We start from the raw sequence: 72,089 nt of genomic DNA on the forward strand, positions 1-72,089 counted from the left end.
CGGAGCGGGTCCAGTCGATCGAGTTCCTCCCGGCCCGCGGCCCGAACGAGGGCGGCCATTTCGCGTGCTTCCCGAGGCCTCCCGCGCTTGTACACGACAAAAGAGGGGATGTTGATGCAGAGGGATGTGATGCGCAGGCGCGCTCTACGCAGGACCGCACCGCGCATGTGCAGTGGCGCAACGAACGCCATAACGTCACGACGTGTGGCAACTGTGGCTCCGCCCACTTAAAGCGGCAATGTCCGGCCAAAGCGCGACAATGCCTCCGCTGTGGCAGGATGGGCCACTATGCTGCCTGCTGTCGAGCAGCTCAACCTGCCAACTCCCAACAATTCTGCCAGCCTCGCAGGGACGTGCGGGCGATTCAGCCCCCTTACACTGAGTCATATCCAGATAGTATGCAGACCAGCGATACCGAAGACAGGGAGTCCATCCGCGTTGCGGTAATCCACAAGAACCGGATGTCCCCAAGTCGGAACCACCAGCCGCTGCCAGTGCACAGCATTGATCCAGGCGATGAGTGGTGTGCCACCCTAACGGTCAACCCAAATTCGTCGTCCACCTGAGAGACTTGACTTATGAGCCTGTTAGTACATTGGACTCACTGAATTGTTTTACAGTACTGTTAACGAGTTTCTTTTGTTGTCGTTCATTGTTCCAGAAGTTTTCTCTCATCGTTTGCAGATTGCATTTGTTCTGTTATCGATACAACCTCGTTGTTCTGTTGCACCTGACACCTTCCTCTGTATATAGTTTAGCCTCATGTACATGTTGTAAATATTGCACACACATACTCAGATGCACTCAGTACACATTTCTATTTATTAGCATGTAGGCACATATCCTTTGTGAAAAGGGGGGATGTCATTATATCCACATTGACATATCATGGTGCAATCACACACACACTGATGAACAGGTAGTTGGACCAACCAGCACACACATAACATCGCAGCCAATCACCAGTGAGAGCACACGCACTATAAAACAGGGAACACCACAGTTCCCGCTTATTCTACCAGGAGATAGCTCAGAGCACAGAGCTCACAGCGTGCCACTCAGACATACACCATGTGCTGAGTGCCTCACTAAGATAGTGATAGGGCTGGGTCCACAGGTTAGCTGGTGAAGCACGTACCCAAGCCAGCAGTTAGTTGTTACCGTTGTTTAGACAATAAAACAGAGTTGTACCATCTACAGCCGTGTTGGATCATTTGTGCATCAGAACACCCAACACGACAGTAAGGAGGGGTCAGAAGGAAGGACACCCGCACTGACAGAGTGGGGACACTGCCACTGTAGTAGGGAGACTATGAGGATGCCTCCATTTTGTGGTGGCCTCTGAAGATGCTTCTGCTTTTTCAAAGTAAACTGCGTTCACACCTGCCAAGCCACAGCCAAAGAGGGGAAGCCCCTTCACAGGATTGGTTGAGCTGCTGATCTTGGTACCTCTGGTGGGGAGGGTGTGGTAGTATGTATTGGGGGTCATGTGGGACTGGAAGCCCTAATGTCATTGGCTGACAGATCCCGGGTCCTGGTTGGCCGTTGACCTCATGCTCCGCCCTGAAGGCGAAGTATAAGAAGCCGGTGCCTTCCCCCGCAGGCCAGTTTACTATTGGGCTGCTGGGGAACAGACACGCTTAATAAAGCCTCATCGACTTCACTCTATTCGTCTCACGGAGTCTTTGTGCGCTACAATTTATTAAGCGTGCCTAAAAAGGACTATGGAGCTCAGGATCATTCCAGAATGCCTGAGGATCAGCCCCCACGCAGTGAATGCGGCAGCAGCCTTCAAACACTGGCAGACTTGCTTCGAGGCCTACATCAGATCGACCACAGGCCGAGTCTCAGACGAACAAAAACTGCAGGTCCTGCACTCGAGGGTGAGCACGGAGATTTTCACCCTCATTGAAGACACCGACGATTTCCAGACGGCGTTCACAGCACTGAGAAGTCTCTACATTCGCCCAGTTAACCAAACCTACGCTCGCTACCAGCTCGTGACAAGACGGCAAGCTCCCGGAGAATCGATGGACGAGTTCTACGCCGCGCAGCTGATTTTGGGACGAGCCTGCAGCTGCCCGTCGGTGAATGCAAACGAACATACGGACATGTTAATGCGCGACGCTTTTGTGGCAGGTATGCAATCCTCCCAAATCCGCCAAAGACTTCTAGAAAAAGAGTCGCTAGGACTCTCAGAGGCACGGGCCCTAGCAGCCTCCCTAGACGTCGCTGCGCGTAATACCCGCGCCTACGGCCCCGACCGCGCGGCAGGCCATTGGGCCCCGTACGTACCCGTAGCGGCAAACCCCCTAACCCCCCCCCCCGGACACCCCACAGGCTTGCGCAGTCCAAACGCCGAGTCGCACCGGGGGCGCCCGCTGTTATTTCTGCGGCCAGGCGAAGCACCCCCGACAACGCTGTCCGGCCCGTGCAGCCATCTGCAAAAGCTGCGGGAAAAAGGGCCACTATGCGGTTGTGTGCCGATCCCGCGAGGTCGCCGCCGTCCCGGGAGCACAGGGAGCCCTACAAGCAGTCTCTGCCTCCCAACCCCCCCAGCACGCCATGTGCGACCCGCAGACGCCGCCATTTTGGGTCCCGACCACCGCGGCCCCGGGAGAACTGGGAGCCCTGCACGCCGCCTACGCTCCCCAACCCCCCTCCCCGCAGTCCATGTATGACCCGCCGCCGGCGCTCCCGATTTGGGTGCCGGCCAACACTCTCCACGGAGAGGAAGGGGTTTTTCGCGTCCCGAACGCCACCCTCACCCCCGTCCCGCGCCCCACGCCTGACCCGCCGGCGCCACCTACCTGGACCCCGACCACCGCTGTCCCCGCTGAGGGAGCTCCTCGCGCTCCTTGCGCTCGCGGCCCCACGCCTGACCCGCCGGCGCCGCCGACTTGGGCCCCGACCACCGCTGTCCCCGGCGAGGGAGCTCTGCACGGTCCCAGCGCTCGCGGCCCCACGCCTGACCCGCCGGCGCCACCTACCTGGACCCCGACCACCGCTGTCCCCGCTGAGGGAGCTCCTCGCGCTCCCTGCGCTCGCGGCCCCACGCCTGACCCGCCGGCGCCGCCGACTTGGGCCCCGACCACCGCTGTCCCCGGCAAGGGAGCTCCGCGAGGTCCTAGCGCCCGCGGCCCTGGCGCTCGCAGTGAAGGAACTCCGCGCGGTCCTAGCGCCCGCAGCCCTGGCGCTCGCAGTGAAGGAACTCCACGCGGTCCTAGCGCTCCCAGACCCCCCAGCACACCATGTGCACCCGCAGATGCCGCCATTTTGGCTCCCGACCACCACGAGGGGAGGAGGGGCGCCATTGTGCGACCCGCAGACGCCGCCATTTTAGGTCCCGACCACCACGAGGGGAGGAGGGGCGCCGCCATCTTGGACCGCCCCCGACCTGTACGACGCATGGGGCGGCCATTTTGTCCACCCCCGACGCCATCTTGTGACCCCTCAGCCACGTGCGATGTATGGGGGCGGCCATTTTGTCCATCCCCGACGCCATCTTGGACGGCAACAACGGACCCCACCCCACTACTACAACCACGGCTCGCTTCGGTTACGCTCGATCAGGCTCGGCCCCGGACTCTCCAGACGACGACGACAACGGTCCTAATTAACGGCCACGAGACGCCATGCCTAGTCGACTCCGGGAGCACGGAAAGTTTTATACATCCCGACACGGTAAGACGCTGTTCCTTAACTACCTACCCCAGCGCACAAAAGATTTGCCTAGCTGCAGGATCCCACTCCGTACAGATCCAGGGATTCTGCATAGTTACCCTAACGGTACAGGGGAGGGAATTCAAAAACTACAAACTTAACGTCCTTCCCCAACTCTGTGCCCCCACCTTGCTGGGCTTAGATTTCCAATGTAACCTACAGAGCCTTACGTTTAAATTCGGCGGCCCCATACCCCCACTCACTATCTGCGGCCTCGCCACCCTCAAGGTGCAACCCCCGTCCTTGTTTGCGAACCTCACCCCGGATTGCAAACCCGTCGCCACTAGGAGCAGACGGTACAGCGCCCAGGACCGGACCTTCATTCACTCCGAAGTCCAGCGGCTACTAAAGGAGGGCATAATCCAGGCCAGCAATAGTCCCTGGAGAGCGCAGGTGGTAGTAGTGAAGACAGGGGAGAAACAAAGGATGGTCATTGACTATAGCCAGACCATCAACAGGTACACACAACTAGACGCGTACCCTCTCCCCCGCATATCCGACATGGTCAATCGGATTGCCCAGTATAAAGTCTTCTCCACCGTGGACCTCAAGTCCGCCTACCATCAGCTCCCCATCTGCCCAAGTGACCGCAAGTACACAGCCTTCGAGGCAGACGGGCGATTATACCATTTCCTACGGGTCCCTTTTGGCATCACAAACGGGGTCTCGGTCTTCCAACGGGAGATGGACCGAATGGTTGATCAACATGGGTTACGGGCCACGTTCCCGTACCTCGACAATGTAACCATCTGCGGCCACGATCAGCAGGACCACGACGCCAACCTCCAAAAATTCCTCCAGACCGCCAAAGCCTTGAACCTCACGTACAACGAGGACAAGTGCGTTTTTAGCACCGATCGGCTAGCCATTCTGGGCTACATAGTGCGCAATGGGATAATAGGCCCCGACCCCGAACGTATGCGCGCACTCATGGAATTTCCCCTCCCGCACTGCCCAAAAGCCCTGAAACGCTGCCTGGGGTTCTTTTCGTACTACGCCCAGTGGGTCCCCCAGTACGCAAACAAGGCCCGCCCCCTAATACAGACCACGACCTTCCCTCTGTCGACAGAGGCTTGCCAGGCCTTCAGCCGCATCAAAGCGGACATCGCAAAGGCCACGATGCGCACCATCGACGAGTCCCTCCCCTTCCAGGTCGAGAGCGACGCCTCCGACGTAGCTCTAGCGGCTACCCTTAACCAAGCGGGCAGACCCGTGGCCTTCTTCTCCCGAACCCTCCACGCCTCAGAAATCCGCCACTCCTCAGTGGAAAAGGAAGCCCAAGCCATAGTGGAAGCTGTGCGACATTGGAGGCATTACCTGGCCGGCAGGAGATTCACTCTCCTCACTGACCAACGGTCGGTAGCCTTCATGTTCGATAATGCACAGCGGGGCAAGATTAAAAATGACAAGATCTTAAGGTGGAGGATCGAGCTCTCCACCTTCAACTATGAGATCTTGTACCGGCCCGGAAAGCTGAACGAGCCGCCCGATGCCCTATCCCGCGGCACATGTGCCAACGCACAAATTGACCGCCTCCAAACCCTCCACGAGGACCTCTGCCACCCGGGGGTCACTCGGTTTTACCACTTCATCAAGTCCCGCAATCTCCCATACTCTTTAGAGGAGGTCCGTACAGTCACAAGGGACTGCCACGTTTGCGCAGAATGCAAACCGCATTTTTTCAGGCCAGATGGAGCGCACCTGATTAAGGCTTCCCGCCCCTTTGAACGCCTCAGTCTCGATTTCAAAGGGCCCCTCCCCTCCACCGACCGCAACGCGTATTTCCTTAATGTAGTGGACGAATACTCCCGCTTCCCTTTTGCCATTCCCTGCTCCGACATGACCGCGGCCACAGTCATTAAAGCCCTGAACAGCATCTTCACGCTGTTCGGTTACCCCGCATACGTCCACAGCGACAGGGGGTCCTCTTTCATGAGTGACGAGCTGCGCCAGTTCCTGCTCAGCAAGGGCATAGCCTCAAGCAGGGCGACCAGCTACAACCCCCGGGGGAACGGGCAAGTAGAAAGGGAGAACGGCACGGTCTGGAAGGCCGTCCTACTGGCCCTACGGTCCAGGGATCTCCCAGTTTCACGGTGGCAGGAGGTCCTCCCGGACGCTCTCCATTCCATCCGGTCGTTATTATGTACAAGCACTAATCAAACACCTCACGAGCGTCTCCTTGTCTTCCCTAGGAGGTCCTCCTCTGGAACGTCGCTGCCGACCTGGCTGGCGGCCCCAGGGCCCATCCTGGTCCGAAAGCACGTGCGGGCACATAAGGCGGACCCGTTGGTCGAAAGGGTTCACCTCCTCCACGCAAACCCCCAGTACGCCTACGTGGAGTACCCCGACGGCCGACAGGACACGGTCTCCCTGCGGGATCTGGCGCCCGCCGGCACCACGCACTCCCCCCCGACACCATCAACCCAACCGCCCCCCTTCCTGCCACCGCCGCACCCCGCGACCGCCCCCTTCCCAGGAGGCTCAGTCCCCCTCCCCTTTACACCGACAGCTGAAACCGTGCGGCTCCCGGAGGCGACAACACTGGTACAAGCACCACCACCGCCGCCGGGGCCGAGGCGATCGACACGGACGACCAGACCGCCCGACTGACTCGTGGCGTCGATGTAAAACAAAGATGGACTGTCCAATGAACATTTTGTTTTTCCTATACCCTCTGTAAATAGTTGTAACAGGACGATACTGTCCAATACTGTACTACCATGTAGCTGTTCTATCCTCCCAGGACCAGCCCTGTAAACCCTTACCACCATACGAAGCATCACCCCGCTGGGTTCATTTTGACAAGGGGTGAATGTGGTAGTATGTATTGGGGGTCATGTGGGACTGGAAGCCCTAATGTCATTGGCTGACAGATCCCGGGTCCTGGTTGGCCGTTGACCTCATGCTCCGCCCTGAAGGCGAAGTATAAGAAGCCGGTGCCTTCCCCCGCAGGCCAGTTTACTATCGGGCTGCTGGGGAACAGACATGCTTAATAAAGCCTCAGCGACTTCACTCTATTCGTCTCACGGAGTCTTTGTGCGCTACAGAGGGGAATCACAAGATGCCTCCTGGACCGCCTGCCCAGTCACCTGCAACTCACCTCAAGGCACCTGCCAGGCTTTGTCCTCAACCCATCTGGCAGCTGCCCCAATCTGCCCACTTAATAATCCAGATTGGCTACCCTTCCCACTTCAACCCCACCTCCAGCAAGATCAGGCAGAGGCAGGAAATGGCCAGCCCACAACCTGACATCCTCCCATTCTACCTTCTCCCAGATCTCACTTTCAAGCCCACCTCCAGGGGCCAGGGAAGATTCCACCTTATGAATCAGTCAGTGTCTGGTGAGTTCTGCTGGGACTTCTGGAAACCCGAGACACTGCACGTGTAGTGTCTCCCACCCTCTCTCCTCCTCTCACCTAAAAAAAAAGACTCAGTGCTGTGAGCAGGTAAGCTATTTACTTTTTTTTTCTTTCCTTTTTACTGGGAGACTAAGTAGAGGTGATGGCAGCTAGGGCAGTGGAATGTTCCTCCTGCAGAATGTTCGAGGTAAGGGAGACCACCGATGTCCTTGCTGACTTCACCTGCGGGAGGTGCAGCGATCTCCAGCTCCTCACAGACCGTGTTAGGGAACTGGCGCTGGATGAACTGAGGATCATTCGGGAAGTTGAGGGGGTGATAGATAGAAGCTACAGTGACATAGTTACACCCGAGAACAAAGGTAGCTGCGTAACAATTATAGGTGGGAAAAGGAGGAAGCAGTCAGTGCAGGGATCCCCTGAGGTTGTTCCTCTCAACAATAAATATACCGCTTTGGATACTGTTGGGGGGATTACCTAGCAGGTGTAGGCTGCAGTGACCGGGTCTCTGGCATGAGGTCCGGCTCTGGGGCTCAGAAGGGCAGGGGGAGATTAGGAGAGCACTAGTTATAGGGGACTCAATAGTTAGAGGTACAGACAGGCGGTTCTGTGGGCACGGGCGAGACTCTCGGATGGTTTGTTGCCTCCCGGGTGCCAGGGTCCATGACATCTCGGAACGTGTCTTCAGGATCCTTAAGGGGGCGGTTAAGCAGCCAGAAGTCGTGGTGCACATTGGTACCAACAACGTAGGTAGGAAAAGGGGTGTGGATGTAATAAACGAGTTAAGGGAGTTAGGCTGGAAGTTAAAAGCCAGGAGAGACAGAGTTGTCATCTCTGGTTTGTTGCCGGTGCCATGTGATAGCGAGGCTAGGAATAGGGAGAGAGTGCAGCTGAGCACGTGGCTGCAGGAATGGTGTAGGAGGGATGGCTTCAGGTATTTGGACAATTGGAGCGCATTCTGGGGAAGATGGGACCTGTACAAGCAGGACGGATTGCATCTAAACCAACGGGGAACCAATATCCTGGGAGGGAGGTTTTCTAGTACTCTTCGGGAGGGTTTAAACTAAGTTTGGAGGGGAATTGGAACCGGATTTGTTGTCCAGCAACTAAGGTAGCCGATGTTCAGAACGTCAAAGCGTGTAGTGAGACAGTGGGGAAGGCAACACTGACAAAGGAGAGTACTTGCAGGCACGGAGATGGATTGAAGTGTGTATACTTCAACGCAAGAAGCATCAGGAATCAGGGGCGTCGTTCTCCGACCACCCGCCGGGTCGGAGAATGGCCGTTGGCCGCCGTGAATCCCGCCCCCGCCCCCGCCGAAGTCTCCGGTACCGGAGATCGGGCGGGGGCGGGAATCGGGCTGCGCCGGTTGGCGGGACCCCCCGCTCACTTCTCCGGCCCGGACGGGCCGAAGTCCCGCCCAGAAATTGCCTGTCCCGCCGGCGTAAACCAAAGCTGGTATTTACCGGCGGGACCAGGCGGCGTGGGTGGGCTCCGGGGTCCTGGGGGGGGCGATCTGACCCCGGGGGGTGCCCCCACAGTGGCCTGGCCCGCGATCGGGGCCCGCCGATCCGCGGGCGGGCCTGTGCCGTGGGGGCACTCTTTCCCTTCCGCCTCCGCCACGGCCTCCACCAAGGCGGAGGAGGAAGTGACTCTCCCCACTGCGCATGCGCGGGAAACTGGCGGCGGCCGCTGATGCGCCCGCGCATGCGCCGCATTTCCGCGCCAGCTGGCGGGGCAACAAACGCCATTTCCGCCAGCTGGCGGGGCGGAAATCCCTCCGGCGTCGGCCTAGCCCCTCAATGTTGGGGCTCGGCCCCCAAAGATGCGGAGCATTCCGCACCTTTGGGCCGGCGCGATGCCCGTCTGATTGGCGCCGTGTTTGGTGCCAGTCGGCGGACATCGCGCCGTTGGGGGAGAATTTCGCCCAAGGTGAGTGAACTTAAGGCATGGATCGGGACTTGGGACTACGATATGGTGGCCATCACGAAAACTTGGATAGAAGAGGGGCAAAAATGGTTGTTGGTGGTTCCTGGTTATAGATGTTTCAATAAGATTAGGGAGGGTGGTAAAAGATGTGGGAGGGTGGCATTGTTAATTAGAGATAGTATAACAGCTGCAGAAAGGCAGTTCGAGGAGGATCTGCCTACTGAGGCAGTATGGGTTGAAGTCAGAAATAGGAAAGGAGCAGTCACCTTGTTGGGAGTTTTCTATAGGCCCCCCAATAGCAGCAGAGATGTGGAGGAACAGATTGGGAAACAGATTTTGGAAAGGTTCAGAAGTCACAGGGTAGTAGTCATGGGTGACTTCAACTTCCCAAATATTGAGAGGAAACTCTTTAGATCAAATAGTTTGGATGGGGTGGTGTTTGTGCAGTGTTTCCAGGAAGCTTTTCTGACACAGTATGTAGATTGTCTGACCAGAGGGGAGGTCATATTGGATTTGGTGCTTGGTAATGAACCAGGGCAAGTGATAGGTTTGTTAGTGGGGTAGCTTTTTGGAGACAGTGACCACAATTCTGTGACTTTCACTTTAGTAATGGAGAGGGATAGGTGCGTGTAACAGGGCAAGGGTTACAATTGGGGGAAGGGTAAATACGATGCTGTCAGACAAGAACTGAAGTGCATAAGTTGCGAACATAGGCTATCAGGGAAGGACACAATTGAAATGTGGAACTTGTTCAAGGAAGAGATACTACGTGTCCTTGATATGTATGTCCCTGTCAGGCAGGGAAGACATGGTTGAGAGAGGGAACCATGGTTGACAAGAGAGGTTGAATGTCTTGTTAAGAGGACGAAGGAGACTTATGTAAGGTTGAGGAAACAAGGTTCAGACAGGGTGCTGGAGGGATACAAGATAGCCAGGAGGGAACTGAAGAAAAGGATTAGGAGAGCTAAGAGAGGGCATGAAAAATCTTTGGCGGGTAGGATCAAGGAAAACCCCAAGGCCTTTTACACATATGTGAGATATATGAGAATGACTAGAGCGAGGGTAGGTCCAGTCAAGGACACTAGCGGGAGATTGTGTATTGAGTCTGAAGTGATAGTAGAGGTCTTGAACGAGTACTTTTCTTCAGTATTTACGAATGTGAGGGGCCATATTGTTGGAGAGGAGAGTGTGAAACAGACTGGTCAAGCTCGAGAAGATACTTGTTAGGAAGGAAGATGAGTTGGGCATTTTGAAAAACTTGAGGATAGACAAGTCCCCCGGGCCTGATGGGATATATCCAAGGATTCTATGGGAAGCAAGAGATGAAATTGCAGAGCCGTTGGCAATGATCTTTTCGTCAACAGGGGTGGTACCAGGACATTGGAGAGTGGCGAATGCCCCTGTTCAAAAAAGGGAATAGGGATAACCCTGGGAATTACAGGCCAGTTAGTCTTACTTCGCTGACAGGCAAAGTAATGGAAAGGGTACCGAGGGATAGGATTTCTGAGCTTCTGGAAAGACACTGCTTGATTAGGGATAGTCAGCACAGATTTGTGAGGGGTAGGTCTTGCCTCACAAGTCTTATTGAATTCTTTGAGGAGGTGATCAAGGATGTGGATGAAGGTAAAGCAGTGGATGTAGTGTACATGGATTTTAGTAAGGCATTTGATAAGGTTCCCCATGGTAGGCTTATGCAGAAAGTAAGGAGGCATGGGATAGTGGGAAATTTGGCCAGTTGGATAACAAACTGGCTAACCGATAGAAGTCAGAGAATGGTGGTGGATGGCAAATATTCAGCCTGGAGCCCAGTTACCAGTGGCGTAACGCAGGGATCAGTTCTGGGTCCTCTGCTGTTTGTGATTTTCATTAATGACTTGGATGAGGGAGTAGAAGAGTGGGTCAGTAAATTTTCAGACTGTGAAAGAGCGCGAGGAGAGCGGCGGAGACACAGTGAAAGAGCGCGAGGAGAGCGGCGGAGACACAGGACAAATGAGCGTGAGGAGAGCGGCGGGGACACAGTGAAAGAGCGCGAGGAGAGCGGCGGGGACACAGTGAAAGAGCACGAGGAGAGCGGCGGAGACATAGGATAAAAGAGCGCGAGGAGAGCGGCGGGGGCACAGTGAAAGAGCACGAGGAGAGCGGCGGTGACATAGGATAAAAGAGGGTGAGGAGAGCGGCGGGGGCACAGTGAAAGAGCGCGAGGAGAGCGGCGGGGACACAGTGAAAGAGCGCGAGGAGAGCGGTGGGAACACAGTGAAAGAGCGCGAGGAGAGCGGCGGGGATACAGCTGCAGGAGAAGCGGCCTTCAGATTTTCGGCGGGAGCAGGGGTCTGTCGGGAAGATAAGTTTACCTCTTTAAAAACTTACCTTGCAGGAGAAGCGGCCTTCAGATTTTTGGTGGGGGCAGTGGCCAGGGGTCTGTCGGGAAGGTATGTTTACCTCTTTAAAAACATTAAAAACTTACCTTGAAGAGTGACATCACAGCAAAGCAGTGACCTGATTGGCTGGTAAGGGAAGTGCTCCATTTAGCAGTAGTTGGGAGAAATATAACTCTTCGTGTGTTGGTAAGTATTGTGATTGGTAAGTAAAATCTTTATTCTTTTCACTTATTCATTATTTGATATTATATTTGTAATCAGTTAAGGTAAAGTGTAAAAATGGCAGGAGATCCCAGACCTGTGTTATGCTCCTCGTGCTGAATGTGGGAGTTCAGGGACGCGGCCGATGCCCCTGACTCCTTCTTGTGCGGGAAGTGTGTCCAGCTGCAGCTCCTCTTAGACCGCATGACGCCTCTGGAGCTGCGGGTGGATTTACTTTGGAGCATCCGCGATGCTGAGGAGGTCGTGGATAGCACGTTCAGTAAGTTGGTCATACCGCAGATTAAGATTGGTGAGGGAGACAGGGAATGGGTGACCAAAAGGCAGAGAAAAAGCAGGAAGGCAGTGCAGGTGCCCCCTGCGGTCATCTCCGTCCAAAACAGGTATACCGTTTTGGATACTGTTGGAGGAGATGACTCACCAGGGGAAGGTAGTAGTAGCCAGGCTCATGGCACCGTGGCTGGCTCTGCTGCACAGAAGGGAGGGAAAAAGACTGGCAGGGCTATAGTCATAGGGGATTCAATCGTAAGGGGAGTAGACAGGCGTTTCTTTGGTCGAAAAGGAGACTCCCGAATGGTATGTTGCCTCCCGGGTGCACGGGTCAGGGATGTCTCAGATCGGCTGCAGGACATCCTGAAGGGGGAGGGTGAACAGCCAGTTGTCGTGGTGCATATAGGCACCAACGATATAGGTAAAAAAAAGGATGAGGTCCTACAATCAGAATTTAGGGAGTTAGGAGATAAGTTAGAAAGTAGGATCTCAAAGGTAGTAATCTCAGGATTGCTACCGGTGCCACAAGACAGTCAGAGTAGAAATTCAAGAATAGTCAGAATGAATACGTGGCTTGAGAGATGGTGCAGGATGGAGGGGTTCAGATTTTTGGGATTTTGGAACCGCTTCTGGGGGCGGTGGGACCGTTACTAATCGGATGGTCTACACCTGGACAGGACTGGAAACAAGGTCCTAGGGGGTGCTTTTGTTAACACTGTTGGGGAGGTTTCAAACTAATGTGGCAGGGGATGGGAACCAGGGGCGAAATTCTCCGGAAACGGCGCGATGTCCGCCGACTGGCGCCCAAAACGGCGCAAATCAGTCGGGCATCGCGCCGCCCCAAAGGTGCGGAATGCTCCGCATCTTTGGGGGCCGAGCCCCACCCTTAAGGGGCTAGGCAGGCGCCGGACGAATTTCCGCCCCGCCAGCTGGCGGAAAAGGCCTTTGGTGCCCCGCCAGCTGGCGCGGAAATGACATCTCTGGGCGGCCGCTGACGGCATTCCCGCGCATGCGCAGTGGAGGGAGTCTCTTCCGCCTCCGCCATGGTGGAGACCGTGGTGAAGGCGGAAGGGAAAGAGTGCGCCAACGGCACAGGCCTGCCCGCGGATCGGTGGGTCCTGATCGCGGGCCAGGCCACCGTGGGGGCACCTCCCGGGGCCAGATCGCCCCGCGCCCCCCCCCAGGCCCGCGCCGCCTTGTCCCGCCAGTAAGGTAGGTGGTTTAATCTACGCCGGCGGGACAGGCATTTTAGCGGCGGGACTTCGGCCCATCCGGGCCAGAGAATCGCGGGGGGTGGCCCGCCAACCGGCACGGCACGATTCCCGCCCCCGCCGAATATCCGGTGGTGGAGAATTCGGCAAACGGCGGGGGCGGGATTCACGCCAGCCCCCGGCGATTCCCCGACCCGGCGGGTGGTCAGAGAATCTCGCCCCAGATTAGGAAGTTAGAGGTCAGTAAAGAGGCAGCAACTAAAGCCAGTAAGGTACTAGATAATAAACTCAATGTGACTAAGGGGAAGAGTAGACAGGGAAGAGATGATGAGCGCAAAGGGACAGGTGGTTTGAGGTGCATTTGTTTTAATGCGAGAAGTGTAGCAGGTAAGGCAGATGAATTTAGGGCTTGGATTAGTACCTGGGAATATGATGTTATTGGTATTACTGAGACTTGGTTGAGGGAAGGGCAAGACTGGCAACTAAATATCCCAGGGTCGATGCTTCTGGAGGGATAGAGAGGGAGGTAAAAGGGGTGGAGGAGTTGCATTACTGGTCAGAGATGATATCACAGCTGTGATTAACGAGGGCACGATGGAGGAATTGAGCACTGTGGCACTATGGGTAGAGCTAAGAAATAGGAAGGGTGCAGTAACATTGTTGGGACTTTACTACAGACCTCCCAAAAGCGAGCGTGAAGTAGAGGTACAAATATGTAGACAGATTATAGAAAAATGTAGGAGCAATGGGGTGGTCGTGATGAGAGATTTTAACTTCCCCAAAATTGAATGGGACTCATGTAATGTTGGAGGCGTAGATGGAGCAGAATTTGTAAGGAGCATCCAGGTGAGTTTTTTTAGAGCAGTATGTAAATAGTCCAACTTGGGAAGGGGCCATACTGGACCTGGTATTGGGGAATGATCCCGGCCAGGTGGTTGAAGTTTCAGTCGGTGATTACTTTGGGAATAGCAATCACAATTCCGTAAGTTTTAGAATACTCATGGACAAAGACGAGAGTGGTCCTAAAGGAAGAGTGCTAAATTGGGGAAAGGCCAAGTATAACAAAATTCGGCAAGAGCTCGGGAATGTGGATTGGGAGCAGCTGTTTAAGGGTAAATCCACATTTGAAATGTGGGAGTCTTTTAAGGAAAGGTTGATTAGAGTGCAGGACAGACATGTCCCTGTGAAAATGAGGGATAGAAATGGCAAGATTAGGGAACCATGGATGACGGGTGTGAGACTAGCTAAGATGAAAAAGGAAGCATTCATAAGATCTAGGCGACTTAAAACTGATGAAGCTTTGGACGAATATCGGGAAAGTAGGACAAATCTCAAACGCGCAATAAAGAGGGCTAAAAGGGGTCATGAAATATCTTTGGCTAACAGGGTTAAGGAAAATCTCAAAGCCTTTTATTCGTTTATAAGGAGCAAGAGGGTAACGAGAGAAAGAATTGGCCCACTCAAAGACAAAAGAGGGAATTTATGCGTGGAGTCACAGGAAATGGGTGAGATTCTTAATGAGTACTTTGCATCGGTATTCACCAAGGAGAGGGACATGACGGATGTTGAGGCTCGGGATTGATGTTTAAATACTCTAGGTCAAGTCGGCATAAGGAAGGGGGAAGTTTTGGGTATTCTAAAAGGCATTAAGGTAGACAAGTCTGTCATGATATACATCAGCATATCATGGTGCAATCACACACACACTGACACATGATGGACATACAGTATGACCAACCAGCATACACAACATCGCAGCCAATCACCAGTGAGAGCACATGCACTATAAAGACAGGGGACACCAGAGTTCCCGCTCATTCTAGCAGCAGCCAGCCCAGAGCACAGAGCTCACAGCCTGCCTCTCAGACATTCACCATGTGCTGAGTTCCTCACCTAGATAGTGATAGGACAGTGTCCACAGATAAGCTGGTAATGCACGTACGCAAGCTTACAGTCTGTTATTACAGTTGAGTTGTTAATAAAATAGAGTTACACTATCTCCAGCCGTGTTGACCTGTTTGTAGACCAGAATACCAAACATGACAAAGTCCCCAGGTCCGGATGGGATCTTTCCCAGGTTACTGAGGGAAGCGAGGGACGAAATAGATGGGGCCTTAACAGATATCTTTCCTTGAGCACGGGTGAGGTCCCGGAGGACTGGAGAATTGCTAATGTTGTCCCTTTGTTTAAGAAGGGTAGCAGGGATAATCCAGGGAATTATAGACCTGTGAGCTTGACGTCAGTGGTAGGGAAGCTGCTGGAGAAGATATTGAGGGATAGAGTCGATTCACATTTGGAAGAAAATAGACTTATCAGTGATAGGCAGCATGGTTTTGTGCAGGGAAGGTCATGTCTTTCAAACCTAATAGAATTCTTTGAGGAAGTGACAACGTTAATTAATGAGGGAAGGGCTGTAGATGTCATATACATGGACTTCAGTAACGCGTTTGCTAAAGTTTCCCATGGCAGGTTGATGGAAAAAGTGAAGTCGTATGAGGTCTAGGGTGTACCAACTAGATGGATAAAGAACTGGCTGGGCAACAGGAGACAGAGAGTAGTGGTGGAAGGGAGTGTCTCAATATAGAGAAAGGTGACTAGTGGTGTTCCTCAGGGAACCATGCTCGGACCACTGTTGTTTGTGATATACATATGTGATCTGGACGAAGGTATAGGTGGTCTGATTAGCAAGTTTGCAGATGATACTAAGATTGGTGGAGTTGCAGATAGCGAGGAGGACTGTCAGAGAATACAGCAAAATATAGATAGATTGGAGAGTTGGGCAGAGAAATGGCAGATGAAGTTCAATCCAGGCAAATGCGAGGTGATGCATTTTGGAAGATCTAATTCAAGAGCGGACTATACGGTCAATGGAAGAGTCCTGGGGAAAATTGATGTGCAGAGAGATCTGGGAGTTCAGGTCCATTATACCCTGAAGGTGGCAACGCAGGTCGATAGAGTGGTCAAGAAGGCATACAGCATTCTTGCCTTCATCGGACGGGGTATTGAGTACAAGAGTCGGCAGGTCATGTTACAGTTGTATGGGACTTTGGATAGGCCACATTTGGAATACTGCGTGCAGTTCTGGTCGCCACATTACCAGAAGGGTGTGGATGCTTTAGAGAGGGTGCAGAGGAGGTTCACCAGGATGTTGCCTGGTACGGAGTGTGCTAGCTATGAAGAAAGGTTGAGTAGATTAGGATTGTTTTCGTTGGAAAGACGGAGGTTGAGGGGGGACCTGATTGAGGTCTACAAAATTATGAGAGGTATGGACAGGGTGGATAGCAACAAGCTTTTTCCAAGAGTGGGGGTGTCAATTACAAGGGGTCACGATTTCAAGGTGAGAGGGGGAAAGTTTAAGGGAGATGTGCGTGGAAAGTTATTTACGCAGAGGGTGGTGGGTGCCTGGAACGCTTTGCCAGCGAAGATGGTAGAGGCGGGCATGATAGCATTATTCAAGATGCATCTAGACAGATATATGAATGGGCGGGGAACAGAGGGAAGTAGAACCTTGGAAAATAGGCGACAGGTTTAGATAAAGGATCTGGATCGGCGCAGGCTGGGAGGACTGAAGGGCCTGTTCCTGTGCTGTAATTTTCTTTGTTCTTTGTTCTTTGATACGAAGATTGGTGGAGTTGTGGATAGTGAGGACAGCTGTTGTCGGCTGCAAAGATACCTAGATAGGATGCAGAGCTGGGCTGAGAAGTGGCAGATGGAGTTTAACCCTGAAAAGTGTGAAGTTGCCCATTTTGGAAGGACAAATATTAATGCGGAATACAGGGTTAACAGTAGGGTTCTTGGCAATGTGGAGGAGCAGAGAGATCTTGGGGTCTATGTTCATAGATCTTTGAAAGTTGCCACTCAAGTGGATAGAGCTGTGAAGAAGGCCTATGGTGTGCTAGCGTTCATTAACAGAGGGATTGAATTTAAGAGCCGTGAGGTGACGATGATGCAGCTGTACAAAACCTTGGTAAGGCCACATTTGGGTACTGTGTGCAATTCTGGTCACTTTATTTTAGGAAGGATGTGGAAGCTTTGGAAAAGGTGCAAAGATTCACCAGGATGTTGCCTGGAATGGAGAGTAGATCTTCTGAGGAAAGGTTGAGGGTGCTGGGCCTTTTCTCATTAGTACGGAGAAGGATGAGGGGAGGCTTGATAGAGGTTTATAAGATGATCAGGGGAATAGATAGAGTAGACAGAGACTTTTTCACCAGGTAGAACAAACCATTACAAGGGGACGTAAATTTAAGGTGAATGGTGGAAAATATAGAGGGGATGTCAGAGGTAGGTTCTTTACCCAGAGAGTAGTGGGGCATGGAATGCACTGCCTGTGGAAGTAGTTGAGTCGGAAACATTAGGGATCTTCAAGTGGCTGTTGGATGGGTACATGGATTACGGTAGAATGATGGTGTGTAGATTAATTTGTTCTTAATCCAGGACCTTTTTGTGTGGAAAGTAACTACCTACATTATAATAGTGACAAGAGTTTCAAATAATAGGTCACTGGCTGTATAGTGTTTCAGATTGCTCCGAGGTCAGGAAAAGTGCTATAGAAATGCAAGTCTTTCTTTCTTCATGTTCAAGCCTTTGCTGTCTGAGCTCACTTATGAGTAATGGAACCAACAGTGAGGCTCCTCACCCAATCTCCTCATCCAGTGAGATTCAGGATTGAGGAAGAATGGCAGGGAGGGAGAGTGAATAAGACCCAAATCAGGTCCATGAAGAGACACATAAAAACACTTGGATGAGCGCTTGAAACACCATCACATTCAACGATATGGTAAGAGGGATTAGTGTAAGGTTCGGGGTAGTTATCATTGATGCAGACTCGAAGGGCCGAAGGACCTTTTCTGTGTTGTATGACTCTATGATAATGACTCTATATAGGGAGACTGAATTAAGCGAGAGATTATTTTAAAAAGAACAGCCCAGAAAAGTAACAATTTAAGAAAATAAATTTGACAATTTTGAAAACTCCAAGAACAATTTGAAACAATCAGGAAGGAATCAGGCTGACCATCTCCCTGAATTTCAGGTGGCGAGATTATCTGGCCTTGCTCAACATTTATCAGTCGTTAAAAGGGAACGAATGCGTTAAGTATCAATTCTAACTTGCATATTAAACCAAATTCTTATAAATAGCTGGAGGTTGATGGTGAGCTGCCTTTTGTGTGAAGCAGGAGGTGGAGGATATGGCATAATTTGACCAGCAAGTTAATGGTGATTCACAATTTCAAGCACCTTTGTCTGAACCTGCCAGCTACTTGTGCATGAATACACCATTAATATTTTATTTCTATATATTATTTAAAATTTTGCATAAAGTGTGCACCTCTTGTTCGCAAGACTCACTTCTTGCGGGCACAGTGTTTGGTCACATTTTTGTATGAATGGCCTCCATTGTGTGTCAGCTGCAGTTCAGCTGTTAGAAAGCTTGTCTCTCATTCACAAGGTTCTGGGTTCAAGTCCCACGCCACGGCTTCAGTGTAGCACCCTGCTTGGGTGGATGTAAGAGATCGGATGGCACCATTTTGAAGAAAAGCAAGGGGGTATCGCATGTGCGCTAGCCAATATTTATCCCGCAATCAGCATCATGAAAAACTGATCATCAGCCCATGATAACATTGTTTGTGGGATCTCACTGTGTAAAAATTGGCTGCGACAGCTCCTCCATTACAACACTTCAAAAAAGACGTCATTGGCTGGACAGTTCTTTGAGATGTCTCGTGGTCATGAAAAGAGCTAACTAAATGTAAGTTTTTCTTTATTGTAAATTACTGTGGCAAGGTTTCACATTGAATTTTGCTGAGTCAACTGTCACAGTGTAGTTACAGGCTCTAGCCATCGGGTGGCTGGTTGGAACATTTCTTGAGTCTGTCTTCCAATGTCATTGCCAATGTATGATTGTATGATCATCAACTGAGAGGAGGTAACACCATGGCCTATAACTGGTGTTAGAAATAAATCGCTTAAAAAAGGAGCCTTTCTGGAAAGAATCGAGCAACTGCTATGTTCTTCTATGTAGATGGGCTTTAGAGTGGTTTCACAGGTCGGAGCAACATCGAGGGCCGAAGGGCCTGTACTGCGCTGTAATGTTCTATGTTCTATCAAGGACTGCATGGGTGTGTAAAGAGGGAAACATAGAAACAATAGAAAATAGGTGCAGGAGTAGGCCATTCGGTCCTTCGAGCCTGCTCCGCCATTCGTTATGATCATGGCTGGTCAGGCAAATTCAATGTCCCCCTCCTGCTTTCTCTCCAAACCCCTTGATCCCTTTAGCCGCAAAGGTCACATCCAGCTCCCTCTTGAATGTATCCAATGAACCGGCCCCAATGGCTTTCTGTGGTGAAGAATTCCACAAGTTCACAACTCTCTGAGAGAAGAGGTTCTTCCTCATCTCAGTCCTGAATGGCTTACACCTTATTCTTAGGCTGTGACCCCTACTTCTGGATATCCCCAACACCAGGAACATTCTTACCGCATCTAACCTGTCCAGTCCTATCAGGATTTGATCAGGAAACTCTTTCTCCACCATTTTGTCATGGAAAAAAGATCCCCACTCCTTAATGATTATCTATTTGAATTGCAATATACACAGAACACCCCCTTCGCCTTCTTGTTCAAGGGAAGTTGATCTTTAAATATGCTTGTGTTGATGAAAGGAGATTGACCTGAACTGTCTCGGATTGTGTTTTCGGGATTCTTAAGGGGCAGGGGGAGCAGCCCAAAGTCGTGGTCCACATAGGCACCAACGACATAGGTAGGAAAAGGGATAGGGTTGTAAGGTAGGAATTCAGGGAGCTAGGGTGGAAACTTAGATCGAGAACAAACAGAGTTATTATCTCTGGGTTGTTACCCGCGCCACGTGCTAGCGAGACGAGGAATAGGGAGAGAGAACAGTTGAACACATGGCTGCAGGGATGCTGCAGGAGGGAGGGTTTCAGATACCTGGATAATTGGGGCTCATTCTGGGGTTGGTGGGACATCTACAAACGGGATGGTCTACACCTGGACCAGAAGGGTACTAATACCCTGGGGGGGGAAATTTGCTAATGCTCTTCGGGAGGGTTTAAACTAGTTCAGCAGGGGTCTGGGAACCTGAATTGTAGCTCCAATATACAGGAGGTTGAGAGCAGTGAGGTCAGGAGTAAGGTTTCAAAGTTGCAGGAGTGTACCGGCAGGCAGGAAAGTGATTTAAAGTGTGTCTACTTTAATGCCAGGAGCATCCGAAATAAGGTGGGTGAACTTGCGGCATGGGTTGGTACCTGGGACTTCGATGTTGTGGCCATTTCGGAGACATGGATAGAGCAGGGACATGAATAGTTTTTACATGTGCCGGGGTTTAGATATTTCAGTAAGCTCAGAGAAGGTGGTATAAGAGGGGGAGGGGTGGCATTGTTAGTCAAGGACACTATTACGGTGGCAGAAAGGACGTTTAATGAGGACTCGTCTATTGAGGTGGTATAGGCTGAGGTCAGTAACAGGAAAGGAGAGGTCACCCTGCTGGGAGTTTTCTATAGGCCTCCGAAAAGTTCCAGAGATGTAGAGGAAAGGATTGCAAAGATGATTCTGGATAGGAGCGAAAGTAACAGGGTAGTTGTTATGGGGGACTTTAACTTTCCAAATATTGACTGGAAACGCTGTAGTTCGAGCACGGTAGATGGGTCCTTTTTTGTCCAATGTGTGCAGGAGGGTTTCCTGACACAGTATGTAGATAGGCCAACGAGAGGCGAGGCCATATTGGATTTGGTACTGGGAAATGAACCTGAACAGGTGTTAGATTTGGAGGTAGGTGAGCACTTTGGTGATAGTGACCACAATTCGATTACGTTTACCTTAGCGATGGAAAACGATAGGTATATACCGCAGGGCAAGAGTTATAGCTGGGGGAAAGGCAATTATGATGCGATAAGGCAAGACTTAGGATGCATAGGATGGGGAGGGAAACTGCAGGGGATGGGCACAATTGAAATGTGGAGCTGGTTCAAAGAACAGCTACTGCGTGTCTTTGATAAGTATGTCCCTGTCAGGCAGGGTGGAAGTGGTCGAGCGAGGAAACCGTGGTTTACTAAAGTAGTTGAATCACTTGTTAAGAGGAAGAAGGAGGCTTATGTAAAAATGAGACGTGAAGGTTCAGTTAAGGCGCTCGAGAATTACAAGTTAGCCAGGAAGGACCTAAAGAAGAGCTAAGAAGAGCCATGAGGGGACATGAGAAGTCTTTGGCAGGTAGGATCAAGGATAACCCTAACGTTTTCTATAGATATGTCAGGAATAAAACAATGACTAGAGCAAGAGTGGGGACAGTCAAGGACAGTAGTGGGAAGTTGTGCATGGAGTCCGAGGAGATATGAGAGGTGCTAAATGAATATTTTTTGTCAGTATTCACACAGGAAATAAACAATGTTGTCAAGGACAATACCAAGATACAGGCTACTAGACTAGAAGGGCTTGAGGTTCTTAAGGAGGAGGTGTTAGCAATTCTGGAAAGTGTGAAAATAGATAAGTCCCCTGGGCCGGATAGGATTTATCCTAGGATTCTATGGGAAGCTAGGGAGGAGATTGCTGAGCCTTTGGCTTTGATCTTTATGAAATGAAATGAATCGCTTATTGTCACAAGTAGGCTTCAAATGAAGTTACTGTGAAAAGCCCCTAGTCACCACATTCCGGTGCCTGTTCGGGGAGGTTGTTACGGGAATTGAACCGTGCTGCTGGCCTGCCTTGGTCTGCTTTCAAAGCCAGCGATTTGGCCCTGTGCTAAACAGCCTCTAATGTCATCATTGACATTTTGTCATCATTGTCTACAGGAATAGTGCCAGAAGACTGGAGGATAGCAAATGTCATCATTGTCTACAGGAATAGTGCCAGAAGACTGGAGGATAGAAAATGTTGTCCCCTTGTTCAAGAAGGGGAGTAGAGACAACCCCGGTAACTATAGACCAGTGAGCCTTACTTCTGTTGTGGGCAAAGTCTTGGAAAGCTTTATAAGAGATAGAATGTACAAACATCTGGAAAGGAATAATTTAATTAGAGATAGTCAACACGGTTTTGTGAAGGGCCCTTCTCTGCATGAATAATTGACATCCTTCTTACCCTGCATGATGTCCTATTGCTCTACTACATTTAGTCCCTTGTAGAAACATTCATCTGGGATGCCCTGAATTGAGCTGCACACAGAGTTTGTTTGCCAAATAGTATTCCACAAACCTTATTGAGTTATTTGAGAAGGTGACCAAATAGGTGGATGAGGGTAAAGCAGTTGATGAGATGTATATGGATTTCAGTAAAGCGTTTGATAAGGTTCCCCATGGTAGGCTATTGCAGAAAATACAGAGGCATGGGATTCAGGGCGATTTAGCAGTTTGGATCAGAAATTGGCTAGCTGGAAGAAGGCAAAGGGTGGTGGTTAATGGGAAATGTTCAGCCTGGAGTCCAATTACTAGTGGTGTACCACAAGGATCTGTTTTGGGGCCACTGCTGTTTGTCATTTTTATAGATGACCTGGAGGATGGCGTAGAAGGATGGGTGAGTAAATTTGCAGATGACACTAAAGTCGGTGGAGTTGTGGTTAGTGCGGAAGGATGTAACACGTTACAGACGGACATAGATAAGGTGCAGAGCTGGGCTGAGAGGTGGCAAATGGAGTTTAATGCAGAAAAATGTGAGGTAATTCATTTTGGAAGGAATAACAGGAAGACAGAGTACTGGGCTAATGGTAAGATTCTTGGCAGTGTGGATGAGCAGAGAGATCTCAGTGTCCATGTACATAGATCCCTGAAAGTTGCCACCCAGGTTGAGAGGGTTGTTAAGAAGGTATACGGTGTGTTAACTTTTATTATTGGTGGAGGGATTGAGTTTCGGAGGCATGAGGTCATGTTGCAGCTGTACAAAACTCTGGTACGGCCGCATTTGGAGTATTGCGTGCAGTTCTGGTCGCCGCATTATAGGAAGGATGTGGAAACATTGGAAAGGGTACAGAGGCGATTTACCAGGATGTTTCCTGGTCTGGAGGGAAGATCTTATGAGGGAAGGCTGAGGGACTTGAGGTTATTTTCTTTAGAAAGAAGAAGGTTAAGAGGTGATTTAATTGAGGCATAGAAGATGATCAGAGGATTAGATAGGGGGGACAGTGAGAGCATTTTTCCTCGGATGGTGATGTCTAGCATGAGGGGACATAGCTTTAAATTGAGGGGTGATAGATATAGGACAGATGTCAGAGGTAGGTTCTTTACTCAGAGAGTAGTAAGGGCGTGGAATGCCCTGCCTGAAACAGTGGTGGACTCGCCAACATTAGGGGCATTTAAATGGTCATTGGATAGACATATGAATGATAAGGGAATAGTGCAGATGGGCTTTAGAGTGGTTTTAAAGGTTGCCGCAACATTGAGGGCTGAAGGGCCTGTACTGCGCTGTAATGTTCTATTTTCTATGTTCTATGAACTCTCTGTACACAGGTGCAGTTTGACCTGTCGAGCATTTCCAGCATTTCCTGTTTGTATTTCTGATTTTTCAGCATCGCTGCGTGTTATTTAAATGTGCCACATTGATTTGAATGCTGTGTTTGACTCTTTAATATTGTGGGTTATACCGGTTATTATTCTGATCTTTTGTCTGCAAGGAAGTGCTTTTGGAGTGATGACAGTTTGTAGCCTTTTCATCTCTGATACTGATGAAGGACGTAAACCTTTGCATATGAAATGGAGCTTTTTATTCACTGGCAAGAGATTAATGGGAGTTATAGGTCTTGTCTCTTTCTGTGAGCAGCAGGAATTGACAGCTCTGAATACACGCTCATTAGGGAATGGGCAGCTGCTGCTTCATGAGTGGAGCAGCCCAAAATCTGCCAGAGGCTGGAGGTTCTTGTGATGAAAGAAGCTGAGGGTATCTATTGCAGATGGCCAGAATGCTTGTGGGGAGGGGGGGGGGGGGGGGGGGAGGGGGGGTTGGTGTTGATGTGTGTGTGTTTTTGTGTGTGCTATGTATGCACATGTGAGTGTGTATCTCTGGGTCTGCATTTGTGTGTGTAAATGCATGTGCTCTGTGTGTATCTGTGTATGTGTGTCCTACCCTCCCTAAACATGAGGTCAACCAAACGTTGGTGCCTGTATCATAACTTGTTCCAGATCCCGTTACCCATCACCTCTGTGCTCACTGACCTATACTGGTTCCCGGTTAAACAGGCCCTGATTTTCAAACTCTCATCCTTGATTTTGAATCCCTTCCCCCCCTGACCTCTGTGATCTCCTCCAGCCATACAGCTCTCAGATCTCTGCGGTTCTCCAATTCTGGCCTCTTGCACGTCCCTGATTTAAATTGCTCCACACGAGCATGTGGCTTCAGCTGCCTCCGCCCAACTCTGGAATTCCCTCCCTCGCCCTCTCTGTCTCTCTTGTCTCCTATAAGATGATCCTTAAAACCTATTTTTCTGACCAAGCTCTTGGTCTTTGCCATAATCTCCTTCTGTGGTTCAGTGTGAGGTTTTGCCTATAACATGCTTGTGCACCACAGAATCATATTCAGAGCACAGAAGGAGGCCATTTGGCCGGTTGAGTTTGTGCCAGTCTCTGCAAGAACTAGTGAGCTAGCCGCCCTCTACTGCCCTTTCCCCTTTTGCCATTCACATTATATAGGTGTCCTCTGGTTCCTGACCCTTCTGTTAATGGGAAAAGTTTCCCTTTATCTAGTTTGTCCTGACCCTCATGATTTTGGAAGTACCATAGTATGGGTGGCACTGCTGCCTCACAGCTCCAGGGACCCGGGTTAAATTCCCGCCTTGGGTTACTGTCTATGCGGAGTCTGCACGCTCTTCCTGTGCCTGCGTGGGTTGCCTCCGGGCCATCCGGTTTCAAAGAACAAAGAACAAAGAAAAGTACAGCACAGGAACAGGCCCTTCGGCCCTCCAAGCCCGTGCCGACCATGCTGCCTGACTAAACTACAATCTTCTACACTTCCTGGGTCCGTATCCCTCTAGTCCCATCCTATTCATGTTTTTGTCAAGATGCCCCTTAAATGTCACTATCGTCCCTGCTTCCACCACCTCCTCCTCCGGCAGCGAGTTCCAGGTACCCACTACCCTCTGTGTAAAAAACTTGCCTCGTACATCTACTCTAAACCTTGCCCCTCGCACCTTAAACCTATGCGCCCTAGTAATTGATCCCTCTACCCTGGGGAAAAGCCTTTGACTATCCACTCTGTCTATGCCCCTCATAATTTTGTGGACCTCTATCGCCCCTCAACCTCCGTTGTTCCAGTGAGAACAAACCGAGTTTATTCAACAGCTCTTCATAGCTAATGCCCTCCATTCCAGGCAACATCCTGGTATATCTCTTCTGCACCCTCTCGAAAGCCTCCACATCCTTCTGGTAGTGTGGCGACCAGAATTGAACACTATACTCCAAGTGTGGCCTAACTAAGGTTCTATACAGCTGCAACATGACTTGCCAATTCTTCTACTCAATGCCCTGGCCAATGAAGGCAAGCATGCCGTATTCCTTCTTGACTACCTTCTCCTCCTGTGTTGCCCCTTTCAGTAACCTGTGGATCTGTACACCTAGATCTCTCTGTCTTTCAATACTCTTGAGGGTTCTACCATTCACTGTATATTCCCTACCTGCATTTCCTCCCACAATTCCCGAAAGGCGTGTTGTTAGGTAATCTGAATTCTCCTTCTGTGTACCCGAACAGGCACCGGAGTGTGGTGACTCGGGGCTTTTCACAGTAACTTCATTGCAGTGTTAATGTAAGCCTGCTTATGACACTAATATAGATTAAATTAGATGTTTTACCACATTAAAGTCACAAAATGAATACACGTTGCTGGTTTATATAAGTTATGTATCAGAGAAACACCATTGGCTGGTGTAATGTCACGTGTTACACAATGATGTCTTTGGAGCGTTTTGTGGGCTCTTGTGGAGTTACCCATTGTACTCTGTTTGAGCATCTTGTATATAAACCCCTTGCACTATGTTATATAAACTTGACATGTGCCACCTCTGATTCTTTCTCTTTGCGGCTACAACAAAGAACATAACACAGCCCTCTTCTCTCTAGTTAATTACAAGCTTTGTCATTCGCTTTAACACTGGTCATTTTTATTAATTACTCTTTTTTAACTTACCAATTTATTGCTCTGGCATTTCTTTACTTTTGCTCAGCAATTCTTTGTTAATACTTTTTTAAAAATTGTTTGAAGTTGTGTCAAACCTTATTTTTTCCTGAATTTGCCTATTGGTACCTTGAGTGAGAATAAAGGGAAGTCTGGCCCACCCAAATGAAATGTTTGGTGAAAGCTGCATTACAAGATCCCAAAAAGACTGAGCATTTCAATGGAATCTGGCTATGTGGTCCATAATTGAGACATTTTGTTACAGGGGTTTATTAATGTATCATTTGTAAATATAATGTAGATATTTAATTTAATTCTAACCATTGCCAGGATTCATTAGTTGCTGAGCCTCAGTGTTGGGCTCTGTTTGGGGTAAGATGAAGGAGAGTGATGATTACATGCCCTTGTCCGTCTGGAAACCCTTAGCACAAATGAAACAGAAGGGCCCTTCTCTGCATGAATAATTGACATCCTTCTTACCCTGCATGATGTCCTATTGTTCTACTACATTTAGTCCCTTGTAGAAACATTCATCTGGGATGCCCTGAATTGAGCTGCACACAGAGTTTGTTTGCCAAATAGTATTCCACTGTAATGATTGCCTCTGTTCTGTGTCAGCAAGTGCCTCAATCACACATCAAGGAGCGATGAAAGATGTCACATTGCAATCAGAAGGATAAAATGGTCTGTGACTGCCTGTTGGCCAGATCAATTCATTAATCCAGCAGTGATTTGACAACTATGGACCTGTGTTTCTTTGTTTGAGAGTCAATCACTCCTCAAATGCTGTTTAGGGACAAAGAAATAGAAGAAAGGTTTCCATTTCTATAACTCCTTTCACAATCTCACATCATCCCAAAGTTCTTTACAGGCAAACTAATACATTTGAAACGTAGCAATAGAGGAAATTCAGCAACCAATTTGCAAACAGCAAGTTCCCAGAAACAACTATCTGGCAATGAATAGATAAGCATCAGAACTCCCTGTTCTTCTTTGAGTAATGTACTGAGACCTTTTACATCCTTTAATTATTTTTAATTAGGTGGATTGGCCATGATAAATTGCCCTTAGTGTTCAAAATTGCCCTTGGTGTTGGGTGGGGTTACTGGGTTATGGGGCTAGGGTGGAAGTGTGGGCTTGGGTAGGGTGTTCTTTCCAAGAGCCGGTGTAGACTTGATGGGCCGAATGGCCTCCTTCTGCACTGTAAAAATTCTATGATCCAGCTACAGTAGGTGGATGAGGCCTCAGTGTATCACTCCATGCTAAAGTCAGCATCTTTGACAGTGTTGGACCTCCTGGAGTAGAACTTGAATCACTAATCATTTAATTCAGAGACTGGAGTACTACTGGAGGTAGAGATGCTTAGGGAGGGAGTGATAAAGATTAGGCCTGGATGGCTGAAGGCACTGCCACCAATTATGGAGAGACTAAAGTGGGGATAATCCAGAGACCAGAATTGGAGGAATGCAGAATGCTTAGCGGGTTGCAGGGCTACAGGAGGTTACAGAGATAGGGATACAGAGGCCACAGAGGGATTTGAACACAAGGGAGCCAATGTAGGTAATTGGGCGGATGAGTGAATAGGAATTCGGATGAGTTCCATCCCCTTTTGCCTCTCCCTGCTGTCCACTCCAAATATCCTTCCTGCTAGGCATTGAGGAGAACAAATTCACATAATGTCCACCGATGCAGCTCTTCAAAAGAAGACAAGCAAAATACTGCAGGTGCTAGAAACCTGAAATAAAAACAGAACATAGGAAAAGCTCAGCAAGTCTGGCAGCATCTGTAGAGAGACATAGAGTTAACGGGCGGCATTCTTCATTTGGGAGATGACGAAGCAGAATTGCACCAGTTTGACCATCCCCTTGCGGAATTTAAACATTGACCACATCAAAGAGATGTAAGTGCATTCCAATCACTGAAGCATGTGGTTTCACTGCACTTACCTCTCTTTGATGCGGCATGGTGACTCAGTGGTTAGCACAGCTGGCACACAGCTTTACGGACCTGGGTTCAATTCCGGCCTCGGGTGATTGTCTGTGTGGAGTTTATACGTTCTCCCCGTGTCTGGGTGGGTTTCCTCTGTCCCATCGGGGCATGCATTCCGGGCGCCCCATGACTGAGAATCCCGCCTAACATTTCGAGTCCAAATGATCCTTCTACAGAACTGAAGGAACGTAGAAATGTACAGAATTATGTACTTAGAAAAGGGGAGGAGGTGGGGCAGAATAGAAGACCAGGAAGACATCGGGGTAAAGGAGATATTGACAAATTTCTCATGAACATAAGACAAAGGGGAATGTTAATGGTACCAGGGGAGAAGAGTGCTAATAGTTGCAAAAGATAAACTAGTCGTTGAAAAGTTTGATTTCCCATGTCGGGTACGAGAGTGGCAATTGCTTAACTTTCCTTCCATGCTGGTTGGAATACTACTAGCCTTCATCCATCATTTTGCATCAAGTTTGTGGAATGTGTGTTCTGAGGAAGATATAAAGTGGCTGCAGGAGGATTTGGACAGGCAGTGTGTGGGCAAGAACATGGCAGGTGGAATATAATGTGGAAAATGTGAAGTTATCCACTCCGGTATAAGGAACAGATGTGTAGAGTATTTCCTAACTGGTAAGAAATTAGAAAGTGTAGATGTACAAAGGGACCTGTGTGTCCTTGTCCATAAGTCACTGAAGGCTAACACACATTTGCAGCAAGCTCTTCGGAAGTCTAATGGAATTTTAGCTTTTATCAGAAGCGGATTTGAGTACTGAAGTAGTGAGATGTTGCTCCAATTGCATAGAAGTTTTGTTAGACTGCACCTGGAGTACTGCATCTGGAGTACTGCATCTGGAGTACTGCGTGCTGTTTGTCCCCTGACCTCAGAAAGGATATTATTGCCATAGAGGGAGTGTAATGATGATTCGCCAGAGGTTTGCCGGGGATGGCGGGACTGCCTTATGAAGAGAGATTGGTGTAGTTTCTCCTGTATTCTCTCGAGTGTTGAAGAATGAAGGGTGATACTTTTGGTATAGACAGGATAGATGCAGGTAAGATGTTTCCCGTGGTTGGGGAGTCTAGAGCCAGGCAGCACAATTTCAAAATAAAGGTGGAAGCCACTTAGGGCCGAGAGGAAGAGAGATTTCTTTACATAGAGTGTGGTGAATTTTTGGAATTCTCTACTCCAGAGAGCAGTGGAAGCTATTGAGGATTATTTAAAGCAGAGATTTGTAGATTCCTGATTAACAATAACATAAAGGGTTATGGGTATAGTGGGTGTAAAAGGCATTGAAGTGTCTGATCAGTCATGATCATATTGAATGGTCGCAGGCTCGATGGGCTAAATGGCCTAGTCCAGTTTTATAATAATATTTATTAGTGTCACAAGTAGGCTGACAGTGCAATGAAGTTACTGTGAGTCGCCACATTCCGGCTCCTGTTCGGGTACACAGAGGGTCCGTCGGAGTAATCGTCGGCTCCAACGCACCCCTCCCTGATGAGCTCAACGCATTCTATGCACGCTTTGAGCAAGAGGCCAGTGAGAGCGAGCCCTCCACCCCAGAAGCCTCGGATGAACTTGCATCTGAGATCACCACTGCAGACGTCAGAGCAGCCTTCTCGAAGGTCAACCCATGGAAAGCCACTGGCCCAGATGGGGTACCCGGACAAGCACTCAGTCTTACGCAGATCAGCTGGCGGGAGTATTCGCAGACATCTTCAACCTCTCTTTACAACAATCTGAGGTCCCTATCTGCTTCAAGAAGACAACCATCATCCCTGTACCAAAGAAAAGTCAAGCAGCGTGCCTTAATGACTATCGTCCAGTGGCTCTGACATCCATCATTATGAAGTGCTTTGAAAGGTTAGTCATGGCACAAATCAACTGCAGCCTCCCGGATTGTCTTGATCCACTACAGTTCGTCTACCGCTGCAATAGGTCCGCAGCAGACGCCATCTCCATGGCCCTGCACTCTACCCTGGAACACCTGGATAACAAAGACACCTATATTAGACTCCTATTTATCGACTACAGCTCAACCTTCAACACTATCATTCCTACGAAACTCATCTCCAAACTCCGTGGCCTTGGCCTCGGCTCCTCCCTCTGCGACTGGATCCTGAACTTTCAAACCCACAGGCCACAATCAGTAAAGATAGGCAACAACACCTCCTCCATGGTCATCCTCAACACCGGTGCCCCACAAGGCTGTGTCCTCAGCCCCCTACTATACTCATTATACACCTATGACTGTGTGGCGAAATTCCCCTCCAACTCGATTTTCAAATTTGCTGATGACACCACCGTAGTGGGTCGGATTTCAAACAATGACGAGACAGAGTACAGGAATGAGATAGAGAATCTGGTGAATAGTGCGACGACAATAATCTTGCCCTCAATGTCAACAAAACGAAGGAGATTGTCATCGACTTCAGGGAGCGTAGTGGAGAACATGCCTCTGTCTACATCAATGGGAACAAAGTAGAAAGGGTCGAGAGCTTCAGGTTTGTAGGTGTACAGATCACCAGCAGCCTGTCCTGGTCCCCCCATGCCGACACTATAGTTAAGAAAACCCACCAACGACTCTACTTTCTCAGAAGACTAAGGAAATTTGGCATGTCAGCTACGACCCTCACCAACTTCTACAGATGCACCATAGAAAGCATTCTTTCTGGTTGTATCACAGCTTAGTATGGATCCTGCCCTGCCCAAGACCGCAGGAAACTACAAAAGATTTTGAATGTAGCCCAGTCTATCACGCAAACCAGCCTCCCATCCATTGACTCTATCTATAATTCCCGCTGCCTCAGAAAGCAGCCAGCATAATTAAGAACCCCACGCACCCCGGACATACTCTCTTCCACCTTCTTCCATCAGGGAAAAGATACCAAAGTTTGAGGTCACATACCAACCGACTCAAGAACAGCTTCTTCCCTACTGCCATCAGACTTTTGAATGGACCTACTTGGTATTAAGTTGATCTTTTCTCTACACCTTGCTATAACTGTAACATTATATTCTGCAGTCTCTCCTTCCTTCCCTATGTACAGTATGCATTGTTTGTACAGCATGCAAGAAACAATACTTTTCACTGTATACAAATACATGTGACAATAAATCAAACAGAGGGAGAATTCAAAATGTCCAATTCACCTAACAAGCACGTCTTTCGGGACTTGTGCGAGGAAACCGGAGCATTCAGAGGAAACTAATGCAGACACGGGGAGAACATGCCGACTCCACACAGACAGTGACCTAAGCCAGGAATCGAACCCGGGTCCCTGGCGCTGTGAAGCAACAGTGCTAACCACTGTGCTACCGTGCTGCCCTATTTTCCCTGAGGAATAGACCCAGAATTAGGAATTCCAAAGTAAAATTCCCACAAATCCACACTCTCCATCATTGCATGGTGCCAGTTATCTCTCCTATGACACCTTCATTACATTCTTGTTTTACATCTGAGGCTTTTCAATTTCAAAACCGTGTTGAAAAAGGAGGCCATAGGAGAGTGTGCTGAGGCAGGATTGCCAAATAAATTTAATCACATAACATCCTGTCTCCAACCATACCATCCAGTCAAACAGCCTTTTTACCCAGTCCTAATACATTTTACAACCACAGGCAATAAAATATCCACACAGGGGCAGCATGGTAGCATTGTGGATAGCACAATTGCTTCACAGCTCCAGGGTCCCAGGTTCGATTCCGGCTTGGGTCACTGTCTGTGCGGAGTCTGCACATCCTCCCCGTGTGTGCGTGGGTTTCCTCCGGGTGCTCCGGTTTCCTCCCACAGCCCAAAGATGTGCAGGTTAGGTGGATTGGTCATGATAAATTGCCCCTGGTGTCCAAAATTGCCCTTAGTGTTGGGCGGGGTTTCTGGGTTATGGGGATAGGGTGTGTAGCCATGTAAAATGGCTGCGTTACGATTAATCTGGCCAAAGCCCAGTTTAAAACGGCTAACCCGAAAGACTGCTGGGAAAAGCAGCCAAGAAGACACAAGCAGGCAGCTGCAGACAGTTTTGCATATTCGGCTCTGGGAAGGTAGCCCAGATCGATACTCAGGGCTATCATGCAATGTTCCTCCTGCAGGATGTTTGAGGTGAGGGATGCAGTTAGTGTCCCTGCTGATTTTACCTGCAGGAAGTGCTGCCATCTCCAGCTCCTCCAAGACCGAGTTAGGGAACTGGAGCTGGAGTTGGAAGAACTTCGGATCATTCGGGAGGCAGAAGGGGTCATAGATAGCAGCTTCAGGGAATTAGTTACACCAAAGATTGGAGATAGGTGGGTAACTGTAAGAGGGACTGGGAAAAAACAGTCAGTGCAGGGATCCCCTGCGGTCGTTCCCCTGAGAAACAAGTATACCGCTTTGGATACTTGTGGGGGGGACGACTTACCAGGGGTAAGCCATGGGGTACGGGCCTCTGGCACGGAGTCTGTCCCTGTTGCTCAGAAGGGAAGGGGGGAGAGGAGCAGAGCATTAGTAATTGGGGACTCTATAGTCAGGGGCACAGATAGGAGATTTTGTGGGAGTGTGAGAGACTCACGTTTGGTATGTTGCCTCCCAGGTGCAAGGGTACGTGATGTCTCGGATCGTGTTTTCCGGGTCCTTAGGGGGGAGGGGGAGCAGCCCCAAGTCGTGGTCCACATTGGCACCAACGACATAGGTAGGAAAGGGGACAAGGATGTCAGGCAGGCTTTCAGGGAGCTAGGATGGAAGCTCAGAACTAGAACAAACAGAGTTGTTATCTCTGGGTTGTTGCCCGTGCCACGTGATAGTGAGATGAGGAATAGGGAGAGAGAGCATTTAAACACGTGGCTACAGGGATGGTGCAGGCGGAAGGGTTTCAGATTTTTGGATAACTGGGGCTCTTTCTGGGGAAGGTGGGACCTCTACAGACAGGATGGTCTACATCTGAACCTGAGGGGCACAAATATCCTGGGGGGGAGATTTGTTAGTGCTCTTTGGGGGGGTTTAAACTAATGCAGCAGGGGCATGGGAACCTGGATTGTAGTTTTAGGGTAAGGGAGAATGAGAGTATAGAGGTCAGGAGCACAGATTTGACGTCGCAGGAGGGGGCCAGCGTTCAGGTAGGTGGTTTGAAGTGTGTCTACTTCAATGCCAGGAGTATACGAAACAAGGTAGGGGAACTGGCATCGTGGGTTGGTACCTGGGACTTCGATGTTGTGGCCATTTCGGAGACATGGATAGAGCAGGGACAGGAATGGATGTTGCAGGTTCCGGGGTTTAGGTGTTTTAGTAAGCTCAGAGAAGGAGGCAAAAGAGGGGGAGGTGTGGCGCTGCTAGTCAGGGGCAGTATTACGGTGGCGGAGAGGATGCTAGATGGGGACTCTTCTTCCGAGGTAGTATTGGCTGAAGTTAGAAACAGGAAAGGAGAGGTCACCCTGTTGGGAGTTTTTTATAGGCCTCCTAATAGTTCTAGGGATGTAGAGGAAAGGATGGCGAAGATGATTCTGGATATGAGCGAAAGTAACAGGGTAGTTATTATGGGAGACTTTAACTTTCCAAATATTGACTGGAAAAGATATAGTTCGAGTACAATAGATGGGTCGTTTTTTGTACAGTGTGTGCAGGAGGGTTTCCTGAAACAATATGTTGACAGGCCAACAAGAGGCGAGGCCACGTTGGATTTGGTTTTGGGTAATGAACCAGGCCAGGTGTTGGATTTGGAGGTAGGAGAGCACTTTGGGGACAGTGACCACAATTCGGTGACGTTTACGTTAATGATGGAAAGGGATAAGTATACACCGCAGGGCAAGAGTTATAGCTGGGGGAAGGGCAATTATGATGCCATTAGACGTGACTTGGGGGGGATAAGGTGGAGAAGTAGGCTGCAAGTGTTGGGCACACTGGATAAGTGGGGCTTGTTCAAGGATCAGCTACTGCGTGTTCTTGATAAGTATGTACCGGTCAGACAGGGAGGAAGGCGTCGAGCGAGGGAACCGTGGTTTACCAAGGAAGTGGAATCTCTTGTTAAGAGGAAGAAGAAGGCCTATGTGAAGATGAAGTGTGAAGTTTCGGTTGGGGCGATGGATAGTTACAAGGTAGCGAGGAAGGATCTAAAGAGAGAGCTAAGACGAGCAAGGAGGGGACATGAGAAGTATTTGGCAGGAAGGATCAAGGAAAACCCAAAAGCTTTCTATAGGTATGTCAGGAATAAGCGAATGACTAGGGAAAGAGTAGGACCAGTCAAGGACAGGGATGGGAAATTGTGTGTGGAGTCTGAAGAGATAGGCGAGATACTAAATGAATATTTTTCGTCAGTATTCACTCAGGAAAAAGATAATGTTGTGGAGGAGAATGCTGAGCCCCAGGCTAATAGAATAGATGGCATTGAGGTACGTAGGGAAGAGGTGTTGGCAATTCTGGACAGGCTGAAAATAGATAAGTCCCCGGGACCTGATGGGATTTATCCTAGGATTCTATGGGGGGCCAGGGAAGAGATTGCTGGACCTTTGGCTTTGATTTTTATGTCATCATTGGCTACAGGAATAGTGCCAGAGGACTGGAGGACAGCAAATGTGGTCCCTTTGTTTAAAAAGGGGAGCAGAGACAACCCCGGCAACTATAGACCGGTGAGCCTCACGTCTGTAGTGGGTAAAGTCTTGGAGGGGATTATAAGGGACAAGATTTATAATCATCTAGATAGGAATAATATGATCAGGGATAGTCAGCATGGCTTTGTGAAGGGTAGGTCATGCCTCACAAACCTTATTGAGTTCTTTGAGAAGGTGACTGAACAGGTAGACGAGGGTAGAGCAGTTGATGTGGTGTATATGGATTTCAGCAAAGCGTTTGATAAGGTTCCCCACGGTAGGCTATTGCAAGAAATACGGAGGCTGGGGATTGAGGGTGATTTAGAGATGTGGATCAGAAATTGGCTAGCTGAAAGAAGAGGTGGTGGTTGATGGGAAATGTTCAGAATGGAGTACAGTCACAAGTGGAGTACCACAAGGATCTGTTCTGGGGCCGTTGCTGTTTGTCATTTTTATCAATGACCTAGAGGAAGGCGCAGAAGGGTGGGTGAGTAAATTTGCAGACGATACTAAAGTCGGTGGTGTTGTCGATAGTGTGGAAGGATGTAGCAGGTTACAGAGGGATATAGATAAGCTGCAGAGCTGGGCTGAGAGGTGGCAAATGGAGTTTAATGTAGAGAAGTGTGAGGTGATTCACTTTGGAAGGAATAACAGGAATGCGGAATATTTGGCTAATGGTAAAGTTCTTGAAAGTGTGGCTGAGCAGAGGGATCTAGGTGTCCATGTACATAGATCCCTGAAAGTTGCCACCCAGGTTGATAGGGTTGTGAAGAAGGCCTATGGAGTGTTGGCCTTTATTGGTAGAGAGATTGAGTTCCGGAGTCGGGAGGTCATGTTGCAGCTGTACAGAACTCTGGTCCGGCCGCATTTGGAGTATTGCGTACAGTTCTGGTCACCGCATTATAGGAAGGACGTGGAGGCTTTGGAGCGGGTGCAGAGGAGATTTACCAGGATGTTGCCTGGTATGGAGGGAAAATCTTATGAGGAAAGGCTGACGGACTTGAGGTTGTTTTCGTTGGAGAGAAGAAGGTTAAGAGGAGACTTAATAGAGGCATACAAAATGATCAGGGGGTTGGATAGGGTGGACAGTGAGAGCCTTCTCCCGCGGATGGATATGGCTGGCACGAGGGGACATAACTTTAAACTGAGGGGTAATAGATATAGGACAGAGGTCAGAGGTAGGTTCTTTACGCAAAGAGTAGTGAGGCCGTGGAATGCCCTACCTGCTACAGTAGTGAACTCGCCAACATTGAGGGCATTTAAAAGTTTATTGGATAAACATATGGATGATAATGGCATAGTGTAGGTTAGATGGCTTTTGTTTCGGTGCAACATCGTGGGCCGAAGGGCCTGTACTGCGCTGTATTGTTCTATGTTCTATGTTCTATCAACAGCCCATCAACCCAGGTATTCGCAGTTGCATTCAGGACTGTTTGCAGCCCATCTATTCAGACATCCACAGATAACTCGGCTATCCCCGGGAACAATTGCAAAATATTAGCAATTGAATACCGGGCCAGACCTGTCGGCGCCTGCAGTGGCCGAAACAAAGACAGGTGAACGACCACCCCCCGATCGAGGAATCGCCTCACCATTGGACACATCGACCCCAGAGATTGGGAACAGATCCAATCACTTGAGACTCAGGGTCAAGGGCCGCCCCGGGAGGCGGGAAGCCCCTGGGCCCTATAAAAGTGAGGGTCCAAGTTCAGATCTCTCTCTCTCCTCTCTTCGCCTGCTCGAGACCTTCGCAAGACCAGCCACCGGCAATAGTAAGTTTGAATCCAGCGATCGCTACCCGGTAGAGACACCTACCAACCGACCTGTAGCAGCCTTTTGAATCCCGCGGGCCAGATTTGATTGGACGAGCCATTCGTTTCCCTGACCTGGTGGGCTCTTCCTAAGTTAAGTCTTGGCCAGTAGTGATAGGTTTATTATATAAATAGTAGTATTAGGGTATTAATATTGCTTGTTGTATATAATAAATGACCGTTGTTTTAATCCTTACTAAGCGGTGTGCTGTATTATTAATCATAACCTGAACTTGAACCACGTGGCGATATCATAAAGATACCTGGTGACTCATGAGCAAAGGTGAAGTAAACAGAGCAAATAGACTAAGGTTAAAAAGAGCAACAGGTGGAGGTGTTGACCTTGGGTAGGGTGCTCTTTCCAAGAGCCAGTGCAGACTCGATGGGCCGAATGGCCTTCTTCTGCACTGTAAATTCTATGATAAGATTCTATGAATTGTTTATAGCAGCGCTATAATTTTTCTCTGTAACTGTAACACTCGGAGATACCAATTCTCCAATGTGGACCTGAGAATGTACTGAATGTCATTTACTTTCTATTGACTGAGAGGCTTGTGTGTGCAAAGCAGAACAATTTGCTTTCTCTTTATAAAAAGCCCAGTCTGTGCATTCCAGGACCCCTTGCGGAACAGTATGTGTCATTGTATATTTCCTGTCACACGCTCGAGCTCCTATTAGCCCACTCACAAACCTCTGACTTTCCCTGCCTTGAATAATAATTGATCCACGTACTGTGCATCGAATGACCCAATAACATTTGCCAATAATATTATCATTTTTGCAGCAACCCCAAGACATGGAGGAGAGGGCTAGCATTTCCACCCATCAATAATTGACTTGGAGCCTTCAGAAGTTAAAGGTTAATTTTCCGGACACTTCTGCAGATATTCTGGGAGATAAATCAGAGAGGCATCAAAATAATTGTGTGTTCTTTTTCATTTTCTTTGAATACTAGCATAGAATCATTGCATGAAAGAATGAGCTGGGACAGAAGGAGAATGTTCGGCTCAGCGCGCCAGAGTCAACTCTTTGATAAATCTATCTCAGCCCTCATTTGGAGTGCAACCCAGGTTCAGCAGAATAAAAATGAGGTTTACAAGGAGAGACTGTGGAGATTTGGGGAGGTGATTCTCCAGCGCTGATCTGCGCCTGGTGTAACTCCTGCTGTCAGGAGAATTGTGGGAGAGCCCCGAAATGGGATTTGCAAAAGGCACAAAACCGTTTCCAATTCTCCCGATCTGCTCCAGCTGGTGTGATCTCACCCAGATAATGCTAGAAATTAATCACAGCGAATTTGCATTCATTTAAATCCCATTAACGAGATTAAAGTCGAATGCCGCAGCCTCCTGGTAGTCTCTCGCAGCCCCAGCGGGAAATCACCTGGGCGCAGATCAGCGCTGGTCCTTAAAAGTGGGGACCAGGGGGAGTAAGGAGATGAGCATCACTCTCCACTAATATCCAGGGAGCACAAGGGCACATCAGCCAATGCCCAGTTGCCGTGGGTGGGTCCTTCAAGGGTTCTGCTGGTTAGGGGACGGGGGCTGAATGGGAGGGATCAGGTAGGGGGTCTCCTCTGGGATGGGGGTTGCTTTGGCTCTGGGGAGGCTTGAAACCAGCTTTCTTTCATGTTTAACACCCCATAACAGGGCAAAGCACAGCTGCAGCCTGCCTATCCACAGGACAGAGCCATTCTGCAACTTGTTTCTTGGAGCAGCATTTCACTCCTCCAGAAGTTCCAGTAGGCTCTGTGGTTACAATGTTGCAGTGTGCCCACTTTTATCCCTTTGTACTTAGATGTTTACATTGAATTTCACACCCCATTGACTTTTGCAAACCTTGATTGATAGGTGAAGGCTATTACAAAGAAAGGTTCAGCTTTCTTTGGTTTTATAGCACTTCATCGTCCATTAACTCTGAAGTGCTTCCTCTTTTAAGGAAGTGTCTTGTCTGACCACATTTCTTTTCTACACAGAAGTGTTTTCTAGAAAGAGCAAGTGCTTTGTCTGGCAGCATTTTTTTAGACTCCATATTTTTAAATCTCAAATGCCAGAACAGCATGCCTGCACTGGAGATCCCGGGCGGGATTCTGTGATCCTGAGGCTAAGTGTTGACGGCGTCGCGTTTCCCAACAGCGTTTCCTCAGGATCAGCAATTCTGGCCCCTACAGGGGGCCAGCATGGCACTGGAGCGGCCCACGCTGCTCCAGCTGCTGATCCCAGCGTCAACTGGGCGCCGCGGGGTCGGCGCAGTGGCACCGGCGCCAACCCGCGCATGCACAGCGGCTCCCTTCTCCGTGCCGGATCCGACGCAACATGGCGTAGGGCTACAGGGGCCGCCGCGGTTGAAAGGAGGCCCCCAGCCCGAGAGGCCGGCCCGCGATCGTGGGCCAGGCCACAACGGAGGCCCCCCTGGGGATGGACCCCCATCCCTCCCCACAGACCTCCCAGACCCTTCTACGCTGAGGTACCACCGGCTGAGAGTTGGTTAGAACGGTGCCGGCGAGACTCGGGATTTTTGCTACGGCCGCTCTGCCCATCCTGGGCCGAGGGTCGGCTGGGGGGCTGCGTAGAGCGGCCCCCGACCGGTGACGTGCTGACCATGCTTGCGCCAATGGTGCCAATTCTCCGTTTGGCAGAGAACCATGGGCGGGATTCTCCCCTACCCGGCGGGGCGGGGGGGTTCTGGCGTAATGGAGTGGCAGGAACCACTCCGGCGTCAGGCCGCCCCAAAGGTGCGGAAGTCTCCGCATCTTTAGGGGCCAGGCCCTCAACTTGAGGGGCTAGGCCCGCGCCGGAGTGGTTTGCGCTCCACCGGCTGGTGGGAAAGGCCTTTGTCGCCACGCCAGCCGGGGCCAAAAGTTCTTCGCCGGGCGACGCGGATCGGCGCATGCGCGGGAGCGTCAGCGGCTGCTGACGTCATCCCCGCGCATGCGCAGGGGAGGGGGTCTCTTCCGCCTCTGCCATAGTGAAGACAATGGCGAAGGCGGACGAAAAAGAGTGCCCCCACGGCACAGGCCCGCCGGCAGATCGGTGGGCCCCGATCACGGGCCAGGCTACCGTGGGGTCACCCCCCGGGGCCAGATCGACCCTCGCCCCCCCCAGGACCCCGGAGCCTGCCCGCGCCGCTTTGTCCTGCCATTCAAAAGGTGGTTTAATCCACACTGGCAGGACAGGCATTCCAGCAGCGGGACTTGGGGGCATGGCCTTCACATCTATCCAGAGAATCCGTGTTAACAGAGAATTCACGCCGGGTAGGAGAATCGGCGGGGATGGGCCCTCCGACTGGCGCGATTCCCGCCCCGCTGAATCTCTGGTGGTGGAGACCTCAGGACACGGCGGGGGCGGGATTCACGCCAGCCCCGCGGCATCTTGTCAATACCGACCTGGAAGTGGCACTGCCAGGCTTCAAGGGGCTGTGTCAAGTTGGCACTGCCTGAAAGAGGACTATGGCGGAGAGCCTGAAGTGGGGGAGGGGGGGGGGGGGGAGGGGTGCTTTTGGTGATACCATAGTGGGGTGCATCATGTCTCAGCACTTAAACCCGGATAAAAGAAGGGACATCGGAACACATTGTCAGCGACAACTCGGAAACCCAGGAGGAACCGTCGCAGTTCTCCCAGTGAGCCAGAGAAGACACAGCCAGAGTGAGACTGCAAAAAGTGAGTTTGGGAATTTGAAACTAGGTGGGAATTCGAAGCTGGGTGGGGAGGAGGTGCTTTTTATCCCTGGTAAGTGACTGGTAAGTAGTTTTTCTGTTTTCTTTTTCTTTTCATTGGTATATTTATTTATTTTTTCTTCGTTGTTTGTTTGGGGGTGGGGGAAATTGTAGTTGTTGAAGTTAACCCAAGGTTTAAGACATGGCAGGAGATCTTAGATCTGTGTCATGCTCCTCATGTGCGATGTGGGAGCTCACGGACACGTCCACTGTCCCTGGCTCCTTCACGTGCAAGAAGTGTGTCCAGTTGCAGCTCCTGTTAGACCGCTTGATGGCTCTGGAGCTGCGGATGGACTCACTTTGGAGTGTCCACGATGCTGAGGACGTCGTGGATAGCACGTTTAGCGAGTTGGTCACACCGCAGGTGAAAGGTACTGAGGGAGATAGAAAATGGGTGACCAAAAGACAGAGCAAGAGCAGGAAGGCAGTGCATGTGTCATGGCACCGGTTCATGGCACTGTGGCTGGCTCTGCTGCACAGCTGGGCAGGAAGAAGAATGGTAGGGCTATAGTAATAGGGGACTCAATCGTAAGGGGAATAGACAGGCGGTTCTGCAGATGCAATCGAGACTCCAGGATGGTATGTTGCCTCCCTGGTGCAAGGGTCAAGGATGTCTCGGAGCGGCTGCAGGACATTCGGGGGGTGGGGGTGGGTGAACAGCCAGCTGTCATGGTGCACATAGGCACCAACGATATAGGTAAAAAACGGGATGAGGTCCTACAAGCTGAATTTAAGGAGTTAGGAGTTAAACTAAAAAGTAGGACTTCAAAGGTAGTATTCTCAGGATTGCTACCAGTGCCACGAGCTAGTCAGAGTAGGAATGTCAGGATAGAGAGGATGAATGCGTGACTCGAGAGATGGTGCAAGAGGGAGGGATTCAAATTCTGGGACATTGGAACCGGTTCTGGGGGAAGTGGGACCAGTACAAACCAGACGGTCTGCACCTGGGTAGGACTGGAACCGATGTCCTAGGGGGGGATGTTTTCTAGAGCTGTTGGGGAGAGTTTAAACTAATGTGGCAGGGGGATGGGAACCGATGCAGGAAGTTGGAAGGTAGTCAAACAGGGACAGATTAAAAGGCAGTAAGGGGGAAAGTGTAAGGCAGAGAAGCAATAGTCAAAAATCAAAAAGGGCGACAGTACAAGGTACAGTGACTGAGGGGAGCTCAGTGAATAGGACCAGGAATAGTAAAAGGAATAAAACTGGAAGTAAAAACATTAATGGTAAGCGACACGGCAGGTTGTTACATGAAGATATGGGTTCAATGACAAGGAAAATTAGGAGAAAAGTTAAGAGGAAATATAATTTAGGAGAGGTTACTGATCGAGGTGTTAAGATTCAGAACAGAGGTAAAAAAAAACCAACATAAGTGTACTTTACCTGAATGCCCGTAGTATTCGGAATAAGGTAAATGAGTTGATGGCGCAAATCATCGTGAATGACTATGATTTAGTGGCCATTACGGAAACATGGTTAAAGGATGGTCAAGGCTGGGAGTTAAATATCCGAGGGTATCAAACTCTTCGGAAGGACAGAGTGGATGGTAAGGGAGGTGGTCTAGCTCTGTTAATTAAGGATGACATCCGGGCAATAGTAAGGGATGGCATCGATGCTATGGAGGATAAGGTTGAATCCATTTGGATGGAAATCAGGAATAGTATGGCGAAAAAGTCACTGATAGGAGTCGTCTATAGGCCACCAAATAGTAACATTATGGTGGGGCAGGCAATAAACAAAGAAATAACTGATGCATGTAGAAATGGTACAGCAGTTATCATGGGGGATTTTAATCTACATGCCGATTGGTTTAACCAGGTTGGTCAAGGCAGCCTTGAGGAGGTGTTTATAGAATGTATCCGCGATAGTTTCCTAGAACAGTATGTAATGGAACCTAAGAGGGAACAAGTGGTCCTAGATCTGGTCCTGTGTAATGAGACAGGATTGATTCAGGATCTCATAGTTAGGGATCCTCTCGGAAGGAGCGATCACAATATGGTGGAATTTAAAATACAGATGAAGGGTGAGAAGGTAAAATCAAACGCTAGTGTTTTCTGCTTAAACAAAGGAGATTACAATGGGATGAGAGAAGAACTAGCTAAGGTAGACTGGGAGCAAAGACTTTATGGTGAACCATTTGAGGAACAGTGGAGAACCTTCCAAGCGATTTTTCACAGTGCTCAGCAAAGATTTATACGAACAAAAAGGAAGGACGGTAGATGGAGGGAAAATCAACCGTGGATATCTAAGGAAATAAGGGAGAGTATCAAATTGAAGGAAAACGCATACAAAGTAGCAAAGATTAGTGGGAGACTAGAGGACTGGAAAATCTTTAGGGGGCAACAGAAAGCTTCTAAAAAAGCTATAAAGAAGAGTAAGATAGATTATGAGAGTAAACTTGCTCAGAATATAAAAACAGACAGTAAACGTTTCTATAAATATATAAAACAAAACAGAGTGGCTAAGGTAAATATTGGTCCTTTAGAGGATGAGAAGGGAGATTTAATAATGGGAGATGGGGAAATAGCTGAGGAACTGAACAGGTTTTTTGGGTCGGTCTTCACAGTGGAAGACACAAACAGCATGCCAGTGACTGATGGAAATGAGGCTATGGCAGGTGAGGACCTTGAGAGGATTGTTATCACTAAGGAGGTAGTGATGGGCAAGCTAATGGGGCTAAAGGTAGACAAGTCTCCTGGCCCTGATGGAATGCATCCCAGGGTGCTAAAAGAGATGGCTAGGGAAATTTCAAATGCACTAGTGATAATTTACCAAAATTCACTAGACTCTGGGGTGGTCCTGGCGGATTGGAAATGAGCAAACGTGACACCACTGTTTAAAAAAGGAGGTAGGCAGAAAGCGGGTAATTATAGGCCAGTGAGCTTAACTTCGGTAGTAGGGAAGATGCTGGAATCTATCATCAAGGAAGAAATAGCGAGGCATCTGAATGGAAATTGTCCCATTGGGCAGATGCAGCATAGGTTCATAAAGGGCAAGTCGTGCCTAACTAATTTAGTGGAATCTTTTGAGGACATTACCAGTGCGGTAGATAACGGGGAGCCAATGGATGTGGCATATCTGGATTTCCAGAAAGCCTTTGACAAGGTGCCACACAAAAGGTTGCTGCATAAGACAAGAATGGTTGTTGCAGGTGCCGGGGTTTAGACATTTCAGTAAGCTCAGGGAAGGTGGTAAAAGAGGGGGAGGGATGGCATTGTTAGTCAAGGACAGTATTACGGTGGCAGAAAGGACGTTTGATGAGGACTCGTCTACTGAGGTAGTATGGGCTGAGGTTAGTAACAGGAAAGGAGAGGTCACCCTCCTTTCTATAGGCCTCCAAAAAGTTCCACAGATGTAGAGGAAAGGATTGCAAAGTTGATTCTGGATAGGAGCGAAAGCAAAAGGGTAGTTGTTATGGGGGACTTTAACTTTCCAAATATTGACTGGAAACGCTATAGTTCGAGTACTTTAGATGGGTCTGTTTTTGTCCAATGTGTGCAGGAGGGTTTCCTGACACAGTATGTAGATAGGCCAACGAGAGGTGAGGCCGTATTGGATTTGGTACTGGGTAATGAACCAGGACAGGTGTTAGATTTGGAGGTAGGTGAGCACTTTGGTGATAGTGACCACAATTCAATTACATTTACTTTAGTGCAGCAATCAGTCGATCGGGTGGCCTGGTCGTCCTTCTGGTTCTGTACTGGGCTGTAATGTTCTAAGAAAAAAAGATAAAGATGCATGGCATTAAGGGGAAAGTAGTAGCATGGATAGAGGATTGGTTAATTAATAGAAAGCAAAGAGTGGGGATTAATGGGTGTTTCTCTGGTTGGCAATCAGTAGCTAGTGGTGTCCCTCAGGGATCAGTGTTGGGCCCACAATTGTTCACAATTTACATAGATGATTTGGAGTTGGGGACCAAGGGCAATGTGTCCAAGTTTGCAGACGACACTAAGATGAGTGGTAAAGCAAAATGTGCAGAGGATGCTGGGAGTCTGCAGAGTGATTTGGATAGGCTAAGTGAATGGGCTAGGGTCTGGCAGATGGAATACAATGTTGACAAATGTGAGGTGATCCATTTTGGTAGGAATAACAGCAAAAGGGATTATTATTTAAATGATAAAATATCAAAACATGCTGCTGTGCAGCGAGACCTGGGTGTGCTAGTGCATGAGTCGCAAAAAGTTGGTTTGCAGGTGCAACAGGTGATTAAGAAGGCAAATGGAATTTTGTCCTTCATTGCTAGAGGGATGGAGTTTAAGACTAGGGTGGTTATGCTGCAATTGTATAAGGTGTTAGTGAGGCCACACCTGGAGTATTGTGTTCAGTTTTGGTCTCCTTATTTGAGAAAGGAGGTACTGGCACTGGAGGGTGTGCAGAGAAGATTTACTAGGTTAATCCCAGAGCTGAAGGGGTTGGATTACGAGGGCAGGTTGAGTAGACTGGGACTGTACTCGTTGGAATTTAGAAGGATGAGGGGGGATCTTATAGAAATGTCAACCCAGGACCCGCACCCTGTAGTGCGGCTGGTATGTATCACAGGGGTGCAGGCTGGGTGGCGGCCAGTGGTGGTGTGTGGTATGGCAGAGGGGGTTGTGGGGGCACCCAGGTGGATAGGGACACCCATAATGCCGGTGTCACTCTGCAGAACCAGAGGCCAAGGTGGTTGGTCAGTGGGGTGCCTAGCAAGATAGCTGCCTTGTGTGGTAGTACCAGGTATTGCGGTACCTAAGAGGTGGCTGACCATTGGTTAGACCCAGGAGTCTACCATTGGCTGTTGTACATAGCTCCGCCCTGAGATGCGGAGTATAAGAACCGGTGCCATGCCAGCAGCCTTCACTTTCTGTATGGAAGCTGCTGGGGAAGTGTTCTAGCAGATTAAAGCCTTCAGTTATGAATCACTTCGTCTTGAGAGTAATTGATTGCGCATCACCTTGCAGGCCACGGCAATGGCAGTCCATGCCTGAACACTGTCCCAGTGGACATGCAAATGATGTCTACTGTACATGTGTTTCAGAACGCATTGACGCCACTGTCGATGTGACGAAGAATTGCGATTTTCCGTCAAATCCTCGCCCGCCGCGAGTTTGGCGTCGGATCCTATTCTCTGCCCATTCATGTTTCCTGATTTCGGCGTCAACCAACGGAGAGCCCCGCCCAGCATGTCTGATTCAGGGGAATGATTGGTTTTGTTGAATATATGATTAAAAGGTGTTTCAGAAATTTTTAGTCAACTCATTCAGAGCTGCTGGCAGCTGAGTTAAAAAGGAAAAATACTTGGGCTTGATTCTCCGGTCTCCAACGCCGAAAGCGCATCTAGGAGTACACCGCACGCCGTGTCGGGCACCCCACCGATGCTCCGCCCCCGAACACTTGAGTTCTGATGGCGTGGGTCTCTGATGCTAATTTGTGTCGTGCACTCGGCGTGGCGGCTGCAGACTCAGTCCAACGGCGCCTCAGTGGGAGGAGAGCCGATCCGCGGGCAGAGGGTACTTTGGCAGGGGCTGAGGGCACTGGTGGGGGGTGGTCTGGGGTGGCGAGACTGGCCAAAGGGGGTGCACTATTTGGCAGGCCGGGTCCGCGCGTGGCCTGTGCCATGTTGCACAGTGCGGCTGCTGCAGGCTGCCTCCGTGCGCATGTGTGGACCCGGCAAATCTCCGGCTGTATCTACGCTGCCTGCCTACTAGCCCCTCACCAAACGGAGGATCGGTGGCCATTTTGTGCCGATTTACGGTCGTAAAATGCCATGGTTCCACGCCGATGTCAGAACATCGCCTGAAAATCAGACAATCCAGCCCCTTGTGTTTGCATAAGTGCTGTCTGTGTGTTACAATGTCTGTGTGATTTTCTCCTTGCCTAGTGTCTTGACTAGTCACGCTGTGGTCAGGTTCTGTTAGTTGTTTTAAAGTTGCTTGTTTAATGTGTGTATGTAGTTGCATTTTGAATTAGGTTGAGTAAAGAGAAGGAGAAGGTGAGATAAAATGATAGAGGAGCAATTGCTTTGTTTTGGCAAGAAAGAGGTGATTCTGGGGCGATGGAATATGATGCATTGCATTTTGGTTTAAAAGTGTCCTGTGGCTGCAGAAGAGTTTTAATCTTACTTTTAAAAAATACAACCCTTGAGAATTTACCATTTTCTTTGACGTTGAATTACAGTTTTGAAGAAAGAAGAATGAAGACTTAACCTGTTTCCCTGTTTTCTTTGAATATTCTATTTTAATTTGAGTTTTAAATTTTTACGAGTGAATGAAAACAGAGTTAAATGCAATGGAAATTATGTATGAATGGAAACTTCCACGAATGAATGAGTCTGTGTGTTTGATTTTAAAAATGTGCGTATTTTCTTTGTTGTGTTGCTGGCTTTAATGTTTTAATATTTTATTTTCCCTAAACTTTGAGTTCACAATACGAATTATAATACTGAGTTTAACATTAAATGGGAGTTGTGATCTGAATTAAACGTGTGATTTGAAACATAAGGGGCGAGATTCTCCGACCCCCCGCCGGGTCGGAGAATCGCCGGGGGCTGGCGTGAATCCCGCTCCCGCCGGTTCCTGAAGTCTCCGGCACCGGATATTCGGCGGGGCGGGAATCGCGGCGCGCCGGTTGGCGGGCCCCCCCGCTCGATTCTCCGGCCCAAATGGGCCGAAGTCCTGCCGCTAAAATGCCTGTCCCATCGGCATAAAATAAACCACCTACCTTACCGGCGGGACAAGGCGGCGCGGGCGGGCTCCGGGGTCCTGGGGGGGCGCGGGGTGATCTGGCCCCGGGGGGTGCCCCCAAGGTGGCCTGGCCCGCGATGGCGGCCCACCGATCTGCGGGCGGGCCTGTGTCATGGGGGCACTCTTTCCCTTCCGCCTTCGCCACGGTCTCCACCATGGCGGAGGCAGAAGAGACTCCCTCCACTGCGCATGCGCGGGAATGCCGTCAGCGGCCGCTGACGCTCCCGCGCATGCGCCGCCCGGAGATTTCCGCGCCAGCTGGCGGGGCACCAAAGGCCTTTTCCGCCAGCTGGCGGGGCGGAAATTCGTCCGGCGCCGACCTAGCCCCTTAAGGTTGGGGCTCGGCCCCCAAAGATTCGGAGGATGCCGCACCTTTAGGGCGGTGCGATGCCCGTCTGATTTGCGCCGTTTTGGGCGCCAGTCAGCGGACGTCGCGCCGTTTCCAGAGAATTTCGCCCAAGGTGTTTGAAATTTCTTAATTTTGTGCATGGTTGCTGGCCACAAGCACATCTCAGGATATGATATATATGTGATGATCAACATTTTGGAATTACTTGGAACACAATTCTCAAAAAGGAAATGGAAAATTAAAAATAAATCGAAGTATATAAATTGGAATTTGGAAATAATTAGTTTGAGCTTGGAATAATCCTGGGTACTCTTTGACAAAATTCTGAAAGAAAGGATCAAAATTAGAATCTGAAGTTTTTTCTTTAAAGAGACCATGGGACGGGATTCTTTGTCGGCCAAGGCCAAAATGGGGAAAGGTAAAAGGAAAGGTGACTCACCTGATGAAGGAGCTGCTCTCCGAAAGCTAGTGATTCCAAAAAACCTGTATTACTTTTGAAATCTTTTGTTCTGTTTTTTCCTACTGGTAGAGATGCCACTATTTTCTATTTAAATTCATTGCACATCTAATTTACTGATTGAGAATTTTTATACAGTGGAGATTATGAATTTTAATTTTCTTTTAAATTGACAGATACATCTATCCTAAATTAATTCATTTGGCTTCAACCCAAATGCATTTTTGTGCCTTTGTTTTGAAATAGATTGATCATGAATCACAGACAACGAGTCTGGCAGCTTCAAGGCTTCAAGATTGTTTATCACAACAGGATGATAACAGGGGACCTAAAGTCTTGGCCTTTTGTGGAAAAGGTTAACTCACTCAGACTTAGCTAATACCCTTTAAATTAAAGTTTTTGTAATTAGTTGCACTTAAACTTCCATATTAATTGTAGGTCTAATAATTTGACTTCTCTTAAAATTACTGTGCCTGGATATAATTGCTCTTGATACTAAATTGATTAAATAAATTAAGAGGATGGAAAATAGCAACTCATAAAAGTGGAAACTACCTAAAGTTTAAGGGGATAATGAACAAACTTTTAACTTTTGATAACTCAGGGTAATAGTAGTTAGCCAAATCATTTTTTGAGTTTCAGAACCGTTTTGTTGTTTGAAAAGAGATAAATTAAACATATTCTCAGCTTATAAATTCACTATTTGAATCTGGAATATTTTAATAAAAGTAATATCAGTTTTTACATAGAACATACAGTGCCGAAGGAGGCCATTCGGCCCATCAGGTCCTCACCCACCCACTTAAGCCCTCACTTCCACTCTATCCCCGTAACCCCTCCTAACCTTGTTTGGTCACAAAGAGCAATTTATCATGGCCAATCCACCTAACCTGCATGCCTTTGGACTGTGGGAGGAAACCGGAGCACCAGGAGGGAACCCACGCACACACGGGGAGAATGTGCAGACTCCACACAGGCAGTGACCCAGCAGGGAATCGAACCTGGGACCCTGGTGCTGTGAGGCCACAGTGCTAATCACTTGTGTTACCGTGCTGCCCACAATAGCACAAGTGTGTGTTATCCATACTGAATAAATGCTATTTCAGGTAATGCATACGCAAACATGTAAAATCTGTTGTTTTAATTCTGTGCTCTTAAATGCTAATAGGTTATAAATGAATGACTTTCTGTTAAAGGATAAGTGCCGTTTTGTGTTCAAGAGTCAGGTGATCTGTAGGTGGGAGATAATGTTAAATCTGGGGAGCGTCATAAATTTTTTTTACCTGTACTGAGTTATTTAATTTTTAAGGGACATAGCTCGAATATGCTAGTGGAGACAAAAGGTTTGAGCTATGACTATTGAGAATTTAGGTTCACAATGATAGCTGTGAGAAAGAGATTAAATAAACAATTAAATTATGTTAAAGAGTAGGATATATGGGAAATGGCACATATTGGGTGTGGTTCTCTGGGCGGGTCCCGGCGACCGGACCCACCCGGCGACCGGAAATTCCCACCCGAGGTCAATCGACCTTTACGTGGTCCACGTCCCGCCTGTGGCGATCTTGCAGTGGGCAGGCATAAGAATCCTGCCCATTGTGTTACCGCCATTATGGGAGGTTAAGGGACGGGATTCTCCGTTTCTGAGGCTAAGGACAGGGGCCGGAGAATTCCTGTTCACGACCAAATCGATGGCCGCACCGCTTTCGCGATGCTGCGCCCTCTCCAAAGCCGTACCGACGGCCTCAGGACATTGCCTGATACCCACTCCCCGATGCTCTGCACACCACCGGCCGAGGTCCCGACGGCATTGATTGCGAGCGGTGTCAACCATCGGGAACTCGGCGTGGTGGCTGCGGACTCAGTCCAGCGCCGCCACAGTCGGGGGAGGCCCGATTTGTGGCAGGGGGGACTTTGCCATGGGCTGGGGGTACTGTTTGGGGGTGGTCCGGGGTGTGCAAGCTGGCCAAAGGCACTATTTTGCAGGCCGGGTCAACGAGCGGGTGGTGCCATGTTGCAAGCGTGGCCGCGGCAGGCCGCCACCGTGCGCGGCCACGGACCCGGCAATTCACTGGGCCGTATTGGCAGCTAGAGCCGGGTGCTCTCCGCTGCCTTCATGCTAGCCCGCAGCCAAACGGAGGATCGATGGCCGTTTTAGGCTATTTTCTCTGTCGTAAAATGCCACCGTTCCCACGCCGGCGTGCGGTCATAGCCTCAAAATCGGAGAATCCAGTCCAGGATTCTCCATTTCTGAGGCTAAGGTGCTAGATTCTCCGATTGCTGACGCGAGGGTGGGAGAATCCGTCTTTAGGCCGAAATCGGGGGGGGGGGAAACGCTGTTTTTCGGAAGCTCCGCCCCCTCAAAAACTGCGTCATCGCTGAGTTGGGACGGCCTCAGGATGTCACCTGCACCCTCCCCCGATGCTCCACCTCCGATGGGCCGACTTCCCGACGACGTGTGCTCACAGCTTTCGGGGACCTTGCGTGACAGCTGCGGACTGTGCTCAGCGCTGCCACAGTCGGGGGCGGGGGAGCTATTCCGCTGGCTGGGGGGTCTTCGGAGGGGGCTGGGGGGACTGGTGGGGGTGATCCGGGGGTGTCAAGGGGGTTACAGCGGGGCACTGTATGGCACGCCGGGTCCGCGCGCAGCCGCCGCCGTGTTGTATGGCGCGACCACTGCAGGTCGCCACCGTGCGCGACGACGGACCCGGCAATTCTCCATCCGTATCTGCAGGTAAAGCCGGGGACTTTACACGACGCGACTACTAGCTCCCCACTGGGTGGAGCATTGGTGCAGAGGCAGCGCCGACTTTTTGATCATAAGACTAGATATAAGTTCCGAACATAGCCTCAAAATCGGAGAATCCAGCCTTAACTGCAGAGGATCTGTGGCGTTTTACTGGTAAAACATCGCCCCCGCCCCCTCACCGATCCTGTGACCGGTGAGGGGCTAGCAGCCACACCACGTAAAACCCCCGGCCTCCACAAAATAAACGGCCAGAGAGTGGCTGGGTCAGTGGCGCACATGCGCATGGCGATGACCTGCAGCAGTCCCGCCGTAAAACATGCGCCGGCCGTGCGTGGACCCGACCTGCCAGATAGTGCCCCCCTGGCCAACCCCTGGCCACCCCCCACCATTCCCCCCAGCCTTCAAGGAAACGTCCCTGGCCAGTAGCACAGCTACCGTCTGACCGTGGCGGCGCTGGATACAGTCCGCAGCCACCATGTCGGGTTCCCACACGGCTGAGACCACAAGTCAACCGCGCCATCGGGAACTCGGCCCATCGGGGGAGGGCCTTCAGGTGACACGCTGAGGCCGTCCCAACGGCGGCCGTGCACGCCGCGGTGTCGCTATTTCAGATGTGGCCGAGCACACGAAACCTGCATCAAACAGGCGCCCCAATTTCGACGTCAAAAGGTATTTTCCGACCAATTAGCGATTACAAAATCGGCGTCAGGGAATGGGGAATCCCGCCCTAAGTGGTGACACCAACGCAGAATCTGCGGACTTTTACGACAGAGGAACCTGCGCCGCACCTGGACCGATTCCGATACCATTAACGGGCTAGCACCGCGGTGCGCCACATGGAACACAATTGATTCGAATGAGAAATGGTGCCGGATTCGCCGATTTCGTGCTTGATGCCTAAAGGCTGACAGGCTGCAGCCACATCTAAACAATTCTCCCCCCACACACACCATCGCAGCCAATAAGATGGAAGCGAGGGGAGCAGCCCTGAGGTTCACAGACGTGCTGGAGACCTGTTAGCCGCAGTAGAGGAGCGGCAGATGACCCTGAACCTCGTCTCGGGAAGGAAGCTGCCAGCTGCCGCCATTCGCCATGCCTGGGCGCAGGTGGCAGAGGCCGTGGACAACACCGTCCAAACGGCCAAGAGTATCGGAAAATTCTGCATGACCTCAGGGCGGCCAGGGTGAATAGGCAACACTGTGCCCCTGGCACCAACCCCATCCCACATGTTGGTCACCCTACCCACTCCCCCCCCCCCACGCCCCTCCTCGCCCAGTGGGCGGCTGTTGCTAACTTTTGGTTGGCTCTTAAATGTGGCTCGTTGTGTCTTTACTTAATTTGCTCTGTTTTATAACCTTTGCTCTAGAGTCGCCAGGTATCTTTATGATACCACCACGAGGTTCAAGTTCAAGTGCTGATACACCAGTTAGTAAGACTCAATACACCAGTTAGTAAGATTCAAATCAAAACACATTTATTACACGCAGTCAATCACGACTCATGTATAAAACTCTACTTACTAGACTATCTCTAACACTAACAGGCCTATACTTAGCTTTGGAACTGGCCCACCAGGTCAGGGGAACAAGTGGCCTTTTGTTCGATTCTGAGTCTGCAGGGTTCAAAGCTGGTATGGACTGGTAGTTAGGAGCACCTATCTCGTAGCGTGCGTTGACTGGAGACTTACTTGGTTGATGTAGCTGCTAGGCAGGTCACGGTCAAGGGTTGTTTTGAGCTGCTGAGTGACCCTGCCAAGAAGGACGAATTGAACTTGGGGACTCTATTTTATAGTCCCCAGGGGCTTTGCGCCATTCGGGGTGGACCCCGTACCTGGTTCCAAGTGATTGGACTACATTCTGATCACTTGGATCGATTTTTCCAAAACAGGAGCTGTTCCCTGATCGCTGGGCGGTTCCTAAGTGTCCGTTGGCCTTCCTTTGTCTTGGCTCCTGCTGGCGCCGAGGAGTCTGGCTTGGCCTTGTTACCTTAAATGTTTCCAATTGTTCCCGGGGATCGCTCATTAATATGCAGATGGTTGTTAGTTTCAGTGCTGTCTGGGTTCCTGCAAGTTCCAATACGCAGGAAACTTTGCACCTGCTAGTTTTTCCTGGCTTGACTGAATTTCCCTGCATTCTTTGTGGATCTCCATTTTAAGTCCGGAAGTGGCCAACCCAGGTGGCTACAGGCCGAACTCCCACCCTGCACCACATGCGGGTACCCATACCGGCTGCATTGGCCAAGTGACCTGGCCATTGAGGCTCCAGCTGCTCAGCCCCGTGGCTGCATGCGTTGGATTGTCTAACAATGTCATTTTATGTGTCGTCGTCCTGCAACCACCACCCCCGCACCCCCCTCCCCACAGGAGAAGGCCACTCACAATTTCCGGGAGCAGGAGAAGACATGAGGGGGATCGGCGGACTTGCGACCCCTCACCGTGGCAGAGCAGAAGGCCCTGGACGTGGCTGGTTGCCCGGAGGAAAGGGAGGTCGCTGAGCTGGAGCTTGGACGGGGGCGAGGAAGTGAGATTAGTTGCGATTCCCGATGATATGTGTGTCAACCCCCCCCCCCAACACCACACCACACCCACACCCACCTCACCCCCACCCACACCCTCACCCTACACCACCCCCACAACACCCTCACCCTACACCACTCCCACCCACACCCTCACCCTACACCACTCCCACCCACACCCTCACCCTACACCACTCCCACCCACACCCTCACCCTACACCACTCCCACCCACACCCTCACCCTTCACCACTCCCACCCACACCCTCACCCTACACCACCCTCACCCACACCCTTACCCCACACTGCACCACCCTCACCCCCACCCACACCCTCACCCCACACCACTGTCATGACCCACATTAACATATCATGGAGCAATCACACACACACATTGATGGACAGGTCGCTGGACCAACCAACACACACACAACATCGCAGCCAATCACCAGTGAGAGCACACGCACTATAAAACAGGGAACACCACAGTTCCCGCTCATTCTACCAGGAGATAGCTCAGAGCACAGAGCTCACAGCGTGCCACTCAGACATAGACCATGTGCTGAGTGCCTCACTAAGATAGTGCTAGGGCTGGGCCCACAGGTTAGCTGGTGAAGTATGAACCACAGTCAGAAGTTAATAGTTATTATTGTACAGAATAATAAAACAGAGTTCCACCATCTACAACCGTTCGTTTGTGTATAGGAACACCCAACACGACATGATATCAGGTCTGGAAACTCGCCAGCGACTGTGAGACCTACCTGCACCGCTTCGGAAACCCGCCATCCTGCGCCATGGAAACCATCAGCCCGCCGCAGCCACTCCGGATCATTGGAAATCTTGGCGTCAACTGGAAGCTGTTTAAACAGCGCTCCCAACTCTTCCTGGAAGCCACAGCCACTCCACAGGGAGAATGCATCGGACACCAGGAAGATTGCCCTCCTCCTCTCCACGGCGGGGCAACACACCATCCACATCGACAACTCCCTGGCGGAAGGCGAGGACGAGACGAAGTACAAGACGGTCCTTCTAAAATTTGAGGAACACTTCAATGTGGACGTTAATGAGAGCTTCGAGAGATACCTCTTCCAGCAGCGCCTGCAGGGTAAGGATGAGCCTTTTCAATCTTATATGACACACCTCTGTATCCTCGCGCAGTCCTGCGGCTATGAGGCCACCTCCAACTCCATGATTAGGGATCAGATAGTATTTGGGCTCACCTTGGACACCCTACGCCAGCAGCTCCTCAAAATAAAGCACCTCACCCTAGCCACCGCCATCGAAACCTGCGTCCTTCACGAAAACGCGACCAGCCGGTACTCCCAATTCCGAATCGGCATGGCAGGGGTCCTACGAGGCCGAGCGGGTCCAGTCGATCGAGTTCCTCCCGGCCCGCGCCCCGGACGAGGGCGGCCATTTTGCACGCTTTCAGAGGCCTCCCGCGCTTGTACGCGCCAAAAGAGGGGACCTCGGCGCAGAGGGACGGGATGCGCAGGCGTGCTCTACGCATGACCGCACCGCGCATGACCAGTGGTGCAATGAACGCCATGGCGTCACGACGTGCGGCAACTGTGGATCCGCACACTTAAAGCGGCAATGTCCGGCCAAAGCGCGACAATGCCTCCGCTGTGGCAGGATGGGCCACTACACTGCCTGCTGTCGAGCAGCTCATCCTGCCAACTCTCCGCAATTCTGCCAGCCTCGCAGGGATGTGCGGGCCATTCAGCCCCCATACACCGAGTCATACCCTGACGACGTGCTGACCAGTGATACCGACGACCGGGAACCCTTCCGCGTTGCGGTAATAAACAAGAACCGGATGTCCCCAAGTCGGATCCACCAGCCGATGCCAGTGCACAGCGTTAATCCGGGCGATGAATGGTGTGCCACCCTAACAGTCAACCGATCACCAATCACATTCCGCTTCGACACTGGTGCCTCCGCCAATCTCATTGCATGGTCAGCCTTCCACACCTTGAAGGTTAAACCACCGATTCTGCCATCCTACTGGCTGCTGGTTGATTATAACGGAAACGTTATCCCGGCCATGGGGTCTTGCCAGCTCGAGGTTGCTCACAATTCATGCACAGCCACACTGTCTTTTGAGATAGTTGGATCCTCGAAGGACTCTCTGTTAGGCACACAGGCATGCAAGATCCTCCACCTCGTTCAGCGGGTGCACACTCTGTCTCTAGAAGGCACGTCCGATTTCCCGGATGCAGACTTTAGGGCGCAGCTCCATTCGCTCCTCGCCCACAACCAGGAGGTTTTCGAGGGCATGGGCACACTGCCCTACACGTACAGAATACGGCTCAAACCGGACGCCACCCCGGTCATTCACGCAACTCGTAGACTCCCAGCACCACTCCAGGACCGCCTCAAGCAGCAGCTGCAGGATCTGCAGGACCAAGGAGTGCTTTCCCGGGTCACGGAGCCAATGCCATGGGTCAGCTCCATGTTGTGCGTAAAAAAGCCCTTTGGCGAACTCCGGATGTGCATCGACCCGAAAGACCTGAACAACAACATCATGAGGGAACACTACCCCATACCCAAACGGGAAGAAATCACGAGCGAAATGGCCCGGGCTAAAATTTTCACAAAGCTTGATGCCTCAAAGGGTTTTTGGCAGATTCAACTGGATCAGTCCAGCAGGAAGCTGTGCACTTTCAACACTCCCTTTGGCAGATACTGCTACAATAGGATGCCGTTTGGCATAATCTCGGCATCCGAGGTGTTTCATCGCATCATGGAACTGATGATGGAGGCCATCGAAGGGGTGCGCTTGGGATGTGCGAAGGGATGTTGACGACATCATCATCTGGTCCACCACACCACAGGAGCACATCAGTCGTCTCCAGCGCGTCTTTGCACGGATACGAGATCAAGGCCTGCGCCTCAACCGAGCCAAGTGCTCTTTTGGCCAAACTGAGCTAAAGTTTCTGGGGGACCACATATCCCGGTCAGAGGTGCGGCCGGATGCCGACAAAGTGGCAGCTATTGCAGCCATGCCGCAGCCGGCAGACAAGAAGGCAGTGCTGCGCTTTCTCAGGATTGTCTACCTCATACGCTGCAGGAAAGGATGTCCCAAAGCGTGGTACATTGGCGAGACCATGCAGACGCTGCAACAACGAATGAACGGACATCGCGCAACAATCACCAGGCAGAAATGTTCCCTTCCAGTCGGGGAACACTTCAGCAGTCAAGGGCATTCAGCCTCTGATCTCCGGGTAAGCGTTCTCCAAGGCAGCCTTCAGGACCCGCAACAACGCAGAATCGCCGAGCAGAAACTTATAGCCAAGTTCCGCACACATGAGTGCGGCCTCAACCGGGACCTGGGATTCATGTCGCATTACATTCATCCCCCACCATCTGGCCTGCGAAATCCTACCAACTGTCCTGGCTTGGTACAATTCACACCTCTTTAACCTGAGGTTACCCCATCTCTGGATCTGTAAAGACTTAATCACCTGCTAATGCTCGCATTCCAAGCATTGTTTGGCATCTTTGAATTTGTCTATATATGTGTTTCTGGAACAGACCTCTTCATTCACCTGAGGAAGGAGCAGCGCTCCGAAAGCTAGTGACATCGAAACAAACCTGTTGGACTTTAACCTGGTGTTGTAAGACTTCGTACTGTGCTCACCCCAGTCCAACGCCGGCATCTCCACATCATCTTTCTCAGGATGGTCAACTTCCTGGGGAGGTTTATTCCCAACCTTGCCTCGCACACAACGGCTCTTCGCCACCTGGTCAAGAAGGCAACGGAATTCCAGTGGCTGCCCACACACCAGAGTGAATGGGAGGAGCTCAAGATCAAGCTCACCACTGCCCCGGTATTGGCGTTCTTCGACACCACTCGGGACACAAAGATCTCGGCTGATGCCAGCCAGTCCGGTATTGGGCGGTACTCCTGCAACGGGACAACATTGCATCATGGGCCCCGGTCGCCTATGCCTCGCGGGCCATGACCTCCACAGAACAGCGCTATGCGCAGATTGAAAAGGAGTGCCTGGGTTTGTTGACCGGCATCGACAAATTTCACGATTATGTGTATGGTCTTCCGCAGTTCACTGTGGAGACCGACCATCGCCCCCTGGTCGGCATCATTCAGAAGGACCTCAACGATATGACCCCTCGCCTCCAGCGCATTCTGCTCAAGCTCCGGAGGTACGACGTCCAACTGGTCTACACCCCGGGAAAGGACCTCATCATCGCAGATGCCCTGTCCAGAGCAGTGAACACACCGCCCGAATCGGAGGGGTTCGTTTGTCAGGTCGACGCACAAGTAGCCTTCACATCGGCCAATCTGCCGGCTACTGATGCACGTCTGGCCCACATTCGCCGTGAGCCTGAGGCTGACCCCCTTCTACAACATGTGATGTGCCACATGACGGAAGGGTGGCTCAAGGGGCAGTGCCCACAATTCTACAATGTCCGGGACGACTTGGCCGTCGTTGATGGTGGCCTCCTAAAGTTGGAACGAATTGTGATCCCACACAGCATGCACCGGCTTGTCCTCGAACAACTGCACGAAGGCCATCTCGGAGTTGAAAAGTGCACGTGGAGGGCCCGAGAAGCTGTGTACTGGCCGGGCATCAGCGACGACATCGCCAACATGGTGCTCAACTGCCCCACCTGCCAAAGGTTTCAGCCGCCACAGCCCCCTGAGACACTTCAGCCCCATTAGTTGGTCACGTCCCCCTGGGCGAAGGTGGGCGTGAACCTCTTTCATGTGCTCAGCAGGGACTACGTCATTATAATTGACTATTTTTCAAATTATCCGGAGGTCATACGCCTGCACGACTTGACATCATCAGCTGTCATCCGAGCATGCAAAGAAATCTTCGCTCGCCATGGGATTCTGCTCACCGTTATGTCTGACAACGGGCCCTGTTTTGCGAGCCAAGAATGGTCTTCTTTTGCCGCTTCATACGACTTCACACACGTGACGTCCAGCCCTTTGCATCCCCAGTCGAATGGCAAGGAGGAAAAGGGCATCCATATCGTGAAGCGGCTCCTCTGCAAGGCTGCTGATGCCGGATCTGACTTCTGTTTAGCCCTGCTGGCCTATCGCTCGGCCCCACTGTCCACGGGTCTCTCGCCAGTCCAGTTGTTGATGGGTCACACCCTCAGGACCACTGTGCCATCCATTCATGTTCCCAAATCCGACCATGCTCCAGTGCTGCACAAGATGCGACAGCAGCGTGCTCAGCAGATGGTGGCACATGACGCTTGGGCAACTGATCTTCCTGCCCTGGCGCCTGGAGACAACGTCCGCATACACCTAACGGAGGGTGGCTGGTAACCGCCGAGGTTCTCCGCCGCGTAGCTCCCTGCTCGTTCCTGGTTCGCATGCCTGATGGCTCCATTCGCCGGCTCAATCGGCGGGCCCTTCGCCTGCTTCCGCGCTCGCTAGGTGATCATGCACCGGTGCCACGCCCTCCTGTTGTCCCTGATGTCGACTTTGTTGAGCTTCCTGCCACTCTGCCTATTCCTCTCTCGCCCGTGGCCAGGCCCATTCCTCAGCCGGTGGATCCTGACCCACCCCTGAGGCGGTCAACCCAAATTCGTCGCCCACCTAATAGACTGGACTTATGAGCCTGTTAGCACATTGGACTCACTGAATTGTTTTGCAATACTGTTAACGTGTTTCTTTCTTGTCGTTCCAGAAGTTCTCTTTCGATATTTGTTGTTTACACTTGTTTTTGTTCGTGGTACAACCTCGTTGCTCTGTTGCACCTGACACCTTCCTATGTATATAGTTTAGCCTCATGTACATGTTGTAAATATTGCACACACATACTCCGATGCACTCGGTACGCACCAATATTTATTACCATGTAGGCACATATTCTTGTGAAAAGGGGGGATGTCACAGAATCATAGAATTTACAGTGCAGAAGGACGCCATTTGGCCCATCGAGTCTGCACCGGCTCTTGGGAAGAGCACCCCACCCAAAGTCCACACCTCCACCCTATCCCCATAACTCAGTAACCCGACCCAACACTAAGGGCAATTTTGGACACTATGGATAATTTAGCATGGCCAATCATGATATCCATATTAACATATCATGGTGCAATCACACACACACATTGATGGACAGGTAGCTGGACCAACCAACACACACACAACATCACAGCCAATCATCAGTGAGAGCCCACGCACTATAAAACAGGGAACACCACAGTTCCCGTTCATTCTACCAGGAGATAGCTCAGAGCACAGAGCTCACAGCGTGCCACTCAGACATACACCATGTGCTGAGTGCCTCACCAAGATAGTGCTAGGGCTGGGTCCACAGGTTAGCTGGTGAAGTATGAACCACAGCCAGAAGTTAACAGTTATTATTGTACCGAATAATAAAACAGAGTTGTACCATCTACAACCGTGTTGGTTCGTTTGTGTATCGGAACACCCAACACGACAACCACCACTCCCCCCCGGCCTGAGGTCTAATCATGTGTCATGTCTTATAGGACCTGCTAGAGATGGGTCGAGTGCATCTGACGTCCCCTGCCCCCAGCCAGTTGCACAGCCTGAGCTCCCCCCGTGAGCCGAGCAGTGATGACAGCAGCTCGGACGCCAGCCCGCCATCTGAGACTCAAGACACCTCAGAGCTCGGTCAGAGGATGACACTGGTGTTCCATCACAGCTGTCTTCAACACTCTCCACCATCCCAGAGACACCCACCTCAGTTGGCCATGTCAGTGAAAAGGATCCAGGGACACTATCTGGTGCGCACCATACAGTTGACCCAGTAGGGCAGGTGGAGGTAGGACGGACGGTAGGAGGGCAGGCTGACCCGAGGGACTAGCTGCCGTCCAGACAGGCTTTGGGTTTCTGGAACAGACAGTCCCATCAATCATGGAGATGCAGTCGCAGAGCCAGGGACGAAATGAGCATCCAGCACCTGCAGGTGCAAGTGGAGGAGTCCAAACACGTGCATCAGCGGGAAGTGGTCCCGACAATGCGTGCCACCCAGGCGCTGAAGTTTCCGGAGATATGGAGATGCGGAGGAGGCTGGATGTTTTCCATTTCGCTGGATGGCTGCTTGCTGGCCGATGCTGATTCACTCGAGGTAGGTCCATCAAGATCAATATCACTCTGGTACAATGATGTGTTAGGCAGGTTGGTTCGATGTGGACTGCACTCGATGCAGGGAAGTTAGAAACTGACGTCTAACACAGGAGAAGATCCAACACTGTTTTATTCAACTATATGAACTGCTGTACATATTCAGCTGTGGGTCGACACTATACTGATCTGACTAGTGACCTTGTAGTAGCCTGACCAGACTTACTAGCTACCGCATGGTGTTTGTGCTTGCTAGCTCGTGGACTCTGACTGTCTCTGTAGCTGGGTCCCGAGAGAACATGGGTGGTGTCAGCGGTGGAGGCATTGGGGGTGACGGTTTGGGCATGTTCTGGCCTGGGGCATTCTGTGCAGGCGCTGGCCGAGGCCCAGGGCAGGGTTGCCACCACACAGGCAAACATTTGCCAGAGCCTTGGTGGTACTGATCTAGGCCCAGTCACAGCAGACCATGGCTGGGAATGTCGGCGGCATTGCCCAAGCATTGGCTAATGTGGCACTGACACAGAGGGAAATGGCTCAGTCTCAGAGGGAGATGGCGCAGTCACTGCTGATGTGACACACAACTAGAAGGTGGTGACACAGTCAATGAGTGATGTGGCAAGGTCCCAAACGGAGATGGTCCACTTCCTGTGCTCCATGGCCATGGGTGTGCAGACCCTGGCCGAGACCAGAGCAAGCCTCAACAACTGGCAGCACCAGGTGGTGGGGAAGCCTTAGGGGATACCTCCGCTCGCACCCCCATCACATGGTGTTCCCCAAGGGCCATCGGACATCCCGAGGGAGGAGGAGGTGATGGGTCCTGTGTTGGTGACTCCCACAGGGCACGTGCCGGACCAATACAGTACCTCGAACTCCACCCCACCCCCCTCGTCCCCGGTGCATCTGGTGGGCAGTGGGCAGAACAGGGCAGCACCAGGCCACCTGGGACACCCAAGCAGCAGCCGATCCCATCCAGGCTGGGCCGCCCCAGGAAACGTGCACAAACAGGGGGCCTAGTCGCAGGGCAGGGCTCACAGCAGGCCACCTCCACTCCTTCTGTACTGTCTGGGGATCCACCTAGGCATAGCATTAGGGCCAGTAATGCCAGAAAGTTAGACACTGGTTAATCATAGATTATAATAGAATTTACAGTGCAGAAGGAGGCCATTCGGCCCATCGAGTCTGCACCGGCTCTTGGAAAGAGCACCCTACCCAAGGTCAACAGCTCCATCCTATCCCCATAACCCAGTAACCCCACCCAACACTAAGGGCAATTTTGGACACTAAGGCCAATTTATCATGGCCAATCCACCTAACCTGCACATCTTTGGACTGTGGGAGGAAACCGGAGCACCCGGAGGAAACCCACGCACACACGGGGAGGATGTGCAGACTCCGCACAGACAGTGACCCAGCGGGGAATCGAACCTGGGACCCTGGTGCTGTGAAGCAATTGTGCTATCCACAATGCTACCGTGCTGCCCCGGTTAAGTTCGCACGGTGCAGGGCAGTTTAGTTATAGGAATTCGGGCACAACTCTGTAAATATTCATTTACATTAAACACCTGTTATCACTGTTACACCCTATCTCGGTGCTCTGTCAGTTGTGTGTGAAGGGTGGGCTGGTCTGAGCAGGCCAGACGAGGGGGGTAAATGGGCAGATGTTGTGGGTGGCCGGAGATGCAGATGCAGACAGGCAGTGATTGACACATAGGATGACCAGTAAGCATACAACACAGCACAGCCAATCACCAGATAGGACATTACCACTATAAAGCCAGAGGGCACTAGGTTTCCCGCTCTCTTGGGACCCAGCTACTGAGACAGTCAGAGTCCACGAGCTAGCAAGCACAAACACCATGCGGTAGCTAGTAAGTCTGGTCAGGCTACGACAAGGTCACTAGTCAGATCAGTATAGTGTCGACCCACAGCTGAATATGTACAGCAGTTCATCTAGTTGAATAAAACAGCGTTGGATCTTCTCCTGTGTTAGACGTCTGTTTCTAACTTCCCTGCATCGAGTGCAGTCCACATCGAACCAACCTGCCTAACACATCATGGTACCAAAGTGATATTGATCTTGACGCACCTACCTCGAGTGAATCAGCATCGACCAGCAAGCAGCCATCCAGCGAAATGGAAAACATCCAGCCTCCTCCGCAACTCCGCATCTCCAGAAACCTCAGCGCCAACTGGAAAATCTTCAAGCAAAAGTTAATCTTGTACATCGAGGCCTCCGACCTCAAGGCAGCATCGGATGCCAGGAAGATTGCGCTATTTATCTCCACTGCAGGGACCACGCCATCCACATCTACAATTCACTTACGTTCGCCGACGGCGAAGACAAAACAAAATTCAAAACAGTCCTGCTGAAGTTCGACAACCACTGCGACATTGAGGTGAATGAGAGCTTTGAACGGTACAGTTTCCAGCAGAGGCTTCAGGTTAAGGATGAACCTTTTCAGTCCTTCTTGACCCATCTCCACATCCTAGCGCAGTCATGTAACTATGACTCGACGGCTGATTCCATGATCCGGGATCAGATCTTTTTCGGGGTCCACTCCGACTCCCTGCGGCAGCAGCTCCTTAAAATCAAACAGTTGACCCTCTCTGTCGCTATCAAGGCGTGCGTTGTCCATGAGCATGCCAGAAATCGCTACTCCCGCATCAGGACGGCAGAAACTGTAAAACTGGCCTCCCATGAGGCAGAAAGGGTGCAGGCCATTGCACAGATGCAGGGCCTGAGCATCCAGCTCCATGACGCCCACTGAGCAACAGTATGCCCAGAGTGGCCGTTTCGCGCGCATTTCTCGGATCCCTGCGCATGCGCGCCACGTCCGAGTGGACGACGAGACTGAAAACCCGACTGTGCAGGTGCGTACGTCGGCCGACCGCACTGCGCATGCGCAATGGCGCACGGATCGCGCTGACATCAGCGTCATGCGTGTCCAAATTGTGGCTCCGCCCACTTAAAGCGGCAATGTCCGGCAAGAGGACGCTGATGTCTCCAGTGTGGCAAGCTTGACCACTACGCAGCCCTCTGCAGATCCGCTCCACTGCTCAGCAGCCAGCGATCCCAGCTGCGGCACAGAAGTGTCTGCTCAATACAACAAGGCAAGCCAGATTCTGATCCCGACAGCCCAACGGACCCTGATGCTGACTGCCTCAAGTCTCCATATCGGGTGGGCATCATAACCACACAGCAGCTTGCCTCCACCACACCTGCGCAACGCCTCCCGATCCTCAGTGTGAATCCCAACGACGAGTGATGTGCTGTCCTCACAGTTAACAAGGCTCGCATCCGATTTAAACTGGACACTGGCGCGTCTGCGAACCTCATCTCACAATCCGACCTCAATACCATCCGGGCCCGACCAAGGATTCTTCCACCGGCCTGCCAGCTCCTTGACTACAATGGCAATGCCATAGCTGCCAGTGGCTCGTGTCAACTAGGGGTATCCAACAATGCGATCCAGGCAACGTTACGATTTGAAATCGTCAGGCCTGACAGGGCGTCCCTGCTCGGTGCTCGCGCCTGCAAGCTCCTGAACCTGGTTCAGCGAGTCCACACCATGTCATCATCACCGGCGACGGCCTCGCCCGATGTAAATTTGCAAGCCGACGTAGACGACATTATCACGCAGTACCACAGCGTATTCGATGGAATGGGCACATTCCCCTACCGATACAAAATACTGATCAAGCCGAACACCACCCCTGTAATTCATGCACCACGCCGGGAGCCGGTGCCCCTCAAGGATTGTCTGAAAAAGCAACTACAGGACCTCCAAGACCAGGGCATCATCTCGAAAGTCACAGAGCCAACAAACTGGGTCAGCTCCATGGTCTGCGTAAAGAAGCCATCAGGGAAGCTCCGCATTTGCATTGATCCCAAGGATCTAAACCGCAACATCATGCGGGAGCACTACCCGATCGCGAAGCGTGAAGAATTAACCAGTGAGATGGCTCATGCCAAATTCTTCACTATGCTGGACGCCTCCCAGGGTTTTTAGCAAATACAGCTGGATGCATCCAGTCGCAAGCTGTGCACGTTCAACACCCCGTTCGGCCGCTACTGTTACAACCGCATGCCTTTTGGCATCATATCTGCCTCTGAAGTGTTTAATCGCATCATGGAGCAGATGATGGAGGGCATCGAGGGGGTACGAGTATACGTGGATGACGTGATCATCTGATCCACAATGCCCTAGGAACACATCGCTCAAGCATGTCTTCCAGCAAATTCATGAACATGGTCTCCAGCCCAACAGGACCAAGTGCTCATTTGGTCAATCTGATATAAAGTTTCTAGGCAACCACATCTCGTGGCATGATGTGCGGCCAGATGCCGACAAGGTCTTGGCGATCAATGCCATGAAGACCCCGGAGGACAAGAAGGCGGTCCTCCGCTTCCCCGGGATGGTCAACTTTCTCGGGAAATTCATTCCCATCTGGCATCCCACACCACGGCCCTCCGCCATCTCGTCAAGAAGTCAACGGAATTCCAGTGGCTGCCCACACATGAAGCGGAATGGCGTGAGCTGAAGGCAAAGCTCACCACAGCCCCAGTTCTAGTGTTCTTCGACCCAACCAAGGAAACCAAGATATCAACTGATGCAAGCCAGGACGGCATTTGACGGGAGCATGCTCCTCCAGTGAGATGACTCCTCGTCCTGGGCTCCAGAGGCATCTGCCTCCAGGGCCATGACGCCCACTGAGCAATAGTATGCCCAGATCGAAAAGGAGTGTCTGGGTCTCCTGACAGGAATAATCAAGTTTCATGATTACGTTTGCGGCCTGCCGAAATTCACGGTGGAAACGGACCACAGGCCTCTAGTCCACATAATCCAGAAGGATTTAAATGACATGACACCTCGGTTACAGCGAATTCTTCTTCGACTCCGCTGCTATGACTTCGAACTTGTCTACACGCCAGGCAAAGAGCTAATCATTGCAGATGCCCTATCCCGCATCACCACACCGTGTGAGCAAGGTGACTTCATTGTCACAAAGAAGCGCAAGTGCAATTGTGTGCCACCAACCACCCAGCCTCTGAAGAACGGGTGGTCCAAATTCATGAGTAAATGGCCAAGGATCCTTTACTGCAGTGTGTGATGCAGCACCTTACCCATGGCTGGCAGAAGGGACAATGTCCCCAATTCTTTAATGCTAAAGACAAGATGACGGTTGTGGAGGGAATCTTTCTGAAACTCGACAGGATTGTTAATCCTCAAAGCATGCAGGCTATGGTGCTGGGTCAACTCCATGAGGGTCACCTTGGAGTCGAGAAATGCCGACGCAGAGCTCGGGAGGCGGTTTACTGGCCGGGCATTAACCAGGATATTGCCAACACGGTCCTCAACTGCCCCATCTGTCAGAGGTTTCAACCGGCTCAACCCAAGGAAACACTGCAACAGCACGAGATCGTTACCTCTCCGTGGTCCAAAGTAGGTGTAGACCTTTTTCACGCCAAGGAGCGTCACTACGTACTCCTGGCCGACAACTTGTCCAGTTACCCAGAAGTGGTGAAACTGTCCGACCTCACGTCGAAGGCGGCCATCAAAGCCTGCAGAGAAACATTCGCCAGGCATGGGATACCACTCACGGTAATGAGCGACAATGGTCCATGCTTTTACAGCCAAGAATGGTCTGATTTTGCACAGTCCTACAACTTCCATCACGTTATCTCCAGCCCCCACTATCCGCAATCAAACGGGAAGGCCGAGAAAGGGGTCCATATTGTCAAGCGGTTGCTGTGCAAAGCTGCAGACTCAGGCTCCGACTTCAACCTGGCGATGCTGGCATACAGGGCAACCCCACTGTCCACTGGGTTGTCTCCAGCGCAGATGCTCATGAATCGCACTCTGAGGACCACAGTTCCAGCCATCCATGTTCCAGACCTTGACCACCTCATGGTACTACAAAAAGTGCAGCAGTCCCGGGCCCAACAGAAGGCCACATCTGATGCTTATGCCACAGATTTACCTGAGCTGGCTCCAGCCGATCATGTTCACGTCCAGTTGCCTGAGGGCGGTTGGTCGGCCACATCTGTGAAACAAATTGCCCCGAGGTCTTTCAGCGTTCACATGGCAGATGGCTCCCTGCAACGGCGCAACAGACGGGCATTGCGAAGCGTTCCACGCCCACCACCTGACCGCAGTGCTCTGTGGCTATCATGCTTCCTCCGGTGACAATTTTGCTCATCCACACTGCCAAGAATCTTACCATTAGCCCAGTACTCTGTCTTCCTGTTATTCCTTCCAAAATGAATCACCTCACACTTTTCTGCATTAAACTCCATTTACCATCTCTCAGCCCAGCACTGCAGCTTATCTCTGTCCCTCTGTAACTTGTAACATCCTTCCGCACTGTCCACAACTCCACCGACATTGGTGTCATCTGAATATTTACTCACCCATCCTTCTACAAACAGCAGTGGCCCCAAAACAGATCCTTGTGGTACACCACTAGCAACTGGACTCCAGTCTGAACATTTCCCATCAACCACCACCCTTTGTCTTCTTCCAGCTAGCCAATTTCTGATCCAAACTGCTAAATCACCCTGAATCCCATGCCTCCATATTTTCTGCAGTAGCCTACCGTGGGGAACCTTATCAAACGCTTTACTGAAATCCATATACACCACATCAACTGCTTTACCCTCATCCACCTGTTTGGTCACCTTCTCAAAGAACTCAATCAGGTTTGTGAGGCACGACCCACCCTTCACAAAACCGTGTTGACTATCTCTAATCAAATTATTCCTTTCAGATGATTATACATCCTATCTCTTATAAACCTTTCCAAGACTTTGCCCACAACAGAAGTAAAGCTCACTGGTCTATAGTTACCGAGGTTGTCTCTACTCCCCTCATTGAACAAGGGGACAACATTTGCTATCCTCCAGTCTTCTGGCACTATTCCTGTAGACAAAGATGACTTAACGATCAAAGCCAAAGGCTCAGCAATCTCCTCCCTAGCTTCCCAGAGAATCCTAGGATAAATCCCATCTGGCCCAGAATTGCTAACACCTCCTCCTTATGAACCTCAAGCCCTTCTAGTCCAGTAGCCTAAATCTCAGAATTCTCCTCGACAACATTGTCTTTTTCCTGTGTGAATACTGACGAAAAATATTCATTTAGCACCTCTCCTATCTCCTCAGACTCCACGCACAACTTCCCACTACTGTCCTTGACTGGCCCTACTCTTAGAACAAAGGGAACAAAGAACAAAGAAAATTACAGCACAGGAACAGGCCCTTTGGCCCTCCCAGCCTGCGCCGATCCAGATCCTTTATTAAACATGTCACCTATTTTCCAAGGATCTACTTCCCTCTGTTCCTCGCCTGTTCATATATCTGTCTAGATGCATCTTAAATGACGCTATCGTGCCCGCCCCTACCACCTCCACTGGCAAAGCGTTTCAGGCACCCACGGCCCTCTGCGTAAAAAACTTTCCACGCACATCTCCCTTAAACTTTCCCCCTCTCACCTTGAAATCGTGACCCCTTGTAATTGACACCCTCACACTTGGAAAAAGCTTGTTGCTATTCACCCTGTCCATACCTCTCATAATTTTGTAGACCTCAATCAGGTCCCCCCTCAACCTCCGTCTTCCCAACGAAAATAATCCTAATCTACTCAACCTTTCTTCATAGCTACCACCCTCCATACCAGGCAACATCCTGGTGAACCTCCTCTGCACCCTCTCTACAGCATCCACATCCTTCTGGTAATGTGGCGACCAGAACTGCACGCAGTATTCCAAATGTGGCCTAACCAAAGTCCTATACAACTGTAACATGACCTGCCGACTCTTGTATTCAATTCCCTGCCTTCTTGACCACTCTATCGAACTGCATTGCCACCTTCAGGGTACAATGGACCTGAACTCCCAGATCACTCTGTACATCAATTTTCCCCAGGACTCTTCCATTGACCGTATCGTCCGCTCTAGAATTAGATCTTCCAAAATGCATCACCTCGCATTTGCCTGGATTGAACTCCATCTGCCATTTCTCTGCCCAACTCTCCAATCTATTTATATTTTGCTGTATTCTCTGACAATCTTCCTCGCTATCTGCAACTCCACCAATCTTAGTATCATCTGCAAACTTGCTCGTCAGACCACCTATACCTTCGTCCAGATCATTTATGTATATCACAAACAACAGTGGTCCGAGCACGGTTCCCTGTGGAACACCACTAGTCACCTTTCTCCATTTTGAGACCCTCCCTTCCACTACTACTCTCTGTCTCCTGTTGCCCAGCCAGTTCTTCATCCATCTAGCTAGTACACCCTGAACCCCATACGACTTCACTTTTTCCATCAACCTGCCATGGGAAACTTTATCAAACACCTCACTGAAGTCCATGTATATGACATCTACAGCCCTTCCGTCATCAATTAACGTTGTCACTTCCTCAAAGAATTCTATTAAGTTTGTAAGACATGACCTTCCCTGCACAAAACCATGCTGCCTATCACTGATAAGTCTATTTTCTTCCAAATGTGAATAGATCATATCCCTCAGTATCTTCTCCAACAGTTTGCTTACCACTGACGTTAAGCTCACAGGTCTATAATTCCCTGCATTATACCTACTACCCTTCTTAAACAAAGGGACAACATTAGCAATTCTCCAGTCCTCCGGGACCTCACCCGTGCTCAAGGATGCTGCAAAGATATCTGTTAAGGCCCCAGCTATTTCTTCCCTCGCTTCCCTCAGTAACCTGGGATAGGTCCCATCCGGACCTGGGAACTTGTCCACCTTAATGCCTTTTAGAATACCCAAAACTTCCCCCTTCCTTATACCGACTTCACCTAGAGTATTTAAACATCCATCCCTAACCTCAACATCCGTCATGTCCCTCTCCTTGGTGAATACCGATGCAAAGTACTCATTAAGAATCTCACCCATTTCCTCTGACTCCACACATAAATTCCCTCTTTTGTCTTTGAGTGGGCCAATCCTTTCTCTAGTTACCCTCTTGCTCCTTATATACGAATAAAAGGCTTTGAGATTTTCCTTAACCCTGTTAGCCAAAGATATTTCATGACCCCTTTTAGCCCTCTTTATTGCATGTTTGAGATTTGTCCTACTTTCCCGATATTCGTCCAAAGCTTCATCAGATTTAAGTCGCCTAGATCTTATGTGTGCTTCCTTTTTCATCTTAGCTAGTCTCACAATTCCATCCATCATCCATGGTTCCCTAATCTTGCCATTTCTATCCCTCATTTTCACAGGGACATGTCTGTCCTGCACTCTAATCAACCTTTCCTTAAAAGACTCCCACATTTTAAATGTTGATTTACCCTTAAACAGCTGCTCCCAATCCACATTCCCTAGCTCTTGCCAAATTTAGCACTCTTTCTTTAGGACCACTCTCGTCTTTGTCCATGAGTATTCTAAAACTTACGGAATTGTGATCGCTATTCCCAAAGTAATCACCGACTGAAACTTCAACCACCTGGCCGGGATCATTCCCCAATACCAGGTCCAGTATGGCCCCTTCCCGAGTTGGACTATTTACATACTGCTCTAAAAAAACTCACCTGGATGCTCCTTACAAATTCTGCTCCATCTACGCCTCCAACATTACATGAGTCCCATTCAATGCTGGGGAAGTTAAAATCTCCCATCACGACCACCGTATTGTTCCTACATTTTTCTATAATCTGTCTACATATTTGTACCTCTACTTTATGCTTGCTTTTGGGAGGCCTGTAGTAAAGTCCCAACAATGTTACTGCACTCTTCCTATTTCTTAGCTCTACCCATATTGCCTTATTGCTCGAATCCTCCATCGTGCCCTCCTTAATCATAGCTGTGATATCATCTCTGACCAGTAATGCAACTCCTCCACCCCTTTTGCCTCCCTCTCTATCCCTCCTGAAGCATCTAAACCCTGGGATATTTAATTGCCAGTCTTGCCCTTCCCTCAACCAAGTCTCCGTAATACCAATAACATGATAATCCCAGGTACTAATGCAAGCCCCACAGTCATCTGCCTTACCTGCTACACTTCTCGCATTGAAACAAATGCACCTCAGACCACCTATCCCTTTGCATTCATCATCTCTTCCCTGTCTACTCTTCCCCTTAGTTACATTGAATTTATTATCTAGTACCTTACTGGCTTTAGTTGCTGCTTCTTTACTGACCTCTAACTTCCTAATCTGGTACCCATCCCCCTGCCACATTAGTTTAAAACCTCCCCAACAGTGTTAGCAAAAGGACATTGGTTCCAGTCCTGCCCAGGTGTAGACCATCCAATTTGTAATGGTCCCACTCCCCCCAGAACCGGTTCCAATGTCCCAAACATCTGAATCCCTCCCTCCTGCACCATCTCTCAAGCCACGTATTCATTCTGACTATTCTTGAAATTCTACTCTGACTGTCTCGTGGCATTGGTAGTAATCCTGAGATTACTAACTTTGAGGTCCTACTTTTTAACTTATCTCCTAACTCCCTAATTTCTGATTGTAGGATCTTATCCCGTTTTTTACCTATATCATTGGTGCCTATATGCACCACGACAACTGGCTGTTCACCCTCCACCTTCAGTATGTCATGCAGCCGATCTGAGACATCCCTGACCCGTGCACCCGGGAGGCAACATACCATTCGGGAGTCTCGTTTTCGACCAAAGAAACGCCTGTCTACTCCCCTTACGATTGAATCCCCTATGACTATAGCCCTGCCACTCTTTTTCCCGCCCTTCTGTGCAGCAGAGCCAGCCACGGTGCCATGAGCCTGGCTACTACTACCTTCCCCTGGTGAGTCATCTCCCCCAACAGTATCCAAAACGGTATACCTGTTTTGGAGGGAGGTGACCGCAGGGGATACCTGCACTGCCTTCCTGCTCTTTCTCTGCCTTTTGGTCACCCATTCCCTGTCTCCTTCACCAACCCTAATCTGCGGTGTGACCAACTCACTGAACGTGCTATCCATGACCTCCTCAGCATCGCGGATGCTCCAAAGTGAATCCATCCGCAGCTCCAGAGCTGTCATGCGGTCTAACAGGAGCTGCAGCTGGACACACTTCCCGCACATGAAGGAGTCAGGGGCATCGGCCGCGTCCCTGAACTCCTAGTCATTTTTTTATTCCTGACATATCTATAGAAAGTTTTAGGGTTATCCATGATCCTACTTGCCAAAGACTTCTCATGTCCCCTCCTGGCTCTTCTTAGCTGTCTCTTTAGGTCCTTCCTAGCTAACTTGTAACTCTCGAGCGCCCTAACTGAACCTTCATGTCTCATCTTTACATAAGCCTCCTTCTTCCTCTTCGACTGCTTTAGTAAACCACGGTTCCCTCACTCGACCACTTCCTCCCTGCCTGACAGGTACATACTTATCAAGGACATGCGGTAGCTGTTCCTTGAACAAGCTCCACATTTCCATTGTGCCCATCCCCTGCAGTTTTCCTCTCCATCCGATGCATCCTATGTCTTGCCTCATTGCATCATAATTGCCTTTCCCCCAGATATAACTCTTGCCCTGCAGAATATACCTATCCCTTTCAATCACTAAAGTAAGCATAATCGAATTGTGGTCACTATCACCAAAGTGCTCACCTACCTCCAAATCTAACACCTGTCCTGGTTCATTACCCAGTACCAAATCCAATATGGCCTTGCCTCTCGTTGGCCTAGCTACATACTGTGTCAGGAAACCCTCCTGCACACATTGAACAAAAACGGACCCCTCTAAAGTACTCGAACTATAGCGTTTCCAGTCAATATTTGGGAAAGTCCCCCATAACAACTACTTTGTTGCTTTCGCTCCTATCCAGAATCATCTTTGCAATTCTTTCCTCTACATCTCTGGAACTTTTCAAAGGCCTATAGAAAACCCCTAACAGGGTGACCTCTCCTTTCCTGTTTCTAACCTCAGCCCATACTACCTCAGTAGACGAGTCCTCATTAAACGTCCTTTCTGCCACCGTAATACTGTCCTTGACTAACAATGCCAC

The sequence above is a fragment of the Scyliorhinus torazame genome, chromosome 18, assembly GCF_047496885.1.
Source record: "Scyliorhinus torazame isolate Kashiwa2021f chromosome 18, sScyTor2.1, whole genome shotgun sequence".
In the NCBI taxonomy this organism is placed as follows: Eukaryota; Metazoa; Chordata; class Chondrichthyes; order Carcharhiniformes; family Scyliorhinidae; genus Scyliorhinus; species Scyliorhinus torazame.